The 70,627-nt window shown below is 43.2% G+C and overlaps 5 protein-coding genes and 1 long non-coding RNA gene across 21 annotated transcripts; all 6 read right to left on the reverse strand.

The window, feature by feature from the left end:
* Positions 1-5,346: 5,346 nt before the first annotated feature.
* On the reverse strand, positions 5,347-14,241 carry LOC121595441. 2 transcript variants are annotated; one of them, XR_006005162.1, is made up of 24 exons: positions 14,083-14,241; positions 13,633-14,004; positions 13,458-13,546; positions 13,010-13,385; positions 12,840-12,928; positions 12,397-12,768; positions 12,202-12,290; positions 11,952-12,129; positions 11,509-11,879; positions 11,335-11,423; positions 10,887-11,262; positions 10,717-10,785; positions 10,268-10,643; positions 10,098-10,186; positions 9,654-10,025; positions 9,459-9,547; positions 9,209-9,386; positions 8,766-9,137; positions 8,592-8,680; positions 8,144-8,519; positions 7,973-8,061; positions 7,578-7,900; positions 7,402-7,492; positions 5,347-7,329 (listed from the first exon to the last, which is right to left on the reverse strand). It is a non-coding gene; the product is annotated as an uncharacterized LOC121595441 (long non-coding RNA). The 2 variants fall into 2 exon arrangements; XR_006005161.1 differs by having other exon boundaries at positions 14,078-14,241.
* A 5,839-nt stretch (positions 14,242-20,080) lies between these two features.
* LOC121595429 (uncharacterized protein K02A2.6-like) lies at positions 20,081-21,123 on the reverse strand. The gene has a single exon (XM_041919420.1). It carries the CDS (start codon positions 21,121-21,123, stop codon positions 20,143-20,145), a length of 981 nt encoding a protein of 326 aa, XP_041775354.1. The 3' UTR covers positions 20,081-20,142.
* Positions 21,124-25,092: 3,969 nt separating this feature from the next.
* LOC121595424 lies at positions 25,093-31,610 on the reverse strand. Of its 15 annotated transcripts, none has more exons than XM_041919395.1 (13): positions 31,481-31,610; positions 31,313-31,396; positions 30,863-31,234; positions 30,694-30,777; positions 30,244-30,615; positions 30,075-30,158; positions 29,622-29,997; positions 29,452-29,520; positions 29,007-29,378; positions 28,833-28,921; positions 28,385-28,760; positions 28,215-28,283; positions 28,069-28,141 (listed from the first exon to the last, which is right to left on the reverse strand). In XM_041919395.1, the coding sequence occupies exons 1-8, from the start codon at positions 31,602-31,604 to the stop codon at positions 29,466-29,468; spliced, it is 1,551 nt and encodes a 516-aa protein (XP_041775329.1). In that variant the 5' UTR covers positions 31,605-31,610; the 3' UTR covers positions 28,069-28,141; positions 28,215-28,283; positions 28,385-28,760; positions 28,833-28,921; positions 29,007-29,378; positions 29,452-29,465. The 15 variants fall into 15 exon arrangements, with proteins under 15 accessions (XP_041775333.1, XP_041775331.1, XP_041775329.1 ...); XM_041919393.1 differs by having other exon boundaries at positions 28,069-28,137; positions 28,215-28,303; XM_041919392.1 differs by having other exon boundaries at positions 28,215-28,303.
* Positions 31,611-37,110: 5,500 nt separating this feature from the next.
* On the reverse strand, positions 37,111-38,161 carry LOC121595438. Its single transcript, XM_041919435.1, has 4 exons — positions 38,152-38,161; positions 37,707-38,078; positions 37,533-37,621; positions 37,111-37,460 (listed from the first exon to the last, which is right to left on the reverse strand). Exons 2-4 carry the CDS (start codon positions 37,960-37,962, stop codon positions 37,344-37,346), a joined length of 462 nt encoding a protein of 153 aa, XP_041775369.1. The 5' UTR covers positions 37,963-38,078; positions 38,152-38,161; the 3' UTR covers positions 37,111-37,343.
* Positions 38,162-42,692: 4,531 nt separating this feature from the next.
* Positions 42,693-48,403, reverse strand: LOC121595574. The gene is made up of 3 exons (XM_041919638.1): positions 47,180-48,403; positions 46,105-46,543; positions 42,693-42,755 (listed from the first exon to the last, which is right to left on the reverse strand). Exons 1-3 carry the CDS (start codon positions 47,299-47,301, stop codon positions 42,693-42,695), a joined length of 624 nt encoding a protein of 207 aa, XP_041775572.1. The 5' UTR covers positions 47,302-48,403.
* Positions 48,404-51,294: 2,891 nt separating this feature from the next.
* LOC121595579 lies at positions 51,295-54,071 on the reverse strand. The gene is made up of 3 exons (XM_041919647.1): positions 52,848-54,071; positions 51,773-52,211; positions 51,295-51,300 (listed from the first exon to the last, which is right to left on the reverse strand). Exons 1-3 carry the CDS (start codon positions 52,967-52,969, stop codon positions 51,295-51,297), a joined length of 567 nt encoding a protein of 188 aa, XP_041775581.1. The 5' UTR covers positions 52,970-54,071.
* Between the last annotated feature and the right edge of the window lie 16,556 nt (positions 54,072-70,627).

A 70,627-nucleotide genomic window follows, 5' to 3' on the forward strand; every position in this document is an offset into this window, starting at 1 on the left:
ATTGTTGACTGCTACACTTTTGCACCGACCGGTCAATTTCACGGAATTCAATCCTGGTCACGGCACCAAATGTTGGGACCAAAAGATTGGGTCTGTTTTCCTACGTTGTGTTTTTATTTGAAATTGCAGTGCAAAAAGAGAACGATACAAAATTCAGACTTCTTATATACCCTTCTCTAGAACCTGTCGTTCCTGACGGACATAATCCTATCCGTTCCCAACTGACAAAAACCCGCACAACGGTAGCTCCTCATTCCGTTAATTCAAATTATGCATGAATCCTAACAATAATAATATAAGAAAATATGGCATCATTTTAAAGGTTATTGAATAAACTTTAAATAACTTTTAAAATCAAAACAGTGCTTTTTGAAATATTGTAGTTGAAAGATTCTTATTTGATTGTGCTAAATATGAAAGACTTAAAGCATTTTGATTTTTTTCCTACGGGGCATACCCTTGTAATCAAGGGGCTCAGAATACTTACGGCATTGAAATCTGAAAATGATTATCATACCGGTCTGCTTCCACTGTGCCTTTTCCCCGTAATATGGACAATAAACTACAAACTGTTTCTAGAAGAAGATTCGTATGATATATTTTTAAGCCAATTACAAGCGTTGAAGATCTTTCTCCGCTGATACTATGGTGTACTTAAAGCATAGGGGATCGCGGATTTCGGAAGCGAGTCTTATAATGAGTCCCAATGAGCCTTATCGCGGGGAACATATTTACAGGCTTCACAAGCCTCATCTAAAAGTGTATCAATAAACTCACCAAAGTCCCGTAAGTATAGTCGGGCGATCTGGCTCTTGTAGCGTATCAACTCCATACACTTTGATGCGGGCAGCTTTTCCGCTAGCTCCTTCAGCAGCATGGGATTGTTAAGGTGGCCTTGTAGGTCTGCCGTCACTAGTTGATCACACTACTGCTGCACTGCCATCCCATAGGGGATGAGCGACTCCAGGTGCTCTGGTTTGGGAGCTTATGTTCGTCGCGCTTGGTTTAGCAGATGTCAGATATAGATTTGAAAATTTTGACGAAGATGCCAAAGTTTACGCTTCAAGCGATATTCCAAAAATTTAGACGATTTAACGGTATGCAAGTATCGCCATAAATTGTCGGGGAATATATTTTGGGTCGTCTAACCGCGCAGCCACATGCAGTGAGATATGAAGCGAAATGATCAACAGCACCTACCACAACTATATGGACAGTCGTTTTTCACGATTTGCGGAAAATCCGTAAGAGCTAAAAAAAAACAGCGAATGTATGAGTTGTGCAGAACACTATTTCACTTCTTTTTATATTTTTCATTTTTTTCACAACTTTTTTACACGACTTAACACGAAAAAACAAATTTATGATCGTACCGTAACTAGACACTTCGTAAAACAGGGTTGTTGTGCTAACCAAAGTAGTTAAAAATCGTTCAAAAATATTAATAACATATTCTAGAAAGGTTTTACAGAAAAACACTTGTAACGATTTAAAAAAATGTATTTATAACTTTTTTAAAGGGTTTTTTATGAGTTTTATAAGAATAATTAACAAAATACATTTTTTAAAAATATCAAATAAATAAAAAAATAAGTTTCTTTTGGCTGTAATAAATGTTTTGAAAATCGAGTCATTGTAGGTAAAAAGATTTGCAAACTTTATTTTTAAATTTCCATGAGAACCTTATCAATTTTGAGAACAACGGTTCAAAACTGATCCAATCCAACAGAAGCGGCACAAAAAACTCACTAATGATTTTTATATCAGAATCTTTATATTTGCTGCTGTTTTTAACATAGTTAAGGAATGTAATCCTAGCCTGATTTTTTTTCCTTTTTTCACTTCACCATCGATATTTACTTAGACCGCTACGTGTAAAGTTTGGTTGTGTGTTTCTGGAAGTTGTAAGAAAGTTTATGAGCCGATCTCGTAGTATAGTCGTCAACTCGTACGACTTAACAACATGCCCGTTATGGGTTCAATCCCCAAATGGACCGTGCCGCCATACGTAGGACTGACTATCCTGCTATGGGGGGAACTCAAAAAGACACTGAAAGCCAAGCCCACAAGTAGAGTGGTACAAGGCAGGCCTTGACCGAGCACGGTCGTTGAGCAAAAAGAAAAAAAAAGGAAGTTCATGAGCCTATAAAAGGACTGGCTGAATTAGTAATGTTTGGCCGGTGTGATGGTATAGTCATCAACTCGTACGAGTTAACAACATGCCCGTCATGGGCTCAAGCCCCGAATAGACCGTGCCCCCATACGTAATCAATACGTCACTGACAGCCATGAAGCTCACTTCACTAGTGGATACAGGCCTTGACCGACAACGGTTGTTGTGCCAAACGAAGAAGAAGAATTAGTAATATGATACTCACATTATTAGAAAAGTATTTCTAATGCCAGTAAGGATATGTGAGAAGAGAATGATGGTAAGTTGAATATCGTATTCGTCTGCACTTCCTCCAAAACATTTACGGGCGCCTTTGTAGCCGTCTACGAGAAAATCGATGGTGAAGTGGGTGGTGGGAGGAAAAAAATATCAGATTAGGATTACTTTCCTTAACTACGTTAAAAACAGCAGCAAATATTAAGATTCTGCTAAAAAAACATTATTGTTGAGGTGTTTGTGGCGCTTTTGTTTGATCGGATCAGTTTTGAACCGTTGTTCACAACAATGGTAAGGTTCTGATGGCAATTTAAAAATAACTTTCGATAATATTTTTACATACTTCGGTTTGCATTTTAAAAACAAATCATCACAGCCAATAAAATGTTTTGTTTTTTTTCATATTAAAAAAAATATTATCATAATGTTGTGTCCGCACAAAATGAGACAGCAGACGGCGTACGGCACAAACAGAAAGTGCATTGAACTATTCCTTGGTATGCTTTACGAATACACAGTAAATAGGAATAGAATAGAGGAAGATAATTAAGCTGGCAAGGCTTAAGACGACGCAGCGGTTTTATTGCGAATAAAACCGGCATGGCAAGCGTACGGCTGAAATGGCGCTGTGTAAACGGGGGAGAGTGCTGACCGGCTTCCGTGGCTAACGCTCGATTGGGATTGATGGTGCAACAGACGCGGACAATTCTGCCGCTGTAGATGGCTGTTGCACCTGACGCCGATGTTGTTGGCGCAGCTCTCCTGGATGCTGCTGACGTTGGGCCGGTACCGCTGCACAGAGGCGACCGTGATGTCGCTATCCTTGTAACTGTGCAGGGCGCCCCGAATGATGGTGATGATGATGACGATGGGGGTGCACAGGGGACGACCGTGATGTCGCGCAGGACGACTGTGCACCCGGACACATGGCGATGGTGTTGCATAGGGGCGACCGTGATGTCGCTGCCGGTGGATTGCTGTGCAGCTGGAGTGCTGGCGATGAAGGTGCACAGGGGACAGCCTGTACGCCTCAGCATTGTGTCTTACCGGGCTCCGCGATTATGTGGGTGCAGAGGGGCGGCTGTAATGCCGCGACGTCGATGCTGCACCAGTATGTGTCCGATGATGACGCTGCAGCGGGCGGCGGTGATGCCGTGTGTCGCCGGTCCAAGGGGGAATGTCCCCTCAACTTGGCCAGAATAGTACTGCAGCGGAGTGAGGATCCGTTCCGAGGTTTCGCGCTAGCCCAAGCGTGCCCATCCTGAGCGATAGTGGAACTGCCATGGTAATCTCCGCGTATGGTCCTTAGTAGGAAAAATATATTTCTTCAAAACCTTTCTAGAATATGTTATAAGTTTGTATTTCAATAATTTTGGTTTTTACGTAAATAGTCGTGTTAAAATGTTGTTAAAAAATTGAAAAAAATATACAAAGATGTGAAATAGTATAGCACCACTCATACATTCCCCCATTTCATCTAGGGTTGATCCGTCTAGGGCTAGACGCTGTGGTATTTTTCTTCATATATTTTTTTCTGACGAATAAATTAAACTAGGCGTATTGCGCCTGGCGCAATCTTAAACTAACTTAAACTAGGCGGCGTGGAAGATCTGGCTCCCGCAGTTCGGGCGATCACCTTTCGCCTGTTGCCCTCTCGCGCACACCAACCAACGCGTTGATGGCCGCCAAATTATGGCACTTTAATTATAGCATGGCTATTTCGAATATGTCGTGCGAATAGATCGTCTCATCCGCAGATCCTAACTCTTATGTATAAACAAGGGTAAATGTACCGGTATTGGGCAGGTTAGTGCAAGAGTTTCCCAAAAACTCCTCGTAAATTTACATTTTTATCATTTTTCATTAAAATGGCATTATTTTGAACGATAAACTATCGTGTTATGTTGTACTATTTTTTATTTGCCGGTTTAAATATATTTTTTAGAGATATTCATGAAAAAGCAAACACTGTTTTTGTTCCTAATTTCGGCAGGTTGTTCCTTTTTCTGGCAGGCTGTGCTATTATTTTTGGCAGCGCGAATACGGATTGGAAAATATTTGAATGAATGCAATTAGGTACAAAAATGTTTACAGCAGTTTTACACTCTCTCTTTCCTGAGATTGGTGATGAAAAGCACTTTAAGCAATAATTTAATGTTGCCCATTTTGGTCATTTTGCTGGCAGTTTTTACAGTCTCTTCAATGTGAATTGCAAACAAAGTAGGCATTGAAGAAAAGAGACAGCCAGACGCCTGTAGAGAGTAGTGGCTCACACATTATTATTTTTCTCTCAAGTTATTGGATTATTATATTGAAGGTGGTTATATTTGATACAAGAATTTTGGTTTTATGTGTCTACATACGCATTGCAGTGTTCCGATAAAGTTTTAAATGAATATTCAGCAAATTCAAAAGTATGGCAGAAGCCCACAACAGTGAACTGTCAAAAATCAGCATTAACCGAGTACCTGTATTCGGCAGCAATTTTAATTGAAGAATTACTTGTTTTTCGTGATTTTAAAATTAAACGAGCTAGAATAAAATCTACAACCGCACATTCTTTCATAAAAACCAAAAGCAATGAAAGCATTGGTTTACTGTTCTGGTTCTTTTAATAACGAAACCTGCCGAACTATTGGTTGAAAGCAAATCTGCCGACAAATGTTGAACTTTGCTTGTTTTGTATTGAAAAATACGCAAGTAAGTGATGTGAAACTTCGTATATGAATAACAAATGTGCATATATCTATTTAAAAACTACAGGCGTCCAGGCGCACCACCACTATTGAAGCGGCCCACTCCGAATACTCCACATGTGTGATTACCCTTTCTTCCTCTAACCGCTGAAGCTTATCAGTCACTGGCTGTAACATAGCGTACGCAGCAGGTCGCTTGGGGTGGAACACAGGGAAAGCATCATCCTTCGATTGAAGTTTAACCTTTGTCTTTATACACCGCCGAGCCTATCAGCAAATAACTCCGGATATGATGTTCTAAGAGCCCCATGCTCTCATCGCCGACATCGACTCGCCGACAAATTGATGATAACGGAACATCCCACAAACCAAAAATCTCCATAGCATCCGCAGCTAACACCAGTAAATCAGCGTTCACAACACGTACCATATACACAACTGTCGCACACACTAAGCGCGTAAGGCTGCTGCCCTATGCTCATCATACATTGGATCTCGCCTAAAATGTGCAGAGGATCTCCGGATACTGTTTTGGCTTTAACGTCAGGTTGTGTCATCGCCGGTTTACCCATATCCTACCAATGCTTTTTCGATATTAGGGTTACGTCGGCACCAGAATCGATCATCATCCGAGTTGGCATCTCATTTAAAATAACATTCACCAGGCTACGTTTAAAATTCGAAATGCTGTTTATCCAAACAGTTCTTTTGCTCTTTTACCTCCCACCGTTGGACCATCTTAAAGCGGAGTTACAAAATCCGTCCATGTGGCCGTACCGACGTCATTTACGACAATGGTGACTTTTATGTGGACATCTCCTGGCATGATGCCCTTCACCGCACAACCAACACTTAATCGAGGACTCGGCCTTGCTCTCATGCTTAGTGTTATTTGGTGTTTTGGAATATGGTCTATAGCTTTGCTGACCTCGTACTACACTGACTGTTTTATCGGCGTTTATCATAGCATCATCATGGCTTAAAGTGGGTAGACGTTTGCATTCTTCTGTCATTTCATCAAGGGTAATACCACGTTTGTCACCTAAACAAAAATGCGCTTCGCAAGAGTGATTTGAGTTTGCTCACACTAACATTACTGGTGCACGAAAGTTAACACTAGGTGCATGAAAGTTCACATGTGCAAGAATGGACGGGGCTTGGCAACCAAACCCAAAACAAACCGTGCCGAATCTAATTTGTGTTTTAATTCAACTGTGTGAAGTTCAACTGTTTTATATACATACTAGGTCATTGTCAGCCAGCGAGGCATCTACGGTTGCCCGCAGAAAATTCATCGGCCTGTAGCAGTGCCACTTAATAGGCGTAACGGGACATCCAGTCTTATTGACCGCTCACGTATCCTGATTAAGCGGTACTTGTACCGGAGCTGGTGCCATACTTTTTGGCAACTAGCCACTGCCATGGTCAGTCGATGGGCTACTCCCCCCATACCCCGACAGTCTGTCTTCTATTGTGATAGTGTGCAACACTCTTTTCGTTAGTATTCGGATACAATCATTTCCGAGTCAACTATTCGTTATGATTCGTTTTGTGTCTGATGCACGGGTGTTAAAACAATTAAAACAACAACCAAGACTTATATGCATCGACACACACATTACTATAAAATCTTTATTCCCTATTCCTAATACTAAAAAGGGCCCGTTTATCCTAGTATAGCTCTACCGAACGAATGTGTATACTCTCTCTCTTCGCTCCCTTATTCTCCCTTCTGCTCCTCTGGTCAGCGACCCGGGAACTCACGCACATCGTTTCACGCACACATCATACGACAGCCGTCGACTGCTGCCGGTGAGTGGCGCGTCCCGGTGGATAGAACTGCGTAGTCTGGCTGGACCACAATAATTCGGATACGATCATTTCCGAGTAAGACATGAGTTACCGTGAGTGGCATACATAAGCCAATTGCTGAGGTAATAAAGGCCCTTTTTTTTACTCGAACTACGATAACTAAAGCGTTGCGTATTACTCTCCTGGTACCCCCATTTTACACTATTGTTAAAGAAGATATATGATCGCTCTGCCAGAACATGGGGTGCTCCGATACAAGTCGGATCATATCCTGTCTATCCTTTTTAGACGAAAGCTTGCAAAACAGGAAAATCATTAATTTGTTTTGTGTATAGACCGTCTTGTTATTGCGAATTCCCTTCCCTCTGCTGCGGGCCACCGCGTAGAAGAGGCAATTGGAGGCCCCATTACATTTTCTTCTGAGCGTTCTCTCTACAAAAAAGTTAAAAGGAAAGAATGAGTTATTTGTGGTTTTTCACAAATCAAACTGTTTTATCTACATACCACACCATTTTCTCCCAGCGACTGATCAACTATTTCCCGCAGAAAATTCATTGGGATATATAACAGTGCCACGTAGGATGGGAATTGGGATCTGAAATTATAATCAATAAATATAAGCACGATTTAATGTGTTTTATTAGATACATTTACAGCGCGTCTAGAAAACTCTTACTTACATCCATTTCTTTTGACCGCTGCCAGCTCACGTACCCTGATCGCACGGTACTTGTACCGGAGCTGGTGCCAAACTTTCTGGCATCTGGCCACGGTGGTCGCCAGATGCCTGGCTATTTCGCCCCATGCTCCGACAGTCTGTCTTCTATTATTATAAAACGGATCATTAGTCCGCCAGAGCATGGGGTGCCCCGATACAAGAAGAACAAGTTTAAGTTTTGTGTATAGACCGTTTTGTTTTTGCGAATTCCCTTCCCTCTGCTGCGGGCCACCGCGTAGAAGAGGCAATTGGAGGCCCCATCACATTTTCTTCTGAGCGTTCTATCTACAAAAAAGTAAAAAGGAAATAATGAGTTATTTGCGTTTTTATAGAAATCAAACTGTTTTATCTACATACCACACCATTCGCTCTCATCGACTCATCAACTATTTCCCGCAGAAAGCTCATTGGCCTATAGCAATGCCACTTAGGAGACGTCGGGGGATCTGAAATTATAATCGTTAAATATAAGCAAGATTTGATGTTTTTTTATTAGATAAATTTACAGCGCGTTTAGAAAACTCTTACTTGCATCCTGTTTCTTTTATCGCTGCCAGCTCACGTACCCTGATCGCTCGGTACTTGTACCGGAGCTGGTGCCAAACTTTCTGGCATCTGGCCACGGTGGTCGCCAGATGCCTGGCTATTTCCCCCCATGCTCCGGCAATCTTTCTTCTATTATTATAGAATGGGTCATTGGTCTGCCAGAGCATGGGGTGCCTCGATACAAGTCGGATCAAATCCTTTTTATACTGTTTGGAGGAAAGCTTGCAAAACAGGAAAATCATTAATTTGTTTTGTGTATAGACCGTCTTGTTTTTGCGAATTCCCTTCCCTCTGCTGCGGGCCACCGCGTAGAAGAGGCAATTGGAGGCCCCATCACATTTTCTTCTGAGCGTTCTATCTACAAAAAAGTAAAAAGGAAATAATGAGTTATTTGCGTTTTTACATAAATCAAACTGTTTTATCTACATACCACACCATTCGCTCTCATCGACTCATCAACTATTTCCCGCAGAAAGCTCATTGGCCTATAGCAATGCCACTTAGGAGGCGAAGGGGGATCTGAAATTATAATCAATAAATATAAGCAAGATTTAATGTGTTTTATTACATACATTTGCAGCGCGTCTAGAAAATTCTTACTTACATCCTGTCTTATTGACCGCTGCCAGCTCACGTACCCTGATCGCTCGGTACTTGTACCGGAGCTGGTGCCAAACTTTCTGGCATCTGGCCACGGTGGTCGCCAGATGCCTGGTTATTTCCCCCCATGCTCCGGCAGTCTGTTTCCTATTATTATAATAGTTGTTATTTGTCTGCCAGAGCATGGAGTGCCCCGATACAAGTTGAATAAGTTTCCGTTTTTCATTTTTAGAGGAAAGCTTGCAAAACAGGAAAATCATTAATTTGTTTTGTGTATAGACCGTCTTGTTTTTGCGAATTCCCTTCCCTCTGCTGCGGGCCACCGCGTAGAAGAGGCAATTGGAGGCCCCATCACATTTTCTTCTGAGCGTTCTATCTACAAAAAGTAAAAAGGAAATAATGAGTTATTTGCGTTTTTACATAAATCAAACTGTTTTATCTACATACCACACCATTCGCTCTCATCGACTCATCAACTATTTCCCGCAGAAAGCTCATTGGCCTATAGCAATGCCACTTAGGAGGCGAAGGCATATGGTTTTGCGAATTCCCTTCCCTCTGCTGCGGGCCACCGCGTAGAAGAGGCAATTGGAGGCCCCATCACATTTTCTTCTGAGCGTTCTATCTACAAAAAAGTAAAAAGGAAATAATGAGTTGTTTGTGGTTTTTCACAAATCAAACTGTTTTATCTACATACCGCACCATTTGCTCTCAGCGAAACATCAACTGTTTCCCGCAGAAAACTCATATGCCTATAACAATGCCACTTAGGAGGGGAATTGGGATCTGAAATTATAATCAATAAATCTGAAATTATAATCAATAAATATAAGCAAGATTTAATGTGTTTTATTACATACATTTGCAGCGCGTCTAGAAAATTCTTACTTACATCCTGTCTTATTGACCGCTGCCAGCTCACGTACCCTTATTGCTCGGTACTTGTACCGGAGCTGGTGCCAAACTTTCTGGCATCTGGCCACGGTGGTCGCCAGATGCCTGGTTATTTCCCCCCATGCTCCGGCAGTCTGTTTCCTATTATTATAATAGTTGTTATTTGTCTGCCAGAGCATGGAGTGCCCCGATACAAGTTGAATAAGTTTCCGTTTTTCATTTTTAGAGGAAAGCTTGCAAAACAGGAAAATCATTAATTTGTTTTGTGTATAGACCGTCTTGTTTTTGCGAATTCCCTTCCCTCTGCTGCGGGCCACCGCGTAGAAGAGGCAATTGGAGGCCCCATCACATTTTCTTCTGAGCGTTCTATCTACAAAAAAGTAAAAAGGAAATAATGAGTTGTTTGTGGTTTTTCACAAATCAAACTGTTTTATCTACATACCGCACCATTTGCTCTCAGCGAAACATCAACTGTTTCCCGCAGAAAACTCATATGCCTATAACAATGCCACTTAGGAGGGGAATTGGGATCTGAAATTATAATCAATAAATATAAGCAAGATTTAATGTGTTTTATTAGATACATTTGCAGCGCGTCTAGAAAACTCTTACTTGCATCCTGTTTCTTTTATCGCTGCCAGCTCACGTACCCTGATCGCTCGGTACTTGTACCGGAGCTGGTGCCAAACTTTCTGGCATCTGGCCACGGTGGTCGCCAGATGCCTGGCTATTTCCCCCCATGCTCCGGCAATCTTTCTTCTATTATTATAGAATGGGTCATTGGTCTGCCAGAGCATGGGGTGCCTCGATACAAGTCGGATCAAATCCTTTTTATACTGTTTGGAGGAAAGCTTGCAAAACAGGAAAATCATTAATTTGTTTTGTGTATAGACCGTCTTGTTTTTGCGAATTCCCTTCCCTCTGCTGCGGGCCACCGCGCAGAAGAGGCAATTGGAGGCCCCATCACATTTTCTTCTGAGCGTTCTATCTACAAATAAAGTAAAAAGGAAATAATGAGTTATTTGCGTTTTTACAGAAATTAAACTGTTTTATCTACATACCACACCATTCGCTCTCAGCGACTCATGAACTGTTTCCCGCAGAAAGCCCATTGGCCTATAGCAATGCCACTTAGGAGGCGTAGGGATATCGGAAATTATTATCAATAAATATAAGCAAGATTTAATGTGTTTTATTAGATACATTTGCAGCGCGTCTAGAAAACTCTTACTTGCATCCTGTTTCTTTTATCGCTGCCAGCTCACGTACCCTGATCGCTCGGTACTTGTACCGGAGCTGGTGCCAAACTTTCTGGCATCTGGCCACGGTGGTCGCCAGATGCCTGGCTATTTCCCCCCATGCTCCGGCAATCTTTCTTCTATTATTATAGAATGGGTCATTGGTCTGCCAGAGCATGGGGTGCCTCGATACAAGTCGGATCAAATCCTTTTTATACTGTTTGGAGGAAAGCTTGCAAAACAGGAAAATCATTAATTTGTTTTGTGTATAGACCGTCTTGTTTTTGCGAATTCCCTTCCCTCTGCTGCGGGCCACCGCGTAGAAGAGGCAATTGGAGGCCCCATCACATTTTCTTCTGAGCGTTCTATCTACAAAAAAGTAAAAAGGAAATAATGAGTTATTTGCGTTTTTACATAAATCAAACTGTTTTATCTACATACCACACCATTCGCTCTCATCGACTCATCAACTATTTCCCGCAGAAAGCTCATTGGCCTATAGCAATGCCACTTAGGAGGCGAAGGGGGATCTGAAATTATAATCAATAAATATAAGCAAGATTTAATGTGTTTTATTACATACATTTGCAGCGCGTCTAGAAAATTCTTACTTACATCCTGTCTTATTGACCGCTGCCAGCTCACGTACCCTGATCGCTCGGTACTTGTACCGGAGCTGGTGCCAAACTTTCTGGCATCTGGCCACGGTGGTCGCCAGATGCCTGGTTATTTCCCCCATGCTCCGGCAGTCTGTTTCCTATTATTATAATAGTTGTTATTTGTCTGCCAGAGCATGGAGTGCCCCGATACAAGTTGAATAAGTTTCCGTTTTTCATTTTTAGAGGAAAGCTTGCAAAACAGGAAAATCATTAATTTGTTTTGTGTATAGACCGTCTTGTTTTTGCGAATTCCCTTCCCTCTGCTGCGGGCCACCGCGTAGAAGAGGCAATTGGAGGCCCCATCACATTTTCTTCTGAGCGTTCTATCTACAAAAAAGTAAAAAGGAAATAATGAGTTATTTGCGTTTTTACATAAATCAAACTGTTTTATCTACATACCACACCATTCGCTCTCATCGACTCATCAACTATTTCCCGCAGAAAGCTCATTGGCCTATAGCAATGCCACTTAGGAGGCGAAGGCATATGGTTTTGCGAATTCCCTTCCCTCTGCTGCGGGCCACCGCGTAGAAGAGGCAATTGGAGGCCCCATCACATTTTCTTCTGAGCGTTCTATCTACAAAAAAGTAAAAAGGAAATAATGAGTTGTTTGTGGTTTTTCACAAATCAAACTGTTTTATCTACATACCGCACCATTTGCTCTCAGCGAAACATCAACTGTTTCCCGCAGAAAACTCATATGCCTATAACAATGCCACTTAGGAGGGGAATTGGGATCTGAAATTATAATCAATAAATCTGAAATTATAATCAATAAATATAAGCAAGATTTAATGTGTTTTATTACATACATTTGCAGCGCGTCTAGAAAATTCTTACTTACATCCTGTCTTATTGACCGCTGCCAGCTCACGTACCCTTATTGCTCGGTACTTGTACCGGAGCTGGTGCCAAACTTTCTGGCATCTGGCCACGGTGGTCGCCAGATGCCTGGTTATTTCCCCCCATGCTCCGGCAGTCTGTTTCCTATTATTATAATAGTTGTTATTTGTCTGCCAGAGCATGGAGTGCCCCGATACAAGTTGAATAAGTTTCCGTTTTTCATTTTTAGAGGAAAGCTTGCAAAACAGGAAAATCATTAATTTGTTTTGTGTATAGACCGTCTTGTTTTTGCGAATTCCCTTTCCTCTGCTGCGGGCCACCGCGTAGAAGAGGCAATTGGAGGCCCCATCACATTTTCTTCTGAGCGTTCTATCTACAAAAAAGTAAAAGGAAATAATGAGTTGTTTGTGGTTTTTCACAAATCAAACTGTTTTATCTACATACCGCACCATTTGCTCTCAGCGAAACATCAACTGTTTCCCGCAGAAAACTCATATGCCTATAACAATGCCACTTAGGAGGGGAATTGGGATCTGAAATTATAATCAATAAATATAAGCAAGATTTAATGTGTTTTATTAGATACATTTGCAGCGCGTCTAGAAAACTCTTACTTGCATCCTGTTTCTTTTATCGCTGCCAGCTCACGTACCCTGATCGCTCGGTACTTGTACCGGAGCTGGTGCCAAACTTTCTGGCATCTGGCCACGGTGGTCGCCAGATGCCTGGCTATTTCCCCCCATGCTCCGGCAATCTTTCTTCTATTATTATAGAATGGGTCATTGGTCTGCCAGAGCATGGGGTGCCTCGATACAAGTCGGATCAAATCCTTTTTATACTGTTTGGAGGAAAGCTTGCAAAACAGGAAAATCATTAATTTGTTTTGTGTATAGACCGTCTTGTTTTTGCGAATTCCCTTCCCTCTGCTGCGGGCCACCGCGTAGAGGAGGCAATTAGAGGCCCCATCACACTTTCTTCTGAGCGTTCTATCTACAAAAAAGTAAAAAGGAAATAATGAGTTATTTGCGTTTTTACAGAAATCAAACTGTTTTATCTACATACCACACCATTCGCTCTCATCGACTCATCAACTATTTCCCGCAGAAAGCTCATTGGCCTATAGCAATGCCACTTAGGAGACGTCGGGGGATCTGAAATTATAATCGTTAAATATAAGCAAGATTTAATGTTTTTTTATTAGATAAATTTACAGCGCGTCTAGAAAACTCTTACTTACATCCAGTTTCTTCTATCGCTGCCAGCTCACGTACCCTGATCGCTCGGTACTTGTACCGGAGCTGGTGAGAAACTTTCTGGCATCTGGCCACGGTGGTCGCCAGATGCCTGGCTATTTCCCCCCATGCTCCGGCAATCTTTCTTCTATTATTATAGAATGGGTCATTGGTCTGCCAGAGCATGGGGTGCCCCGATACAAGTCGGATCAAATCCTTTTTATACTGTTTGGAGGAAAGCTTGCAAAACAGGAAAATCATTAATTTGTTTTGTGTATAGACCGTCTTGTTTTTGCGAATTCCCTTCCCTCTGCTGCGGGCCACCGCGCAGAAGAGGCAATTGGAGGCCCCATCACATTTTCTTCTGAGCGTTCTATCTACAAATAAAGTAAAAAGGAAATAATGAGTTATTTGCGTTTTTACAGAAATTAAACTGTTTTATCTACATACCACACCATTCGCTCTCAGCGACTCATGAACTGTTTCCCGCAGAAAGCCCATTGGCCTATAGCAATGCCACTTAGGAGGCGTAGGGATATCGGAAATTATTATCAATAAATATAAGCAAGATTTAATGTGTTTTATTAGATACATTTGCAGCGCGTCTAGAAAACTCTTACTTGCATCCTGTTTCTTTTATCGCTGCCAGCTCACGTACCCTGATCGCTCGGTACTTGTACCGGAGCTGGTGCCAAACTTTCTGGCATCTGGCCACGGTGGTCGCCAGATGCCTGGCTATTTCCCCCCATGCTCCGGCAATCTTTCTTCTATTATTATAGAATGGGTCATTGGTCTGCCAGAGCATGGGGTGCCTCGATACAAGTCGGATCAAATCCTTTTTATACTGTTTGGAGGAAAGCTTGCAAAACAGGAAAATCATTAATTTGTTTTGTGTATAGACCGTCTTGTTTTTGCGAATTCCCTTCCCTCTGCTGCGGGCCACCGCGTAGAAGAGGCAATTGGAGGCCCCATCACATTTTCTTCTGAGCGTTCTATCTACAAAAAAGTAAAAAGGAAATAATGAGTTATTTGCGTTTTTACATAAATCAAACTGTTTTATCTACATACCACACCATTCGCTCTCATCGACTCATCAACTATTTCCCGCAGAAAGCTCATTGGCCTATAGCAATGCCACTTAGGAGGCGAAGGCATATGGTTTTGCGAATTCCCTTCCCTCTGCTGCGGGCCACCGCGTAGAAGAGGCAATTGGAGGCCCCATCACATTTTCTTCTGAGCGTTCTATCTACAAAAAAGTAAAAAGGAAATAATGAGTTGTTTGTGGTTTTTCACAAATCAAACTGTTTTATCTACATACCGCACCATTTGCTCTCAGCGAAACATCAACTGTTTCCCGCAGAAAACTCATATGCCTATAACAATGCCACTTAGGAGGGGAATTGGGATCTGAAATTATAATCAATAAATCTGAAATTATAATCAATAAATATAAGCAAGATTTAATGTGTTTTATTACATACATTTGCAGCGCGTCTAGAAAATTCTTACTTACATCCTGTCTTATTGACCGCTGCCAGCTCACGTACCCTTATTGCTCGGTACTTGTACCGGAGCTGGTGCCAAACTTTCTGGCATCTGGCCACGGTGGTCGCCAGATGCCTGGTTATTTCCCCCCATGCTCCGGCAGTCTGTTTCCTATTATTATAATAGTTGTTATTTGTCTGCCAGAGCATGGAGTGCCCCGATACAAGTTGAATAAGTTTCCGTTTTTCATTTTTAGAGGAAAGCTTGCAAAACAGGAAAATCATTAATTTGTTTTGTGTATAGACCGTCTTGTTTTTGCGAATTCCCTTCCCTCTGCTGCGGGCCACCGCGTAGAAGAGGCAATTGGAGGCCCCATCACATTTTCTTCTGAGCGTTCTATCTACAAAAAAGTAAAAAGGAAATAATGAGTTGTTTGTGGTTTTTCACAAATCAAACTGTTTTATCTACATACCGCACCATTTGCTCTCAGCGAAACATCAACTGTTTCCCGCAGAAAACTCATATGCCTATAACAATGCCACTTAGGAGGGGAATTGGGATCTGAAATTATAATCAATAAATATAAGCAAGATTTAATGTGTTTTATTAGATACATTTGCAGCGCGTCTAGAAAACTCTTACTTGCATCCTGTTTCTTTTATCGCTGCCAGCTCACGTACCCTGATCGCTCGGTACTTGTACCGGAGCTGGTGCCAAACTTTCTGGCATCTGGCCACGGTGGTCGCCAGATGCCTGGCTATTTCCCCCCATGCTCCGGCAATCTTTCTTCTATTATTATAGAATGGGTCATTGGTCTGCCAGAGCATGGGGTGCCCCGATACAAGTCGGATCAAATCCTTTTTATACTGTTTGGAGGAAAGCTTGCAAAACAGGAAAATCATTAATTTGTTTTGTGTATAGACCGTCTTGTTTTTGCGAATTCCCTTCCCTCTGCTGCGGGCCACCGCGTAGAAGAGGCAATTGGAGGCCCCATCACATTTTCTTCTGAGCGTTCTATCTACAAAAAAGTAAAAAGGAAATAATGAGTTATTTGCGTTTTTACATAAATCAAACTGTTTTATCTACATACCACACCATTCGCTCTCATCGACTCATCAACTATTTCCCGCAGAAAGCTCATTGGCCTATAGCAATGCCACTTAGGAGGCGAAGGCATATGGTTTTGCGAATTCCCTTCCCTCTGCTGCGGGCCACCGCGTAGAAGAGGCAATTGGAGGCCCCATCACATTTTCTTCTGAGCGTTCTATCTACAAAAAAGTAAAAAGGAAATAATGAGTTGTTTGTGGTTTTTCACAAATCAAACTGTTTTATCTACATACCGCACCATTTGCTCTCAGCGAAACATCAACTGTTTCCCGCAGAAAACTCATATGCCTATAACAATGCCACTTAGGAGGGGAATTGGGATCTGAAATTATAATCAATAAATCTGAAATTATAATCAATAAATATAAGCAAGATTTAATGTGTTTTATTACATACATTTGCAGCGCGTCTAGAAAATTCTTACTTACATCCTGTCTTATTGACCGCTGCCAGCTCACGTACCCTTATTGCTCGGTACTTGTACCGGAGCTGGTGCCAAACTTTCTGGCATCTGGCCACGGTGGTCGCCAGATGCCTGGTTATTTCCCCCCATGCTCCGGCAGTCAGTTTCCTATTATTATAATAGTTGTTATTTGTCTGCCAGAGCATGGAGTGCCCCGATACAAGTTGAATAAGTTTCCGTTTTTCATTTTTAGAGGAAAGCTTGCAAAACAGGAAAATCATTAATTTGTTTTGTGTATAGACCGTCTTGTTTTTGCGAATTCCCTTCCCTCTGCTGCGGGCCACCGCGTAGAAGAGGCAATTGGAGGCCCCATCACATTTTCTTCTGAGCGTTCTATCTACAAAAAAGTAAAAAGGAAATAATGAGTTGTTTGTGGTTTTTCACAAATCAAACTGTTTTATCTACATACCGCACCATTTGCTCTCAGCGAAACATCAACTGTTTCCCGCAGAAAACTCATATGCCTATAACAATGCCACTTAGGAGGGGAATTGGGATCTGAAATTATAATCAATAAATATAAGCAAGATTTAATGTGTTTTATTAGATACATTTGCAGCGCGTCTAGAAAACTCTTACTTGCATCCTGTTTCTTTTATCGCTGCCAGCTCACGTACCCTGATCGCTCGGTACTTGTACCGGAGCTGGTGCCAAACTTTCTGGCATCTGGCCACGGTGGTCGCCAGATGCCTGGCTATTTCCCCCCATGCTCCGGCAATCTTTCTTCTATTATTATAGAATGGGTCATTGGTCTGCCAGAGCATGGGGTGCCCCGATACAAGTCGGATCAAATCCTTTTTATACTGTTTGGAGGAAAGCTGTTATGTCTACGTTCTCAACTTTACTTGACGGTAAACAAAACATAACGGTCTCTGATTATAAAAACTTATATCTATTACAATGAAACTTATAATCAACAAATCCTTAGACGGAGACCCGCTCACGTCTATCTCTCGGCTCGGCTCGTGGGGGAGTGTCCTCTTCGTGCTTGCTTCGTCTCCAGGTGACAGTCCCTGCCACCTGAGAGAAGGAGGCCCATGCAGCATCTGCATCTGTAAGGCCGTCTACACGAGGGCACTTCCCAACATCCCCCCTGCTTTAATACGGTTTGTACATAGCCATCCAACGCGGCGATCTTCGTGTTCGGGAAGAACGGCGTAGAGGCTGCACTGGCATCGCAGGCTCACTATGCATGTCTTCCGGGAATGTTTCCGAACGTATGGCAATCTCTCTTGATGGTGGTGAACAAGGAACCTGCGGTGTTGGCGAGCACGTAGCTGCTGCGCTTGCTAGTGTCGAATCGGACGGTTGCGCGCAGACATTTGGAGCCGGGTCTGGTCTGGTTATAGCCACGTTACCATCCATCAAGATACTCATATCCAAGGCACGTTTAAACGGTGTGTATGTGCTGGAAGAATTTGCAAGGGTATAAGAATTAGTGTAACGAGGATTTAACTGATTAATATGTGACCGAAATATTTTTCCTTCTTCATCGACTACTTGGTACATGACCTTCCCCATCCTGTCTTCTATAACACCTTTTTTTCCATTTCCATTTGTTTTGTGCATAGACCTTCGCGTATACCAAATCGCCTCGTTTGAAACAGCGAACGCGATGTTGAGGCACGGGAGATTCTGGTTCAGACTCGGGAGGTATACGAAGCAATTCCATGCAGGTACGCATTCTTCTCCCAAGCATCAGTTCCGCTGGTGATTTGCAGTTTTCTAACTGCCTATTGGGTGAGCTTCTATACATCAATAAAAAGATGTCCAGTGACTCTTGAGCCGATGCTCCTCCCTCGCTGATTTTTTTTAGTCCTCGCTTAAGAGAGTCTACGAATCGCTCCGCCTGTCCATTCGACTGGGGGTGGTAAGGAGCGGTTCTAATATGTTCTATCCCGTTGGTGGTACAGAATTCTCCAAATTCCGCACTTGAGAACTGAGTGCCATTGTCACTAACTAGTACATTCGGCATACCCAGCCTTGCGAATAATCCACGTAAAATACGAATCGTTGCTTGAGTCGTGATTTTGGTCGTTTGCACTATCTCTGGCCACTTTGAGAAAGAATCGATTGCAAAGAGATAATAAAATCCATCGATTGGTCCCGCATAATCCACATGCACTCTTTGCCACGGAGCAGACGTAGTGGGCCAGGCTATTGGCGTACGTACTATGTGGAGGAGATTTTGCTGCTGCTGCGCACTGTGGACACGACTTCACTAACTCAGCTATTTCCGAGTCTAAACCAGGCCAGTAAACATAGCTTCGCGCCAGTGATTTCATACGCTGTATTCCGGGGTGTCCAAGGTGTAGTTGTCTCAAACATTTCCTACGCAATGCTTCTGGAACGACCAATCGCTCTCCAAATAAGATGCATTCTCTAAGTGTGCTTAATGCTTCGCTTCGTGCCTGGAAGCTTCTCAACATTATGTCGTTTGATTTTCTCTGAGGCCAACCTTCCTGAATGTACTTTGATACTTTTGTCAACGTAGGATCTCTTTTAGTTGCTTCCCTAACATCGCTATATGTTAGCGGCATTGCTTTAGTTACGTTATCTATAATAGCATTCATGTCATTGTCTAATTCGATGCTCGCTATAACATAATCTTCTTCTGGGTGCTCGTGTTCTTCTATCAGTCGGGACAATATATCAGCGTTACCAAATTTGTCTGTTGGCACGTACTCAATTTTAAAATCATATAGCAGCAACGTTAAAGCCCAACGCTGGAGCCTATTTGCTGTGTAAATTGGTATACCTGTGCGTGCACCAAAAATTCTTAACAGCGGAGCATGATCCGTTTGTAACATGAATCTACGCCCATAAATCATGCGGTGGAACTTTGTAACAGCAAATATCACGGCTAAACCCTCGCGATCTGGCTGACTGTAGTTCATTTCTGCTTTTGTCAATGCTCTTGCTGCATGCTGTACTACTTTCAAGGTTCCATCCTCCATGCGATGGCTAATCGTCGCTCCGACGCCTACAGAAGAAGCATCAGCAGCTACTATAATTTCTTTACTTGGGTCGTAATGTGTCAAAAGTAGATCCGATTTTAAAATTCGTTTGAACATTTGAAAAGCATTTTGACACTCAGGAGTCCACTGAAATGCCCCTTCCTTTTTCAACAACTCATCCAAGGGGTACCGCAGATTGCGCATTTGTGGTACAAATCGACCGTAAAAATTGATTGCACCTAAGAAGGATCGCACCTCAGATAGCTGCTTTGGAGCCGGCATCTTGAGTATAGCCTCAACCTTAGTAGGGTCTGGTCGCAACCCGTTACGATCCAAAATATGTCCTAAATACTTTAACTCCTTTTTCATAAACGTACATTTCTCTCGTCTAATCTTAAACCCATGCTCACGCAGTCTGGTAACCACTGCTCGCAGATTTTGTCTGTGTGTGGTTTCATCAACTCCACCTACTACGATATCATCCAGGTATGCGGCCACATCATTCAATCCCGACAACATAGTGTCCATGAGTTGCTGGAAGGCCCTGGCGCAGATTTTATACCGGGTGGAAGGCGATTGTATACATATAAACCCCTATGGGTATTCACGGTAAGGAGCTCGCGACAATTTTCCTCTACCTCTACTTGGAGAAAAGCGTCTGATAGGTCTATTTGACTAAAAATTTTCGACTGTCCTAATGCGGTAAAAATGTCTTCAGGGCGCGGAATCGGATACTGATGGGGTTGCAACGCATCGTTCAGCCCCGTAGAATAGTCTCCACAGATGCGTATTGATCCGTTGGCCTTGCGCACTACCACAATAGGCGCGGCCCATGACGAATAATCTACGGGGGTGATAATTCCCTCTCGCTCCAGCCGATCCAGTTCTCCATTAACAGCTGCCATCATAGCGTACGCCACCGGTCTCTTAGGACGAAAAACTGGAATCGCGCCTTCTTTTAGGACCAACTGGATTCTTCCTTTCTTGCAGCATCCTGGTTCATCTAAAAATAGATCTTCAAAATCTTTAAAATAGTTAGAACCCATGCTCACCGAAGACAGTTGGTTGCAAACAGTTGCCAGCGGTACGTTCCAGAGGTTGAAAATGTCCATCGCATCTCTTCCAAAAAGTGAGAGGTTCTCCGAGGCCACTCGTATCACACAATCTTCGCGTTGTTGGGCTAGTGTAATTTCAGCAGTAAACTCCCCAGGTAGATTCAGCTGCTCCCCCGATGCCGTTCTTGCCATTATCGTTGATGGTTTCAACACTGGTTCCCCCATCTGTTGCCACAATCTCGATGAAACGATGGTTATGTCTGCGCCGGTATCCACCATCATTCTCACCCTAGTTCGATTTATCAGCACATCGATGTTTCTTCCTCGCCCGTTTCCAACTTCCATAATCGTAACGCTTCTGATCGCACTTTTTCTTCTGCTCGCGTTCCAACGAAATGCCGAGCTACAGTAGCCTTCTTTGTGTCCCATAGTGTTGCAAATGGAGCATTTATAATTTTTAAGAGTGCACTTTATTGCATGATGGTCGCCTCCACACAGCCAGTAGCTTCTAGCGCGGCCATACTGATAGTTTGGCTGTTGTGTGTGTTGAATATTCTCGTAACCATTTTGTCTTCTACCATATTATCGATCATTGCTCTTTGCTACTGCTAACACTTTTTCTATGGGTGTTTTTTCTATCATTGCGCTATCCATTTTCAAATTTAGTACACGTTGGCACTCTTCCGTTAAATCTTCAAGGCGTACCTCCGGCCGGTTTTCTATTAGTGAAAGAAGTCGAGTACGAATCTCTTCGTCGCTTTCGTTCCGTAACCCGCACACGAAGATGAGACACTTCAGTTGTTCTTCGCTTATTTTGCCTACCTCAAAGTCCACACACGCTCTGTTCACCCGGCAAGCAAAGGACAGATAATCCTCACTATATGCTTGTGGTATTCAAACACTTATAACGTCTTCTCAAAACGGACTCTTTGCTGCCAAAAAGAGCTGTGAGTTTCTTTACGGTTTCGTCGAACGTGTAATCGCGAGCATGTTTTGGCAAAATAAAACTGGCGTATCTGTTGTATTCGCTACTGCCCAACTTCCGAATTAATAGCTGCACTTTTGCTGCATCATCGAGCTTCGAAGCGTCCTTAGCGAATAAATCTTCGTATCGAGAAAACCAATTCACGAAGGTAACCCTTTCCTCTTCGTCGAAGCGAAACTCTTTTATATGACCACTAAGCGAATCTAGAATTTGCTGGTGGTTTGGGGCTGGCGATGATACAAGCGGTGGTTGTGAAACATTACCTTCACGATGAATTAAAAGTAATTTGTTCACTTGCGCTTGGAGTTGCAGCACGATTTGCATTACGTCCGACGTTCCCGGCGTAGGTTGATGACCCGACGTTCCTGCAAGTTGCGATGGCGGTACACCATTCTCGGCTGTTGGCATCTGAAATGGCGGCATCGCTGGTACTGGAGCAGGATTTGCCGGTCCTGGAGGCAAAGCGTGTTGAAACCATTGCTGCGATTGCCTACGCTGTTCATCCGCCTCCTGGTCGCCTTGGCTGTTCATTCTAGCCCTTTTTCGTCTTGGTGGTATTTTAAAAACACTTAACGCGAACGCACGTACACGAATAAATAAATAAATACGACGCGCACTACGTAACTTCGGGTTCCAAATGTTGCTTTTGACGGACACAAAACAACACGATCACTTTAAAACTCGTCGCCAGTTGTTATGTCTACGTTCTCAACTTTACTTGACGGTAAACAAAACATAACGGTCTCTGATTATAAAAACTTATATCTATTACAATGAAACTTATAATCAACAAATCCTTAGACGGAGACCCGCTCACGTCTATCTCTCGGCTCGGCTCGTGGGGAGTGTCCTCTTCGTGCTTGCTTCGTCTCCAGGTGACAGTCCCTGCCACCTGAGAGAAGGAGGCCCATGCAGCATCTGCATCTGTAAGGCCGTCTACACGAGGGCACTTCCCAACACTTGCAAAACAGGAAAATCATTAATTTGTTTTGTGTATAGACCGTCTTGTTTTTGCGAATTCCCTTCCCTCTGCTGCGGGCCACCGCGTAGAAGAGGCAATTGGAGGCCCCATCACATTTTCTTCTGAGCGTTCTATCTACAAAAAAGTAAAAAGGAAATAATGAGTTATTTGCGTTTTTACATAAATCAAACTGTTTTATCTACATACCACACCATTCGCTCTCATCGACTCATCAACTATTTCCCGCAGAAAGCTCATTGGCCTATAGCAATGCCACTTAGGAGGCGAAGGCATATGTTTTGCGAATTCCCTTCCCTCTGCTGCGGGCCACCGCGTAGAAGAGGCAATTGGAGGCCCCATCACATTTTCTTCTGAGCGTTCTATCTACAAAAAGTAAAAGGAAATAATGAGTTGTTTGTGGTTTTTCACAAATCAAACTGTTTTATCTACATACCGCACCATTTGCTCTCAGCGAAACATCAACTGTTTCCCGCAGAAAACTCATATGCCTATAACAATGCCACTTAGGAGGGGAATTGGGATCTGAAATTATAATCAATAAATCTGAAATTATAATCAATAAATATAAGCAAGATTTAATGTGTTTTATTACATACATTTGCAGCGCGTCTAGAAAATTCTTACTTACATCCTGTCTTATTGACCGCTGCCAGCTCACGTATCCTTATTGCTCGGTACTTGTACCGGAGCTGGTGCCAAACTTTCTGGCATCTGGCCACGGTGGTCGCCAGATGCCTGGCTATTTCCCCCCATGCTCCGGCAGTCTGTTTTCTATTATTATAGAAGTTGTGATTGGTCTACCAGAGCATCAGGTGCCCCGATACAAGTTAAATAAGATTTCGTTTTTCATTTTTAGAGGAATGCTTGCAAAATAGGAAAATCATTAATTTGTTATGTGTATAGACCGTCTTGTTTTTGCGAATTCCCTTCCCTCTGCTGCGGGCCACCGCGCAGAAGAGGCAATTGGAGGCCCCATCACATTTTCTTCTGAGCGTTCTATCTACAAAAAAGTAAAAAGGAAATAATGAGTTATTTGCGTTTTTACATAAATCAAACTGTTTTATCTACATACCACACCATTCGCTCTCAGCGACTCATGAACTGTTTCCCGCAGAAAGCCCATTGGCCTATAGCAATGCCACTTAGGAGGCGTAGGGATATCTGAAATTATAATCAATAAATATAAGCAAGATTTAATGTGTTTTATTAGATACATTTGCAGCGCGTCTAGAAAACTCTTACTTGCATCCTGTTTCTTTTATCGCTGCCAGCTCACGTACCCTGATCGCTCGGTACTTGTACCGGAGCTGGTGCCAAACTTTCTGGCATCTGGCCACGGTGGTCGCCAGATGCCTGGCTATTTCCCCCCATGCTCCGGCAATCTTTCTTCTATTATTATAGAATGGGTCATTGGTCTGCCAGAGCATGGGGTGCCCCGATACAAGTCGGATCAAATCCTTTTTATACTGTTTGGAGGAAAGCTTGCAAAACAGGAAAATCATTAATTTGTTTTGTGTATAGACCGTCTTGTTTTTGCGAATTCCCTTCCCTCTGCTGCGGGCCACCGCGTAGAAGAGGCAATTGGAGGCCCCATCACATTTTCTTCTGAGCGTTCTATCTACAAAAAAGTAAAAAGGAAATAATGAGTTATTTGCGTTTTTACATAAATCAAACTGTTTTATCTACATACCACACCATTCGCTCTCATCGACTCATCAACTATTTCCCGCAGAAAGCTCATTGGCCTATAGCAATGCCACTTAGGAGGCGTAGGGATATCGGAAATTATTATCAATAAATATAAGCAAGATTTAATGTGTTTTATTAGATACATTTGCAGCGCGTCTAGAAAATTCTTACTTACATCCTGTCTTATTGACCGCTGCCAGCTCACGTATCCTTATTGCTCGGTACTTGTACCGGAGCTGGTGCCAAACTTTCTGGCATCTGGCCACGGTGGTCGCCAGATGCCTGGCTATTTCCCCCCATGCTCCGGCAATCTTTCTTCTATGATTATAGAATGGGTCATTGGTCTGCCAGAGCATGGGGTGCCCCGATACAAGTCGGATCAAATCCTTTTTATACTGTTTGGAGGAAAGCTGTTATGTCTACGTTCTCAACTTTACTTGACGGTAAACAAAACATAACGGTCTCTGATTATAAAACTTATATCTATTACAATGAAACTTATAATCAACAAATCCTTAGACGGAGACCCGCTCACGTCTATCTCTCGGCTCGGCTCGTGGGGGAGTGTCCTCTTCGTGCTTGCTTCGTCTCCAGGTGACAGTCCCTGCCACCTGAGAGAAGGAGGCCCATGCAGCATCTGCATCTGTAAGGCCGTCTACACGAGGGCACTTCCCAACACTTGCAAAACAGGAAAATCATTAATTTGTTTTGTGTATAGACCGTCTTGTTTTTGCGAATTCCCTTCCCTCTGCTGCGGGCCACCGCGTAGAAGAGGCAATTGGAGGCCCCATCACATTTTCTTCTGAGCGTTCTATCTACAAAAAAGTAAAAAGGAAATAATGAGTTATTTGCGTTTTTACATAAATCAAACTGTTTTATCTACATACCACACCATTCGCTCTCATCGACTCATCAACTATTTCCCGCAGAAAGCTCATTGGCCTATAGCAATGCCACTTAGGAGGCGAAGGCATATGGTTTTGCGAATTCCCTTCCCTCTGCTGCGGGCCACCGCGTAGAAGAGGCAATTGGAGGCCCCATCACATTTTCTTCTGAGCGTTCTATCTACAAAAAAGTAAAAAGGAAATAATGAGTTGTTTGTGGTTTTTCACAAATCAAACTGTTTTATCTACATACCGCACCATTTGCTCTCAGCGAAACATCAACTGTTTCCCGCAGAAAACTCATATGCCTATAACAATGCCACTTAGGAGGGGAATTGGGATCTGAAATTATAATCAATAAATATAAGCAAGATTTAATGTGTTTTATTAGATACATTTGCAGCGCGTCTAGAAAACTCTTACTTGCATCCTGTTTCTTTTATCGCTGCCAGCTCACGTACCCTGATCGCTCGGTACTTGTACCGGAGCTGGTGCCAAACTTTCTGGCATCTGGCCACGGTGGTCGCCAGATGCCTGGCTATTTCCCCCCATGCTCCGGCAATCTTTCTTCTATTATTATAGAATGGGTCATTGGTCTGCCAGAGCATGGGGTGCCCCGATACAAGTCGGATCAAATCCTTTTTATACTGTTTGGAGGAAAGCTTGCAAAACAGGAAAATCATTAATTTGTTTTGTGTATAGACCGTCTTGTTTTGCGAATTCCCTTCCCTCTGCTGCGGGCCACCGCGTAGAAGAGGCAATTGGAGGCCCCATCACATTTTCTTCTGAGCGTTCTATCTACAAAAAAGTAAAAAGGAAATAATGAGTTATTTGCGTTTTTACATAAATCAAACTGTTTTATCTACATACCACACCATTCGCTCTCATCGACTCATCAACTATTTCCCGCAGAAAGCTCATTGGCCTATAGCAATGCCACTTAGGAGGCGAAGGGGGATCTGAAATTATAATCAATAAATATAAGCAAGATTTAATGTGTTTTACAGGGTTTTCCAGGTGTTCTCATAGTTGTGGGACACTTCCTTGACTCTTTCTTATCGGAAGTGTACTTCATATGATGAAAATTGGACTCTAAGGCACCCTTTTTGGACAGGCTCGTTGGAAATTCCTATTGGATTTGTCCAACAAGGATGCTATAGAGTCGAATTCCCATTACATTAAGTTCATTTCACGTAAGAAGGAGTCAATTAAGTGTCCCACAGCTATGAGAACTCCTGGAAAACCCTGTATTACATACATTTGCAGCGCGTCTAGAAAATTCTTACTTACATCCTGTCTTATTGACCGCTGCCAGCTCACGTATCCTTATTGCTCGGTACTTGTACCGGAGCTGGTGCCAAACTTTCTGGCATCTGGCCACGGTGATCGCCAGATGCCTGGTTATTTCCCCCCATGCTCCGGCAGTCTGTTTCCTATTATTATAATAGTTGTTATTTGTCTGCCAGAGCATGGAGTGCCCCGATACAAGTTGAATAAGTTTCCGTTTTTCATTTTTAGAGGAAAGCTTGCAAAACAGGAAAATCATTAATTTGTTTTGTGTATAGACCGTCTTGTTTTTGCGAATTCCCTTCCCTCTGCTGCGGGCCACCGCGCAGAAGAGGCAATTGGAGGCCCCATCACATTTTCTTCTGAGCGTTCTATCTACAAATAAAGTAAAAAGGAAATAATGAGTTATTTGCGTTTTTACAGAAATTAAACTGTTTTATCTACATACCACACCATTCGCTCTCAGCGACTCATGAACTGTTTCCCGCAGAAAGCCCATTGGCCTATAGCAATGCCACTTAGGAGGCGTAGGGATATCTGAAATTATAATCAATAAATATAAGCAAGATGTAATGTGTTTTATTAGATACATTTGCAGCGCGTCTAGAAAACTCTTACTTGCATCCTGTTTCTTTTATCGCTGCCAGCTGACGTACCCTGATCGCTCGGTACTTGTACCGGAGCTGGTGCCAAACTTTCTGGCATCTGGCCACGGTGGTCGCCAGATGCCTGGCTATTTCCCCCCATGCTCCGGCAGTCTGTTTCCTTTTATTATAATAGTTGTTATTTGTCTGCCAGAGCATGGAGTGCCCCGATACAAGTTGAATAAGTTTCCGTTTTTCATTTTTAGAGGAAAGCTTGCAAAACAGGAAAATCATTAATTTGTTTTGTGTATAGACCGTCTTGTTTTTGCGAATTCCCTTCCCTCTGCTGCGGGCCACCGCGCAGAAGAGGCAATTGGAGGCCCCATCACATTTTCTTCTGAGCGTTCTATCTACAAATAAAGTAAAAAGGAAATAATGAGTTATTTGCGTTTTTACAGAAATTAAACTGTTTTATCTACATACCACACCATTCGCTCTCAGCGACTCATGAACTGTTTCCCGCAGAAAATTCAGAGGCCTATAGCAGTGCCACGTAGGGGATTGGGGAGGGGGATTGGGATCTGAAATTATTATCAATAAATATAAGCACGATTTAATGTGTTTTATTAGATACATTTACAGCGCGTCTAGAAAATTCTTACTTACATCCTGTCTTGTTGGCCGCTGCCAGCTCACGTACCCTGATCGCACGATACTTGTACCGGAGCTGGTGCCAAACTTTCTGGCATCTGGCCACGGTGGTCCCCAGATGCCTGGCTATTTCCCCCCATGCTCCGGCAATCTTTCTTCTATTATTATAGAATGGGTCATTGGTCTGCCAGAGCATGGGGTGCCCCGATACAAGTCGGATCAAATCCTTTTTATACTGTTTGGAGGAAAGCTTGCAAAACAGGAAAATCATTATTTGTTTTGTGTGTAGACCGTCTTGTTTTTGCGAATCCCTTCCCTCTGCTGCGGGCCACCGCGTAGAAGAGGCAATTGGAGGCCCCATCACATTTTCTTCTGAGCGTTCTATCTACAAATAAAGTAAAAAGGAAATAATGAGTTATTTGCGTTTTTACAGAAATTAAACTGTTTTATCTACATACCACACCATTCGCTCTCAGCGACTCATGAACTGTTTCCCGCAGAAAGCCCATTGGCCTATAGCAATGCCACTTAGGAGGCGTAGGGATATCTGAAATTATAATCAATAAATATAAGCAAGATTTAATGTGTTTTATAAGATACATTTGCAGCGCGTCTAGAAAACTCTTACTTGCATCCTGTTTCTTTTATCGCTGCCAGCTCACGTACCCTGATCGCTCGGTACTTGTACCGGAGCTGGTGCCAAACTTTCTGGCATCTGGCCACGGTGGTCGCCAGATGCCTGGTTATTTCCCCCCATGCTCCGGCAGTCTGTTTCCTATTATTATAATAGTTGTTATTTGTCTGCCAGAGCATGGAGTGCCCCGATACAAGTTGAATAAGTTTCCGTTTTTCATTTTTAGAGGAAAGCTTGCAAAACAGGAAAATCATTAATTTGTTTTGTGTATAGACCGTCTTGTTTTTGCGAATTCCCTTCCCTCTGCTGCGGGCCACCGCGTAGAGGAGGCAATTAGAGGCCCCATCACACTTTCTTCTGAGCGTTCTATCTACAAAAAAGTAAAAAGGAAATAATGAGTTATTTGCGTTTTTACAGAAATCAAACTGTTTTATCTACATACCACACCATTCGCTCTCATCGACTCATCAACTATTTCCCGCAGAAAGCTCATTGGCCTATAGCAATGCCACTTAGGAGACGTCGGGGGATCTGAAATTATAATCGTTAATATAAGCAAGATTTAATGTTTTTTTATTAGATAAATTTACAGCGCGTCTAGAAAACTCTTACTTACATCCAGTTTCTTCTATCGCTGCCAGCTCACGTACCCTGATCGCTCGGTACTTGTACCGGAGCTGGTGAGAAACTTTCTGGCATCTGGCCACGGTGGTCGCCAGATGCCTGGCTATTTCCCCCCATGCTCCGGCAATCTTTCTTCTATTATTATAGAATGGGTCATTGGTCTGCCAGAGCATGGGGTGCCCCGATACAAGTCGGATCAAATCCTTTTTATACTGTTTGGAGGAAAGCTTGCAAAACAGGAAAATCATTAATTTGTTTTGTGTATAGACCGTCTTGTTTTTGCGAATTCCCTTCCCTCTGCTGCGGGCCACCGCGCAGAAGAGGCAATTGGAGGCCCCATCACATTTTCTTCTGAGCGTTCTATCTACAAATAAAGTAAAAAGGAAATAATGAGTTATTTGCGTTTTTACAGAAATTAAACTGTTTTATCTACATACCACACCATTCGCTCTCAGCGACTCATGATCTGTTTCCCGCAGAAAGCCCATTGGCCTATAGCAATGCCACTTAGGAGGCGTAGGGATATCTGAAATTATAATCAATAAATATAAGCAAGATTTAATGTGTTTTATTAGATACATTTGCAGCGCGTCTAGAAAACTCTTACTTGCATCCTGTTTCTTTTATCGCTGCCAGCTCACGTACCCTGATCGCTCGGTACTTGTACCGGAGCTGGTGCCAAACTTTCTGGCATCTGGCCACGGTGGTCGCCAGATGCCTGGTTATTTCCCCCCATGCTCCGGCAGTCTGTTTCCTATTATTATAATAGTTGTTATTTGTCTGCCAGAGCATGGAGTGCCCCGATACAAGTTGAATAAGTTTCCGTTTTTCATTTTTAGAGGAAAGCTTGCAAAACAGGAAAATCATTAATTTGTTTTGTGTATAGACCGTCTTGTTTTTGCGAATTCCCTTCCCTCTGCTGCGGGCCACCGCGCAGAAGAGGCAATTGGAGGCCCCATCACATTTTCTTCTGAGCGTTCTATCTACAATAAAGTAAAAAGGAAATAATGAGTTATTTGCGTTTTTACAGAAATTAAACTGTTTTATCTACATACCACACCATTCGCTCTCAGCGACTCATCAACTGTTTCCTGCAGAAAGCTCATTGGCCTATAGCAGTGCCACTTAGGAGGCGAAGGGGGATCTGAAATTATAATCAATAAATATAAGCAAGATTTAATGTGTTTTATTACATACATTTGCAGCGCGTCTAGAAAATTCTTACTTACATCCTGTCTTATTGACCGCTGCCAGCTCACGTATCCTTATTGCTCGGTACTTGTACCGGAGCTGGTGCCAAACTTTCTGGCATCTGGCCACGGTGATCGCCAGATGCCTGGTTATTTCCCCCCATGCTCCGGCAGTCTGTTTCCTATTATTATAATAGTTGTTATTTGTCTGCCAGAGCATGGAGTGCCCCGATACAAGTTGAATAAGTTTCCGTTTTTCATTTTTAGAGGAAAGCTTGCAAAACAGGAAAATCATTAATTTGTTTTGTGTATAGACCGTCTTGTTTTTGCGAATTCCCTTCCCTCTGCTGCGGGCCACCGCGCAGAAGAGGCAATTGGAGGCCCCATCACATTTTCTTCTGAGCGTTCTATCTACAAATAAAGTAAAAAGGAAATAATGAGTTATTTGCGTTTTTACATAAATTAAACTGTTTTATCTACATACCACACCATTCGCTCTCAGCGACTCATCAACTGTTTCCTGCAGAAAGCTCATTGGCCTATAGCAGTGCCACTTAGGAGGCGAAGGGGGATCTGAAATTATAATCAATAAATATAAGCAAGATTTAATGTGTTTTATTACATACATTTGCAGCGCGTCTAGAAAATTCTTACTTACATCCTGTCTTATTGACCGCTGCCAGCTCACGTATCCTTATTGCTCGGTACTTGTACCGGAGCTGGTGCCAAACTTTCTGGCATCTGGCCACGGTGATCGCCAGATGCCTGGTTATTTCCCCCCATGCTCCGGCACTCTGTTTCCTATCATTATAATAGTTGTTATTTGTCTGCCAGAGCATGGGGTGCCCCGATACAAGTTGAATAAGTTTCCGTTTTTCATTTTTAGAGGAAAGCTTGCAAAACAGGAAAATCATTAATTTGTTTTGTGTATAGACCGTCTTGTTTTTGCGAATTCCCTTCCCTCTGCTGCGGGCCACCGCGCAGAAGAGGCAATTGGAGGCCCCATCACATTTTCTTCTGAGCGTTCTATCTACAAATAAAGTAAAAAGGAAATAATGAGTTATTTGCGTTTTTATAGAAATTAAACTGTTTTATCTACATACCACACCATTCGCTCTCAGCGACTCATCAACTGTTTCCTGCAGAAAGCTCATTGGCCTATAGCAGTGCCACTTAGGAGGCGAAGGGGGATCTGAAATTATAATCAATAAATATAAGCAAGATTTAATGTGTTTTATTACATACATTGCAGCGCGTCTAGAAAATTCTTACTTACATCCTGTCTTATTGACCGCTGCCAGCTCACGTATCCTTATTGCTCGGTACTTGTACCGGAGCTGGTGCCAAACTTTCTGGCATCTGGCCACGGTGATCGCCAGATGCCTGGTTATTTCCCCCATGCTCCGGCATTCTGTTTCCTATCATTATAATAGTTGTTATTTGTCTGCCAGAGCATGGGGTGCCCCGATACAAGTTGAATAAGTTTCCGTTTTTCATTTTTAGAGGAAAGCTTGCAAAACAGGAAAATCATTAATTTGTTTTGTGTATAGACCGTCTTGTTTTTGCGAATTCCCTTCCCTCTGCGGCGGGCCACCGCGCAGAAGAGGCAATTGGAGGCCCCATCACATTTTCTTCTGAGCGTTCTATCTACAAAAAAGTAAAAGGAAATAATGAGTTATTTGCGTTTTTACAGAAATTAAACTGGTTTTATCTACATACCACACCATTCGCTCTCAGCGACTCATCAACTGTTTCCTGCAGAAAGCTCATTGGCCTATAGCAGTGCCACTTAGGAGGCGTAGGGGGATCTGAAATTATGGGCATTGTTCCTCGCCCTCCTACGATGCGTTGGCTCATCGCCCTTCTTTTATGCTGTGGCAATTTGCAATTTGGTGACGCCCGTTCGACTGCAGCCGGGACGGCATGCTACCTCGTCCCCTCTGGACACTGTGGCTGTAGCCGAGGCGCAATTGGCGACGCCTGTTCAACTACAGCCAGGGCGAAAGCGTTCGCGCCGATGTGTGCTGCTGTGTTGCAGCCGATGCAACTTGTGCGTTGCCGATCCTGTTGTGCTGCCGAGGCGGAATGGTACGTCGCCGTGGTGAGAGGCAGGGCTCGAGCCGCGGCGGAATTGCTGCCTCGCCGATGATGTGCTGAGCTCGAGCCGGGGCGGTATTGCTCGTCGCCGATGGATGCTTGCACTGCTGCTGCTGCAGCTGGGCGGAATGCGTCCTCGCCCGATGAAGCTGGGGCTGCAGCATGGGCGGATGTGACGCCCATCCGATGTTCCAGCAGCAAGGCGGAAAGGTGCCTCACCTCTGGTGCTGCTGGCGTTGCTGGGGCTGCAGCCCGACGACCTTCCTTGTCGCCGAGAGTGTGTGCTCGGCTGCCCATGTGGTCGCCAATGATGGGACGGCAGCCGGGGGCCTCGGTGTTGGCGGTGGTGGCGACCCAAACCGTTCGCGGTGTCCCGCAAGCACGGGGACCGGTGCCAACGCGATGGCCGCTGCGATGATGCAGCAAAAACGAGATGGGCCCGATCGCGATGGCGTCCGCGGGTTCTTGTTGGATCCCCCTTACGCAGGAGGATCCCATCCTCGTCGCCACTGTTATGAACTGCTCTTTTGTATTTATTTAGACACTTTATACAAAGTACATAATAAATAAAACATAAACGAAAACAAACAATACACTTTAAAATATAATAGTACGGTGGCCGCACACCAGCCGCACCGAGCGCCCCTGCCGAGAGCTCCTGCTCGATCGGCTCGCAAACACACTCTAACTGTGCGCTTGGCACACACTAAGCCTTGCGCTGCTTAGTGTGTGCGACAGTGTGTGTGACACACTGTCGTCCTCCTGGACGTTGACCGGTGGCAGCGCAACTGCCACGGCAAGTCCAGGGGTCGGCACGGCTGCCCACAACACTGCTGATGCTTTTGCTGCTGCTTCTGCTGCTGCTACTGCTGCTGCTGCTACTGCTGCTGCTATAGCTTCTGCTGCTTTTGCTACTGCTGCTGCTGCTGCTGCTGCTATAGCTTCTGCTGCTTTTTCTGCTGCTGCTGCTTTTGCTGCTGCTAATGCGTCTGCCGCTTCTGCAGCTTCAGCAGCTTCTGCTGCATCTGCAGCTTTTGCTGTTTCTGCTGCGTCTAATTCTGTTCTCACCTGCAATAGAACGAAATGATTAATAATGTTTGAGCAAATGTTTCATTCATGGGCAGGTCATCCATTTTGTATGAAAGTTTGATCTTTCACGACTGAAAAGCATTTCTCCTCGGTTCTAATCTATCTATATCTATAAAAATCTCGTGTCACGGTGTTTGTTGCGAGCAAGCTCCGAAACGGCTGGATTATTTTCAACGAAACTTTGCACACACCTTATGGTGATATGAGAATAGGTTTTAAGACTCACATCATTTTCAGAAGTTGCACTAAACTTATTTTATAACCAATTTTCTAATCCCATGCCAAGAGCAGTATTGTTGTCGTTGTATACAGCGCTTTGACACTCGGTGTTAAGTGCAGTTTACACTGGTGTTAAAACCCCGCAAGCAACTTCGAGCAGTTTGCGAGCTCGCACGAGTCCTTGCAATCGCGCTTTTTAGCTTATCTTAATTTAATTTTGTTTAGATTTTCTTAATTTGACAGTTCTTATACTAATTTGACACATCAAATGCCAAACTCAAAAGAAATTCTCTTTACGGCAAATTTTAAAAACCATTTAAAATAGCACAAAATTTCAATTTTTTCAAACTCCGTGGTAAACCTAAAACTCAGTAGTACCCAAGCGGATGATAATAGATCTTAATTATCTACTGTTATTACGACCGATAAGAAGAATCGAAGCTTTGGGATAAAACCATAGTAATCATTGTAATCGTTGTTTTATACTCCTTGGATTGCAAATTTTTCTATTTTTAATAAAAACGGGACATTAATTTTATCCCGCGTGAAACCGGGTAAATCAGCTAGTCTATATATATAAAAATTTCATGTCACGGTGTTTGTTGCGAGCAACCTCCGAAACGGCTGGATCATTTTCAACGAAACTTTGCACACACCTTATGGTGGTATGAGAAAAGGTTTTAAGACTTAAACATCGTTCAGATGTTACACTAAACTTAATTTAATAATGATTTTCTAACTCCCATACAAAGAGCAGGATTGTTGTGTTGTATACGACACTTTGACAAATCAATAATGGATATATATATATATATATATATATATATATATATATATATATATATATATATATATATATATATATATATATATATATATATATATATATATATATATTTTTTTTTTAATAACTAAGTTTGTCGGGCCAGCTAGTAGTCGTATAGATTTCGAAGTTTTATTGATGATCTGTTTTGATTAATGGGATGTGTTAATAATTATTAACGACCGATTCGTATAAAAAGTGTAATTGCTGACAAAGGGCGACATGTTAAATTTTTAAACACAGCCACAAATACCTGTCCTATTAGTGGGCATGGCACTATTTTCGATTTTTGTGCTATTTTCTTTTCTATAGCTTCTAGTTTTTTCTGTTTACATCCATAACAATACAGTTAATCGTTATCTAGACCGGTTGGCCATAAAAAAAAGATTTTTATTTTACACAAACAGGATTACTCCTGACTAAAGCTAAACTATTAACTATATCTGGCTGATTCTAGACTTCGACTTCGACTGACTAAACCTAACGAGCTAATCTTCTAACTAGGCCGCTGGTTTCTGGCTGCATTGGTCCGTTCTCACGATCGGTCTGCGTGTCGCATTACTTGCGCATGTCGCCGTTGTCCGCTCGTGGCCGGTGTAGCGTTACATCTTCGTCTGCTCGTAGCCGGTGTGGAATGCTAGCTTGCAGTCTGGTTTCTAGCGGGTCGGTCTAACTATACCCATGGCAGTGATCACTACCCACTTTTTGTCCAAAGCCATCAACTAACCCACAGCCCTCAAAAACGTCCCAGGTGGAAATATGAGACGGCTGACTGGGAAAAATACAAAATGGAAATGACATACACATTATCCTTAAATGATCCTCTCTCCCTTACTCATTTTACAGGGATAATAACAAATGCAGCCTTAACTAGTATCCCTCTTAAACAGGGTACAGTTGGAAGAAGGTCCGTGCCATTGTGGAATAAAAAAGTGGCCCTTGCCATTAAGACTCGACGTAAAGCACTAGAGAGTCTTCAACGTTAAAGAAAAACAGACAATATTTGTTCTCCGTTCTTGTCCGATCAATGCCGAGAAGCCAGTCGGGAATCAAGAGAAGTCGTTACATTTACGATAAATCTATCTTGGAGCAAATTTGTTTTTAAAATTAACCCTAAGACAACCATCAAAGTAATATTCCAGAAGGTAGCAATTTTATCCGGTAACAACCACAAATCTGCACCAAGAAATACCTGAGGGTTTAGCGGTTCTACTGGTTGTGGAATGTGCTCCAGCATCGACTATAGCGCCATCCGGCTACAAGACCATACCTCAGTCTTCACCGCAGAAGCAATATCCCAGGTTATTGCTGCTGATGAAGGTCTACGCAGAGACAAAGCGAAGGTTCGTGAAGACCTTCGCTCGGATTCGCTTCGGCTTCGGATTACTTCGGGTGCCGAATTATTTCACCAACTCAGTTTCCAAGTCAGTTTCAAACTTATCGGATCTCTGTCTAACTTAGCGGGTACTTGTACCGAAGCTGGTGCCATATTTTCTGGCAACTAGCCACTGTCGTAGTCAGTCGATAGGCTATTCCCCCCATACCCCGACAGTCTGTCTTCTATTGTGATAGTGTGCAACACACTATTCGTTAGGATTCGGATACGATCATTTCCGAGTCAACTATTCGTTAGGATTCGTTTTGTGTCGGATGCCCGGGGATTAAAACAATTAAAACAATAACCAAGACTTTTATGGATCGACACACAAATTACTATAAAATCTTTATTCCCTATTCCTAATACTAAAACGGGCCCGTTTTCCCTAATCTAGCCCTACCGAACGAATGTGTATACTCCCTCTCTCTCTCTTCGCTCCCTTATTCTCCCTTCTGCTCCTCTGGTCAGCGACCCGGGAACTCACGCACATCCTTTCACGCACACATTATACGACAGCCGTTGACTGCTGCCGGTGAGTGGCGCGTCACGGTGGACAGAACTGCGTAGTCAGGTTGGACCACAATAAATCGGATACGATCATTTCCGAGTAAGACATGAGTTACCGTGAGTGGCCAATTGCCAATTGCAAATAAGCCAATTGCTTAGATAATAAAGGCCCTTCTTTTTTCTCGAACTACGATAACTAAAGCGTTGTGTATTACTATCCTGGTACCCCCATTTTACACTCTTGTTATAGAAGATATGATCGCTCTGCCAGAGCATAGGGTGCTCCGATACAAGCCGGATCAATTTCTGTTTTTCGTTTTTAGACGAATGCTTGCAAAATAGGAAAATCATTAATTTGTTTTGTGTATAGACCGTCTTGTTTTTGCGAGTTGATAAAAATCCATAATATGTATCTAAAAACATTAACTACTAACTAACTAACTAACACAAATAAACTAAATAAAATCATCCAAGAATCTGCTGTAAAGTAACACTGATCAGCCTTTACTAGAGTTTTATAATAGAGATTTGTGCATTCCATAGCCTCACTCAGTAGACCCGTCGTTCGTAATGGGTGCCTCCAACTGCACTCTTTTCCCTTCCCTCCGATGCGACGCTCTCCTATTCCGCAGCGGGTCGCAGCGTGGAAGAGGCAATTGGAGGCCCCATCACATTTTGGGGGGGATCTGAAATTATAATCAATAAATATAAGCAAGATTTAATGTTTTTTATTAGATAAATTTACAGCGCGTCTAGAAAATTCTTACTTACATCCTGTTTCTTTAATCGCTGCCAGCTCACGTATCCTTATTGCTCGGTACTTGTACCGGAGCTGGTGCCAAACTTTCTGGCATCTGGCCACGGTGGTCGCCAGATGCCTGGCTATTTCCCCCCATGCTCCGGCAGTCTGTTTTCTATTATTATAGAAGTTGTGATTGGTCTACCAGAGCATGAGGTGCCCCGATACAAGTTGAATAAGTTTCCGTTTTTCATTTTTAGAGGAAAGCTTGCAAAACAGGAAAATCATTAATTTGTTTTGTGTATAGACCGTCTTGTTTTTGCGAATTCCCTTCCCTCTGCTGCGGGCCACCGCGCAGAAGAGGCAATTGGAGGCCCCATCACATTTTCTTCTGAGCGTTCTATCTACAAATAAGTAAAAAGGAAATAATGAGTTATTTGCGTTTTTACAGAAATTAAACTGTTTTATCTACATACCACACCATTCGCTCTCAGCGACTCATCAACTGTTTCCTGCAGAAAGCTCATTGGCCTATAGCAATGCCACTTAGGAGGCGAAGGAGGATCTGAAATTATAATCAATAAATATAAGCAAGATTTAATGTGTTTTATTACATACATTTGCAGCGCGTCTAGAAAATTCTTACTTACATCCTGTCTTATTGACCGCTGCCAGCTCACGTATCCTTATTGCTCGGTACTTGTACCGGAGCTGGTGCCAAACTTTCTGGCATCTGGCCACGGTGGTCGCCAGATGTCTGGCTATTTCCCCCCATGCTCCGGCAATCTTTCTTCTATTATTATAGAATGGGTCATTGGTCTGCCAGAGCATGGGGTGCCCCGATACAAGTCGGATCAAATCCTTTTTATACTGTTTGGAGGAAAGCTTGCAAAACAGGAAAATCATTAATTTGTTTTGTGTATAGACCGTCTTGTTTTTGCGAATTCCCTTCCCTCTGCTGCGGGCCACCGCGTAGAAGAGGCAATTGGAGGCCCCATCACATTTTCTTCTGAGCGTTCCATCTACAAAAAAAGTAAAAAGGAAATAATGAGTTATTTGCGTTTTTACAGAAATTAAACTGTTTTATCTACATACCACACCATTCGCTCTCATCGACTCATCAACAATTTCCCGCAGAAAGCCCATTGGCCTATAGCAATGCCACTTAGGAGGCGTAGGCGTGAAATTTTTTTTTATTCAGTAGGGACGGCTTTGCCGTATTGCTTAAAATAGGCGTGAAATTATAATCGATAAATATCATTAAGATTTAATGTGTTTTATTACATACATTTGAAGCGCGTCTATAAAATGCTTACTTACAGGGTGGCATCGTAGAAGTGATACATTTTGTTTTTGAAATAAAATTGACATCAGCTTTGATTTCTCTTAGGAATCGATTGAAATAGCTTCTATTAGTACTAACCCGCATTTCACTTAATTTATTTCAAATCTTTCACCTTTACACTTGATAACCGCCCGTAGGCGCTTTAAGGAATCATTGCAATCCGTACGCACAACTTCATCCGGCATTTCGTCCCATATCTTTAACAACCGTTTCTTGAATCCGTTCCAATGCAAATGTTTGACGTCGCCCTACTTTCCAAGCATGTATCCCCATATGCTGAAGTCCAACGGGTTTAAATCTGGAGACGACGCAGGCCATTCCGATGCACTGATAAAATATGGCAAATGCTCCTTGCACCATCACTGAACAATCAAATCCTTATGGAGCCTTAGGCTGGAGCTAAATCCTGTTGGCAAAAAAGCAAAAGCTGTCGTTGCCAAAAAGCTTCTTAGCGTATGGTTTCAAGTGTCTTTGAAGAACGTGTTCCAAATAGTACTCCTTGTTGATCTTCAAACGCCTTTCTCGATAAACAATAACGGAAATTTCACTTTCGCCGAGATAGCTCCCCTAACCATCACAGCTGACGCATTTTGATACCGTTCGACTGTTCTTTTATCGGCTGTTATATCCCAAATACATGCTCGATAAATACGATCACTCTGCTTATTCAAGTATTCCTCCAGAGTGAACATTTTTTCGTCCGAAAAGATGATTTATTTATTTATTTATTTATTTCATATATAAACCGACGGACCATCGTGTCTAATCGGCAACCTTATAATTAAATTAAGGAGCATATAAATAAACCTCTAGTTATAAGCAAACATTAAATGTGACGTAGACGCAATTTCTCCTTGAACGTGGAAGTAGACATACTAAAATCGAACAAATCTAACACTTCATTGAACTCGAGGGACATACGTATAATAGGGTGTCCCTGGCTATGGTTGTTGCGAGTACGCGGTACACGGAGATGGAAATTGGATCTAAGAATCCGACAGGGAGCGAACAAATTGATGCTGGCTAGTAATGCCGGGGAATCGATCTCTCCGTTAAGGAGCCGAAATATGAAAAGGCATTGGGCGTTTTTACGTCGAGAGCAGAGTGGTTCAAGTCCGAGAAGCAGACACCGCTGATGGTAGGTGGGTCGAGCGTGGTGGGATTGCCATGGAAGGAGTCGAACCGCGTACCTGGTGAGTCTCCGTTGAATGGCTTCGAGGCAATTGATGATACCAACGCCAAGCGGGCACCAGATCGGACAGCAGTACTCCAGGCACGACCTTACGATGGCACAGAAGATCGACTTGACGCACATGGGATCGGTAAACTCGCTAAAGGTCCGCGTAATTAAACCAAGTAGCTGATTTCCCTTCGCATCAACGCTATCAATGTGAGGGCGAAATGACATCTTCTGATCGAGTAGCACCCCCAGATCACGGATACATGTCGTGCGAGCCAAAGCCGTGTTGAGCATAGTGTATGTAAACGTGATGGGGTGACGGGCTCTGCTGAATGATATACACTGACATTTATCAGCACACACTTGGAGGGCGTTTCTGCTGCACCAGCTGTCGAGATTCTCAAGGATCATTTGAAGGCGTACACAGTCACTGTCGTTTTCTAACTGGAGCGAATATTTTTACGTCGTCGGCGTACATTAGGTGTTGGCCTGGCGGTAAAACAAAAGATAGGTCATTTATATAGATGAGGAAGAGTAGCGGTCCCAAATTACTCCCTTGAGGCACACCGGAGGAGCTGGTGAAGGAGTGAGAACGATGAGATCCTATGCTATGTAGTACGAACGAATGATGTTGTGGCCTGCGTGCGTCTTCAGCAACAAGCGAGATCTGGTCCCCCTTTTGGTAATATTTTTGCTGGTTAAGCCGTGATTTTTTTTGCTTTTTAAACGCTCTGTAACCAAGGTCCTTTTTCAGAATGCTTTGTGTTGAGGAAACCGTATTCCGTTTAGCATACGTGCGCGCGAGAGAGAGAGAAGGAGAGAGAGAGAGAGGGGACTTAACTTTACACGATTTCACACATTTACGTAAGTTGATACACAATATTTGACTAAAATAAAATTGATCGCTCCATCGATGTAAACGTTAAAATGGCCGAATATCTGCGTAGATCCTTTTGTACACGTTGATTACTGTAAAAAAGGTACGAAATGAAGCTGCGCGATGTACATAACATGCATTACGAATCATTCGCGCAGCTTCATTTGAATTCGCACAACACTTGAACACTTGAACACTTTACAAAATCATAACATCAATCGTCCAGGACTTAGGCTGACGCACGTGCGGCCGCTCGCTGCCGATCCTTGAGCTGTACTGACGATTTAGTGTGGTAGCAAGAACGAGAGCACACAGAGGAACTTTCGGTGCAGCAGTGCAAGCGAGACACCGACATCAGCACAGCGCTGTGAGCAGATCAAACTGAGCGAGCTGGCCGAAAATGAACGCACACATTTCCACATGTGTAACTGTGTTAGTGCCAAAACTGTGTCGAAACCAAAACGCGCTCTCGCCTCCGTGTATTTCACACCGATTCTCCGCTTAACTCTAGGTTTTTACACACACCATGATAAAATACCCCGCTCGTTGTTTGTAGGGTAAGCTGATAAAAATTCTCTCGGTCAGCGCGTAGCGCTCTCTCGTTGAGCAGCGCACGGCTTTTTACGCATAAAATGTTAATTTTGATTGTAGTTATTCAACTTTACAATAAAATAGTTAATCCTTTCAGTGAGTTGCTGTTTTGAAACAAATGTCTATTTTTTCATGTCATTTTTAATTGTTGTTCTTCTCCTCTTCTAATTGTCGCCGTGCGCTGCTCAACGAGAGAGCGCTACCCTACAAACAACGAGCGGGGTATTTTATCATGGTGTGTGTAAAAACCTAGAGTTAAGCGGAGAATCGGTGTGAAATACACGGAGGCGAGAGCGCGTTTTGGTTTCGACACAGTTTTGGCACTAACACAGTTACACATGTGGAAATGTGTGCGTTCATTTTCGGCCACTCGCTCAGTTTGATCTGCTCACAGCGCTGTGCTGATGTCGGTGTCTCGCTTGCACTGCTGCACCGAAAGTTCCTCTGTGTGCTCTCGTTCTTGCTACCACACTAAATCGTCAGTACAGCTCAAGGATCGGCAGCGAGCGGCCGCACGTGCGTCAGCCTAAGTCCTGGACGATTGATGTTATGATTTTGTAAAGTGTTCAAGTGTTCAAGTGTTGTGCGAATTCAAATGAAGCTGCGCGAATGATTCGTAATGCATGTTATGTACATCGCGCAGCTTCATTTCGTACCTTTTTTACAGTAATCAACGTGTACAAAAGGATCTACGCAGATATTCGGCCATTTTAACGTTTACATCGATGGAGCGATCAATTTTATTTTAGTCAAATATTGTGTATCAACTTACGTAAATGTATGAAATCGTGTAAAGTTTAAATGTAAATGTTTCAATAATTTAGTTTGTTTAGTTTAATTTGTTTATTACTTGTTCAATGGATAACAATGGATCCGTGTGAATGTTCTTAAGTCTAATATTAGATTAAAATAAGTAGTAAGATCATCTTAATAATTCGCTTCTAAGGCAGTTTTTAAAGGATTGCACTGAGGTTCCAAAATCAAACAAATGACGAACTTCGTTAAACACCCTAATCATGGAGTTGAGGGGGTCTCTAGAACCATATCCAGTTCGACTACGGTTCAGGGCAAGTAACGGACGAGAGCGAAGCTGAACAGCAGGCGCGTAAAAGTTTAACTGCTGGAGTAGGGAAGGACAGTCGATGTTACTTTGCAGTAAACCAGCCACAAATAGTTGTTGTGCGGTACGGCGTCGGATGTGGAGCGGTTGCAGTCCAAGGAGCAGAAGTCGCGTTTCATAGGTGGTAACTGACTGCCAGGTGGCCAAGGTAACAAGCGTGTTGCGTATCGGGATAAGCGACGCTGTATCGATTCCATTCTCTCAGAAAGTCTTTGGGTTGAGGGCTTCCAGACGACACAGGCGTATTCGAGTACCGGGCGGATAATACCACAGTATAACGCTTTGATGCAGACTGGGTCTTTGAAATCTCTTGTTGTCCGAAACAACATGCCAAGCAATTGATTACCTCGGGTAATCACCTCGTCTGTTTGCTGGTCAAATGACAGCTTTGAATCAAGTATGACTCCAAGATCCTTCATAGCATTAGTGCGTTCTATTGGTAAACCATTAACTGTGTAGCTGGTGTTCTTAATTTCTCGTGCTCGTGTGAATGAAATGACTCGGCATTTTTCAATGCAGAGGCTCAGGCGGTTTCGATTGCACCATTGGTGAAAATCGAGAAGGTATTGTTGTAGTTCGGAGTGGTCTGTGTCATTTTTTATCGTCATGTAGATTTTAATGTCATCTGCATACATTAAATGATTCGCTGCTGGTACTACATACGATAGGTCGTTGATGAACAGTACGAACAGTAGTGGACCCAGGTTGCTACCTTGTGGCACACCAGATGATGCAATGAAAGACCTTGAATGGCACCGTGAGAAAGATACAGCATACGATCGATTGACAAGGTACGATTCTAACCAGCATATTAAATTTCGCCCAAGTCCCAACTTATTCATCTTGGCTAAAAGGATGTTGTGATCGATGCTATCAAAAGCAGCCTTTAAATCCATATAAACTGCATCTGTTTGCATCCTGCTATCCATGTTACGGAGACATTGTGATGTAAAGTCAACAAGGTTAGTAATCGTCGACCGCTTTGGAACGAAACCGTGTTGTTGAGGGCTAATATAGTGATATGAAGCCGTGAGTAAACTTGTTTGGATCACTTTCTCAAAAACTTTGGCTCCAGCACTGAGTGATGTTATGCCTCTATAGTTGGCTGCATCTTCCTTGTCACCTTTTTTAAATATGGGGACAATCCATGAACTCTTCCAAATAGAGGGGAATTCTCCTTGTTGCAGTAAAAAATTAAAATTTTGGTGAAGATCGGCGCAATGGACTCACAGCATCGGCTGAGAATGATGGCAGGAATACCATCTGGGCCAGGACTAGCTTTGGGCTTGACTGCTTTGAGCACATTTAGAACAGATTCTTGCGATATATTAGTTAAATTAAGGTCAATGACATCATTAGGAGTATTAATTAAAGCGTTGGTGATAATATTGTCGTCCGTAGTTGAGATTGTGTATGCCTCCTCGAATCTACACGCAAATATAACACAAATGTCTGAAGCAGTTGAACCAGCCCGGTCATTGTGGAAAATCGATTTAGGTGTCACATTTGTACTATTGTGTTTCTTACGAAAACTCCAGAGAGCTTTGGGCCTTTTGATGAAATTCTTCTCCAACCGAGATAAGTAGCCACCGCAGCGTATTTTATTGTAACTACGGTACAAGCGAGTTGTTTCATTTAATATGCTTTTGTTAACAGGTGATCGGTACTTCGTATATTTTTTTAATGCAGCTTCCTTAGCTCTTTTAAGTTTTTTTAGGTGGCGGTCAGACCAAGCAGGGCCGCTCTTTGGTGTGATAATTGGTACACACGAATCAAACGAGGATAAAAGAAAGCGTATAAATATCGATAAAGCTTCATCAACAGAATTAAACTGGCTAATTCTGAACTGGCTATTAAAATTAGTTATGAGCTCATCAAGCCGAGTAAAATTGGTTTTATAAAAATTCATCCTAGGTCTACTTGCTTGAGTCAGTGTAGGGTTAGGTATTGTGCTTGGAATTCGAACCGTTAAATCGATGGCTGGATGGTACAGGTCAGGAGAGACTAGTGGTGTTGGCAGGGGTGCAAATCGAAGCAGTAAGTTGCGGCAATAAAATTTGCGAATACTAAGTCGAGCTGCCGGTTAAGCGAGTTTTTGATACAGCTTATTTGATAAAGATCGCTAGCGTTAATTTCATCCAAAAACCGGGATCTGACCGAAGATGATGAATTTGCCACATAGTGCGCGAACGATGATGAGTGACCAAATGTTTGTTGTGATAGTGACCACGATACTGCCGAAAAATTAAAATCTCCAAACAAAAATATTAGATCATTAGTTTTTGCATGGTTTACTATTGCACTTACACTTTCAATCACCGATGTAAGAGTATCTGTGTCGTTAGCTCGATTAGGAGGAATGTAAACAGTCCCGATGAATATCGTGCAAGAAGATAGGCGAACGGTAACCCACACTTGCTCAAGTGAGTTACGAGGTAGAGTGAGTTCACGGGTGTTCAATAAGGATAAGCATGCGATCAGTGCGCCACCACCACGAGTATGCATACTATTAGACAAGCTACGATCACATCTATACACCGAATAGCCCGGGTCAAACAGTAGCGATGATTGAATTGATTTGTCAAGCCAGGTTTCGGTGAGTATTATTATCTGATATTTAGCGTCCAATGTGTTCAATCCGAATTCTGTGAGTTTGGTACGTAGTCCTCTAACATTTTGGTAGTGAAAATGTATATCACATGGTTTCAAAGCAGTGTCAGTCGGTTTGGCATGTGAATGTTTTTAATATCGCGAACTGAAAACATGTTCAAGTGAGTTGCTGTGTTAGTGCGTGCGTGGTCATTACATGAAGTGTTAGTGTGCGAATAGCGATGAAATAAAGTGATGAAAAAAAATCTACGCGTGTTTACGTTTTTGTTTAGCTTTAGATAACAAAAAAATACGCAGCGAGTGTGAGCGATCGCTGAACGAAAGAAACGCACACAGCGCAACACGAAAGAAACTAACACAAGCACACGAAAGGATGCTCGCGTATGGGCGCGAGCATTGAGAGCGCACCGTGTATTTGAGCGGGAGAGAACCGTGGTACCCGTTCCCGCCCCCTTTTTTAAGCCTAGAAAATCTTCCATCGGCTTAACTCTAGGTTTTTATGCACACCATGATAAAAATTACCCGCTCTTTGTCCGTAGGGTAATCAGTCGCGTTCTGAACTCTGACCCGATCAGTAGCGTTCTGATCCCCAAACCAACAAGTCGCGTTTTGACCTCGGTTTTTTTCCAGGTTTCTTCTTTGGAACAACCGTGCCTGTCTCCTCGTATCGTTTGATGGACCGGTAGACGAATAGTCGACTTAAATTGAGATGAGACAGTTTCTGCCTAATCTGTATGTTTGTCAATCCATGCATATACAAAATTTTTATTTGTTCGCGTCTTGAATCCATTATAATATATGAGAAAACTGAAGAGAACACTAAGTGTACGTGTTTATACGGGTTTGATTATGTTTACTAGTTTTATTTTTAGTGAAGTTTTAGTGAAGTTAAAGAAAAAAGGCTGAACAAATCCGTGGTGTTTAAGTGTTGCGCACAAGCACGACTTTCTTGTCTCGAGTTCACGAAGCGTCTGTCTTCTCCTTACAAAAAAATGGTAGTGATGAGCATCACCGCGGAATCGATCATTCCATACGGATCGGAACTGTATCCCTCACTGAGCTGTCAAAGTATGACCCAAGCAGCAAATTCTCCTAAACAAAATGTATGGTAAATTCAAATCCAAACATGGCGCCCCTCTAAATTTAGGATAAATTTACCCCTCAATTGGAAAAATACAAATCTTTGAAGTTGGTCGGGTATAACTGCCTTTCTGAGTACGCACTTTAACTACTCGTACAACCTGATCTGGCCCTACAAAAGTCTTCTCGATCCTTCCCATTGGCCATTCACAAACTGGCACATTATCCTCCTTCAAAAGAACTACCTGTCCCTCTTCAACTCTTTTAACAGGCGATACACGTTGCCCATAATTGTGTAGTTCACTTAAATATTCTCGCTGCCATCGCTTCCAGTGCAGCTGGACCAATCGCTGAATCAGTTCATAACGACGCAGAAGATTTTCAGGTTGATTGGAGACATCCTTCTCGGGTAACGCCGTCAGGGGTGCCCCAATCAAGAAATGCCCTGGCGTAAGGACATTCATTTCCGACGGGTCTTCGGATAGTGGCGTCAAAGGACGACTGTTCAGCTGCGCCTCGATGTGCGTTAATACCGTTGTCATCTCAGGAAAAGAAAGTCTCTGGTTGCCCAGCACCTTCCGCAGGATCCGCTTAGCAGACTTTACGGCCGCCTCCCACAAACCACCGAAGTTCGGAGCATGTGGCGGGATGAAGTGCCACTCGATGTCATCTTGGAGAGCTGCATTCTGGATACGCTGTTGATTCTCTGGTTCGTTCAGGAGTTCATACAACTCCTTCAGCTCACTGCTGGCGCCACGAAAGTTGAGCCCATTATCCGAGTAGACCTTGGATGGAAGACCACGCCGGGAAACAAACCGACGAAACGCTGCCATAAACGCTGCCGTCGATAAGTCCTCCACCAACTCCAGATGTATTGCTTTCACCGAAAAGCAAACGAAGACTGCCATGTAACTCTTTTGCGCCGCCGCCCGCCGATGCACCGGTCGCAAATAGAATGTTCCACAGTAATCCATGCCAACCACTGAGAACGGTCGAGAAGGAGTAGCGCGCGATTCCGGTAGTTGTCCTGAAGGTTGTGTCACTGTCGTGGGTGCCGCTTTGAAACAAATAACACAGCTTCTGCAAACGCCGTTCACCACGCTCCTCCCGTTGATTGGCCAAAATTCTCGTCTCATAGCTGCCAACGTTGCTCTCGGATCACCATGCATAGCTCGAAGGTGGTACACACGTGCCAGTAACTTCGTCAGATGTGCGCTGCCAGGTAGAATCAGAGGATGCTTCTCCGTATAAGGAATTGCTAGTTGTGACAAACGTCCACCAACCCGCAACAATCCTTCTTTATCCAGAAATGCTCCCAATTTCTTCAATTTAGAGCTCGGTGGAATGACACCGCCACTCGATAGCTCCTTTATCTCCGCTACGAAGTGTTCTTGTTGAAGCATCTTCACTAAAACCATCTTAGCTGCAACGATTTCAAACATAGTTAGACACTTACTTTGATACACTTCGCCGGACTTTTTGCATCCTTTTACAAATCTGAGGCAGTAGGCTGTCACTTTGAGGCATCTCCAAAACTGCGAAAACCTCTCAGCCCATTCCTCAGTCTTTTCGCTGCTAACTGCTACCAAGACCTTTCACTTCCTTTCAAGGTCGCCTTCGTCAGGGGGATCTAACGGCATCGACTTTATCCAGTTGTCCTCTGAAAACATCAACCAAAAAGGTCCGTGGAACCACGAAACTGATACTATCATTTCACTCGGAAGCGCCCCACGAGAAACGATGTCCGCCGGATTTTCACTGCCTCTGACGTGTAGCCATGTATAGCCCTTTCCATTTTTCTGTCCCACCGACACTCGGTTTGCCACAAATGTAGCCCACGTGTAAGAAGGTGATCGCAGCCATTGCAAAACAATTGTGGAATCCGTCCACATGAAGGTTTCAGCCTCCTCCATCTTGAGCGCTCTGCCGACACACTTTCTCAAGTTCGTAGCTAATACTGCTCCACACAGCTCTAGTCTGGCAAGACTAATTTTCTTCAAAGGGACGGGCCTGGATTTCGCTGCTACTAGCTCCACTTTGACGTTACCATCGCCGTCCATTGATCGAAGATAAACACAGGCACCATACGCCGCCTCTGAAGCATCGGAAAAACAATGAAATTGGACACTCACCGGATTGCTGATAACCACATGCCGTGCAAATTTGATTTCCTTCAAACAGGGTAGCTGATCTTGGAACTGGTTCCACAGGAGTTCCATTTGCGTCGGTATTGGTTCGTCCCAATCGTCGGTAGCTATCCACAAAGCCTGCATCTGGATCTTCGCCCATGCGGTAACTGGTGCTAGAAGGCCAAGAGGATCGAACAATCTAGCCACCATGGAGTATACGCGTCGCCGGGTCCATGGCTCATCAGATACAGGAATGCTAACCTCAACAAACAATTCGTCATCTTGGGGTTGCCAGGCTATTCCCAAGGTTTTTACCAGCTCCTCAGAACTCAGCTTCACTACATTTGCACGTGGCCAATCGTCAGATGCCACTTGTGCCAGAACAGCAGATGAATTAGAATTCCATTTTTGCATATGGAATCCACCTTTCGCCATAAGTTTTATCAATCCATCAACCAGCTGCCGTGCTTCTTCTTCATTGTCTGCTCCTCCCAAGAAATCGTCCACATAAAAATCTTGTAGCAACGCTTGCTGAGCTCTAGGGTAGGCGTCTCCTTCGTCAATCGCTAGCTGCTTTAAAACCCTGGTTGCTAAGAATGACGATGGAGTCAGACCAAAAGTAACACGCTGCAGCTCATACACTTCTATCGGCAATGCTGGATCCTCGCGCCATAATATACGCTGGTAACGCGTATGCTTCGGATCTACTTTTACCTGTAGATACATTTGTTTAATATCCGCCACCAATGCCAATGTTTTCATACGAAATCGTAATAATATGTCTAATAATGAATTCTGAATGACAGGCCCTTTCAGTAAGGCTTCATTAAGCGAAACACCATTCGATGTTTTGGTGGAACCATCGAAAACTGGCCTTACCTTCGTGGTGGTGCTAGCTCTTTTGATAACCGGGTGATGAGGTAGATAAAAACTCTGCTGACGGTCATCGCCGGTTTGCTGCAAACTGCAGAAACCTTTTGGTCGCACACTGCTTTGACTCGCCTAATGGCTCACGCTCGCCAATCTCAAAAGGCAGATTAACTACATACCTGCCTTCGTCGTCACGATGATGAAATTGTGCAAAACTCTCCTCACAATCCTTCTCCTGTTGCGAAAATTGAGGTTTGTCTGGTAGCTCCTCAATGGTCCAAAAACGCTCCAAACATTCCGTCAAATTTTCCAACGACGGCTCAGCGGTGACAAGGTGACATGCGGCTTGCTGGTTCTTCGGAAAACTTGTTCTGCCAGACGCAACCCAACCAAACACAGTCTTCACGAAACCCGGGTGATCACTAGTTGCTGGAACAATTTTACACTCGTGCTGAAGAATGTCCACAAAATACTCCGCACCCAATAACAGATCGATCGGTCCCTTCTTGTAAAAATTAGGATCTGCTAACACCATGTTACCCGGCAACCTTTACACATCAAAACGCATATCACCCCAAGGCTGATTTTCCGTAATATGTTCGAGCACTACAAAATCAACTTGTTGCATGAACGTTCTTCCTTCCGATGATACTAACGCCTTTGCCATTTGGGTATTTTGCACACCGATCTTTCCTATACCAGTAACTGTTACCGAACCGCGCACTTTGGGCAAACACAAACGTCGACAAAGATCTGCTGTCATGATGTTGATCTGCGAACCATTGTCCAAAAGGGCTCTAACGGAAAACCATTTTCCACCTTTTCCTTGAATACAAACAATCGCTGTTGATAACATCACTTGCCCATGCGTAGACGATTTCAGCGCAGGTAGCGCGGCTAACATACTGCTAGCCCCCGCGGACACTTCTTGCTCTTCTTCTTCACCTGACACTTGTTTCACTTGTTCGATTGCAGGCATGCCTTCTTTGTGAAGCAAAGAATGATGGCGTTTTTTACACGTGCCGCATCGACCTTTAGAAAGACACTTGCTCGCAAAATGGCCAGGCGACAAACAATTTAAACAAAGCCTTTTCTGCATAGCCACCTTCAACCTGTCATCGATTGTTAACTCACCAAACGACCTGCACACCACAATGTTATGCTGTTTGCTACACTGCGCACATTTCGTTTCTCCTTTGAGAGCAAGATTAACAAAGCGACGATCAGATTTCTTCGTAACACCCAAACTGTGTTGATCAACCGCCATTGCATCCAGAACACGCGTTTCTCCAACTGCCGTTCCCAATTCCGCTGAGTTTCATCATCCAATTTTGACAAAAGAAGTTGAGTCAAAAGCATACCCCAACCACTGGTTTTTTCGCCAAGCTGGTCCAAAAGCTTCGCATTTCGCTCGAAACTATCCACAACGCTGTGGATGTCTTTTGTTTTGCGCGTTTTCATTTTCGGCATATTCAACAGTTCGTTTACATACCGCTTTTTCAAAAGATATTCGTTGGCGTATCTTTTTCTAACGCCTTCCAAGCGGCTTCATACGCCGAACCACACATAGGGAAAGCGTCCACTACCCGGAACGCCTCCTCCTTGAACGCACGCTTCAGATACATTATCTTTTCGGTATCCGTCAAACTATTGTTTTCATGGACTGCCGTTTTGTACAAACTGTAAAAAGGCAACCATTCATCATAATTTCCCGAAAATTCGGGCAGCGCAAGAGGCGGTAGCCGAACCTTTGGTTCGTCCAAAACACGTACTGCCACTGCACTGTCACTTTCTGGACGCTTCAACTTTTCCTCGAATTGCCCGATCAACAACATGCACTGCTCGTCGATTTCGTCCACCAGCTCTTCATTTGCTTGGACTATTCCCTCGATCGAACGAATTTCACGGGTTACTTCTTGGAATTGTTCCCAACACGAACAAACACGTTTCAACCTTGTTGGAACATACATTGCGTCACTTTGTGCGTAACTTTGCAAAAACACTTCCTGACGCTTCAAACACCGGATTATGCCATCACGCTCAGCTTTTTTCACTTCTAACACCGCGTTGGGCTCAACGAATGCTCCTGTCTTAGGACTCCTCCTGTCGAAGGAGGAATAGGACGAATGCTCCTGTCCCTCGCCCGAGGCTCCCCTGACCATCTTCTTATCCGACTCCGTAGTGTGGTGTTGAAGTAAGGATGCTTCTTTCACCAACACTGTATTAATTGCGGTTTCCAGATCTTCATCTGCGAAACCACGCAACTCCTCATCCGACTCGTCCGAGTGGCCTTTAGACGTTGCCATTTCACTTCACTAACGCAAAAAAAACTCCAAACAACTAAACCAAAACCACGCTAAACGATCACAATCACAATCCTGTGTCACGAAGCACCATATGTTTATACGGGTTTGATTATGTTTACTAGTTTTATTTTTAGTCCTACGTTGTGTTACAAAATTACAAGTTTTAGTGAAGTTAAAGAAAAAAGGCTGAACAAATCCGTGGTGTTTAAGTGTTGCGCACAAGCACGACTTTCTTGTCTCGAGTTCACGAAGCGTCTGTCTTCTCCTTACAAAAAAATGGTAGTGATGAGCATCACCGCGGAATCGATCATTCCATACGGATCGGAACTGTATCCCTCACTGAGCTGTCAAAGTATGACCCAAGCAGCAAATTCTCCTAAACAAAATGTATGGTAAATTCAAATCCAAACATGGCGCCCCTCTAAATTAGGATAAATTTACCCCTCAATTGGAAAAATACAAATCTTTGAAGTTGGTCGGGTATAACTGCCTTTCTGAGTACGCACTTTAACTACTCGTACAACCTGATCTGGCCCTACAAAAGTCTTCTCGATCCTTCCCATTGGCCATTCACAAACTGGCACATTATCCTCCTTCAAAAGAACTACCTGTCCCTCTTCAACTCTTTTAACAGGCGATACACGTTGCCCATAATTGTGTAGTTCACTTAAATATTCTCGCTGCCATCGCTTCCAGTGCAGCTGGACCAATCGCTGAATCAGTTCATAACGACGCAGAAGATTTTCAGGTTGATTGGAGACATCCTTCTCGGGTAACGCCGTCAGGGGTGCCCCAATCAAGAAATGCCCTGGCGTAAGGACATTCATTTCCGACGGGTCTTCGGATAGTGGCGTCAAAGGACGACTGTTCAGCTGCGCCTCGATGTGCGTTAATACCGTTGTCATCTCAGGAAAAGAAAGTCTCTGGTTGCCCAGCACCTTCCGCAGGATCCGCTTAGCAGACTTTACGGCCGCCTCCCACAAACCACCGAAGTTCGGAGCATGTGGCGGGATGAAGTGCCACTCGATGTCATCTTGGAGAGCTGCATTCTGGATACGCTGTTGATTCTCTGGTTCGTTCAGGAGTTCATACAACTCCTTCAGCTCACTGCTGGCGCCACGAAAGTTGAGCCCATTATCCGAGTAGACCTTGGATGGAAGACCACGCCGGGAAACAAACCGACGAAACGCTGCCATAAACGCTGCCGTCGATAAGTCCTCCACCAACTCCAGATGTATTGCTTTCACCGAAAAGCAAACGAAGACTGCCATGTAACTCTTTTGCGCCGCCGCCCGCCGATGCACCGGTCGCAAATAGAATGTTCCACAGTAATCCATGCCAACCACTGAGAACGGTCGAGAAGGAGTAGCGCGCGATTCCGGTAGTTGTCCTGAAGGTTGTGTCACTGTCGTGGGTGCCGCTTTGAAACAAATAACACAGCTTCTGCAAACGCCGTTCACCACGCTCCTCCCGTTGATTGGCCAAAATTCTCGTCTCATAGCTGCCAACGTTGCTCTCGGATCACCATGCATAGCTCGAAGGTGGTACACACGTGCCAGTAACTTCGTCAGATGTGCGCTGCCAGGTAGAATCAGAGGATGCTTCTCCGTATAAGGAATTGCTAGTTGTGACAAACGTCCACCAACCCGCAACAATCCTTCTTTATCCAGAAATGCTCCCAATTTCTTCAATTTAGAGCTCGGTGGAATGACACCGCCACTCGATAGCTCCTTTATCTCCGCTACGAAGTGTTCTTGTTGAAGCATCTTCACTAAAACCATCTTAGCTGCAACGATTTCAAACATAGTTAGACACTTACTTTGATACACTTCGCCGGACTTTTTGCATCCTTTTACAAATCTGAGGCAGTAGGCTGTCACTTTGAGGCATCTCCAAAACTGCGAAAACCTCTCAGCCCATTCCTCAGTCTTTTCGCTGCTAACTGCTACCAAGACCTTTCACTTCCTTTCAAGGTCGCCTTCGTCAGGGGGATCTAACGGCATCGACTTTATCCAGTTGTCCTCTGAAAACATCAACCAAAAAGGTCCGTGGAACCACGAAACTGATACTATCATTTCACTCGGAAGCGCCCCACGAGAAACGATGTCCGCCGGATTTTCACTGCCTCTGACGTGTAGCCATGTATAGCCCTTTCCATTTTTCTGTCCCACCGACACTCGGTTTGCCACAAATGTAGCCCACGTGTAAGAAGGTGATCGCAGCCATTGCAAAACAATTGTGGAATCCGTCCACATGAAGGTTTCAGCCTCCTCCATCTTGAGCGCTCTGCCGACACACTTTCTCAAGTTCGTAGCTAATACTGCTCCACACAGCTCTAGTCTGGCAAGACTAATTTTCTTCAAAGGGACGGGCCTGGATTTCGCTGCTACTAGCTCCACTTTGACGTTACCATCGCCGTCCATTGATCGAAGATAAACACAGGCACCATACGCCGCCTCTGAAGCATCGGAAAAACAATGAAATTGGACACTCACCGGATTGCTGATAACCACATGCCGTGCAAATTTGATTTCCTTCAAACAGGGTAGCTGATCTTGGAACTGGTTCCACAGGAGTTCCATTTGCGTCGGTATTGGTTCGTCCCAATCGTCGGTAGCTATCCACAAAGCCTGCATCTGGATCTTCGCCCATGCGGTAACTGGTGCTAGAAGGCCAAGAGGATCGAACAATCTAGCCACCATGGAGTATACGCGTCGCCGGGTCCATGGCTCATCAGATACAGGAATGCTAACCTCAACAAACAATTCGTCATCTTGGGGTTGCCAGGCTATTCCCAAGGTTTTTACCAGCTCCTCAGAACTCAGCTTCACTACATTTGCACGTGGCCAATCGTCAGATGCCACTTGTGCCAGAACAGCAGATGAATTAGAATTCCATTTTTGCATATGGAATCCACCTTTCGCCATAAGTTTTATCAATCCATCAACCAGCTGCCGTGCTTCTTCTTCATTGTCTGCTCCTCCCAAGAAATCGTCCACATAAAAATCTTGTAGCAACGCTTGCTGAGCTCTAGGGTAGGCGTCTCCTTCGTCAATCGCTAGCTGCTTTAAAACCCTGGTTGCTAAGAATGACGATGGAGTCAGACCAAAAGTAACACGCTGCAGCTCATACACTTCTATCGGCAATGCTGGATCCTCGCGCCATAATATACGCTGGTAACGCGTATGCTTCGGATCTACTTTTACCTGTAGATACATTTGTTTAATATCCGCCACCAATGCCAATGTTTTCATACGAAATCGTAATAATATGTCTAATAATGAATTCTGAATGACAGGCCCTTTCAGTAAGGCTTCATTAAGCGAAACACCATTCGATGTTTTGGTGGAACCATCGAAAACTGGCCTTACCTTCGTGGTGGTGCTAGCTCTTTTGATAACCGGGTGATGAGGTAGATAAAAACTCTGCTGACGGTCATCGCCGGTTTGCTGCAAACTGCAGAAACCTTTTGGTCGCACACTGCTTTGACTCGCCTAATGGCTCACGCTCGCCAATCTCAAAAGGCAGATTAACTACATACCTGCCTTCGTCGTCACGATGATGAAATTGTGCAAAACTCTCCTCACAATCCTTCTCCTGTTGCGAAAATTGAGGTTTGTCTGGTAGCTCCTCAATGGTCCAAAAACGCTCCAAACATTCCGTCAAATTTTCCAACGACGGCTCAGCGGTGACAAGGTGACATGCGGCTTGCTGGTTCTTCGGAAAACTTGTTCTGCCAGACGCAACCCAACCAAACACAGTCTTCACGAAACCCGGGTGATCACTAGTTGCTGGAACAATTTTACACTCGTGCTGAAGAATGTCCACAAAATACTCCGCACCCAATAACAGATCGATCGGTCCCTTCTTGTAAAAATTAGGATCTGCTAACACCATGTTACCCGGCAACCTTTACACATCAAAACGCATATCACCCCAAGGCTGATTTTCCGTAATATGTTCGAGCACTACAAAATCAACTTGTTGCATGAACGTTCTTCCTTCCGATGATACTAACGCCTTTGCCATTTGGGTATTTTGCACACCGATCTTTCCTATACCAGTAACTGTTACCGAACCGCGCACTTTGGGCAAACACAAACGTCGACAAAGATCTGCTGTCATGATGTTGATCTGCGAACCATTGTCCAAAAGGGCTCTAACGGAAAACCATTTTCCACCTTTTCCTTGAATACAAACAATCGCTGTTGATAACATCACTTGCCCATGCGTAGACGATTTCAGCGCAGGTAGCGCGGCTAACATACTGCTAGCCCCCGCGGACACTTCTTGCTCTTCTTCTTCACCTGACACTTGTTTCACTTGTTCGATTGCAGGCATGCCTTCTTTGTGAAGCAAAGAATGATGGCGTTTTTTACACGTGCCGCATCGACCTTTAGAAAGACACTTGCTCGCAAAATGGCCAGGCGACAAACAATTTAAACAAAGCCTTTTCTGCATAGCCACCTTCAACCTGTCATCGATTGTTAACTCACCAAACGACCTGCACACCACAATGTTATGCTGTTTGCTACACTGCGCACATTTCGTTTCTCCTTTGAGAGCAAGATTAACAAAGCGACGATCAGATTTCTTCGTAACACCCAAACTGTGTTGATCAACCGCCATTGCATCCAGAACACGCGTTTCTCCAACTGCCGTTCCCAATTCCGCTGAGTTTCATCATCCAATTTTGACAAAAGAAGTTGAGTCAAAAGCATACCCCAACCACTGGTTTTTTCGCCAAGCTGGTCCAAAAGCTTCGCATTTCGCTCGAAACTATCCACAACGCTGTGGATGTCTTTTGTTTTGCGCGTTTTCATTTTCGGCATATTCAACAGTTCGTTTACATACCGCTTTTTCAAAAGATATTCGTTGGCGTATCTTTTTTCTAACGCCTTCCAAGCGGCTTCATACGCCGAACCACACATAGGGAAAGCGTCCACTACCCGGAACGCCTCCTCCTTGAACGCACGCTTCAGATACATTATCTTTTCGGTATCCGTCAAACTATTGTTTTCATGGACTGCCGTTTTGTACAAACTGTAAAAAGGCAACCATTCATCATAATTTCCCGAAAATTCGGGCAGCGCAAGAGGCGGTAGCCGAACCTTTGGTTCGTCCAAAACACGTACTGCCACTGCACTGTCACTTTCTGGACGCTTCAACTTTTCCTCGAATTGCCCGATCAACAACATGCACTGCTCGTCGATTTCGTCCACCAGCTCTTCATTTGCTTGGACTATTCCCTCGATCGAACGAATTTCACGGGTTACTTCTTGGAATTGTTCCCAACACGAACAAACACGTTTCAACCTTGTTGGAACATACATTGCGTCACTTTGTGCGTAACTTTGCAAAAACACTTCCTGACGCTTCAAACACCGGATTATGCCATCACGCTCAGCTTTTTTCACTTCTAACACCGCGTTGGGCTCAACGAATGCTCCTGTCTTAGGACTCCTCCTGTCGAAGGAGGAATAGGACGAATGCTCCTGTCCCTCGCCCGAGGCTCCCCTGACCATCTTCTTATCCGACTCCGTAGTGTGGTGTTGAAGTAAGGATGCTTCTTTCACCAACACTGTATTAATTGCGGTTTCCAGATCTTCATCTGCGAAACCACGCAACTCCTCATCCGACTCGTCCGAGTGGCCTTTAGACGTTGCCATTTCACTTCACTAACGCAAAAAAAACTCCAAACAACTAAACCAAAACCACGCTAAACGATCACAATCACAATCCTGTGTCACGAAGCACCATATGTTTATACGGGTTTGATTATGTTTACTAGTTTTATTTTTAGTCCTACGTTGTGTTACAAAATTACAAGTTTTAGTGAAGTTAAAGAAAAAAGGCTGAACAAATCCGTGGTGTTTAAGTGTTGCGCACAAGCACGACTTTCTTGTCTCGAGTTCACGAAGCGTCTGTCTTCTCCTTACAAAAAAATGGTAGTGATGAGCATCACCGCGGAATCGATCATCCCGTACGGATCGGAACTGTATCCCTCACTGAGCTGTCAAAATATGACCCAAGCAGCAAATTCTCCTAAACAAAATGTATGGTAAATTCAAATCCAAACAGTACGTTTTTCACGATACATTGTAAACAAATTAAGCAGTCAAAATATGCCCATGAGTTTGACACAAAGAGACAGAAAACACAATATAGGGGCACTCGAATAGGTGTATCACTTCTACGATGGCACCCTGTACATCCTGTCTCATTGACCGCTTCCAGCTCACGTATCCTGATCAAGCGGTACGTGTACCGGAGCTGGTACCATACTGTTTGGCAACTAGCTACCGTCGTAGCCAGCTGGCAGGCTATTTCCCCCCATACCCCGGCAGTCTGTCTTCTATTGTTGTAGAAGATATGTTCGCTATCCCAGAGCATGGGGTGCTCCGATACAAGTCGGATCAATTCCTATTTTTCCTTTTTAGACGAAAGCTTGCAAAACAGGAAAATCATTAATTTGTGTTGTGTATAGACATAACCTACTAAAAACTAAAAAAATCATAACTACATTAACTATCTAAAAACATTAACTACTAACTAACTAACTAACACATATAAACTAAATAAAAATCATCCAAGAAGCATCCGCTGTAAAGTAACGCTGATCAGCCTTTACTAGAGTTTTATAATAGAGATTTGTGCATTCCATAGCCTCACTCAGTAGACCCGTCGTTCGTAATAGGCGCCTCCAACTGCACTCTTTTCCCTTTCCTCCGATGCGACGCTCTCCTATTCCACAGCGGGTCGCAGCGTGTAAGAGGCAATTGGAGTCCCCATTACGCTAACTTTTTCCAAAAGATATCAATCAACAAAAAAAGAAAAAAGGATGTAATGAGTTATTTGCGTTTTTACAGAAATCAAACTGTTTTATCTACATACCATGCCATTTGCTTCCAACGATGCATCCACGGTTGCCCGCAGAAAATGCATCCGCCTGTAGCAGTACCACTTAGGAGGCATCTTGGAATCTGAAATTAACATCAATAAATATAAGCACGATTTAATGTGTTTTTTCACAATCATTTGCAGCGCGTCTAGCAAATAATTTTTATTTATTTATTTTATTTATTTATTTAACAAAGTTATCTAGCCATGCTGGCCTCCATTACTAAATGCTAGATTCTTAACCAATATAAACACTGAACTCATGAGCAATAAATAAATAACGCATGAGCAATAAAAATAAATAAATGAAAGCTGACCACAAAAATAAATTGATAAAAATAATAAGAATAATAATAAATAAAATAATAATTGATAAAATAATAAAAATAATAATTTCACTCGTCAGTAAAGGCTTCGCAAAGTTTGTTTTAGTACATTTACGCTTACGCTAGGATCGACAATGCAGTTAACAGAACTATACGAGCTAATCATTCTCAAAAGTGGATCATTAGAACCAAATACCGTAGACCTAAAATCAGTGCTAAATAGGGTACATTGCTTTAGATTCCTACTAGGCCCCTGAAAATTAATTTGTTCTGGAATAAACGGGGCGTCAATGTAATCGCTGATAAGCTTATGTATAAAAGTACACTGTGCCGTCATTCGTCTATGTTGTAGTGAGACTAGTCTGAATAGCAGACACCTAGCAAGATACGAAGTATACACAGATTCTCGAGACCATGGTAAACGGTAGTAAAGAGCGCGTGAAAGTTTTCTTTGAACTGCTTCTAGTCTATCGATTTTTTACTGCTGAGTTGGTGTCCATAAAATGCTAGCCAATTCTAGAATCGGTCTCACATTAGCACAATACAGTGATTTTAGGGTAAAGGGGTCCTTTAAATTTTTAGCGACACGTAACACAAAACTTAACAAACGATTTGCTTTAGCTAAACACAACTCAAAATGATCGTCAAACGTTAACCTGCTATCAAGCTGAACACCTAAATCGCGAACGCTGTTGGTCCGCGGAACTGAACTGTAAGCTATTTTGTAGTCAAAGAGAATAGGGGATCTTTTTTCTGGCGTTATCACGTTATCACAGAACATTTTTCAATATTAATACTCATGCTATTTAACTTGCAACAAGAGCTAAAGCTACACAGACAATTTTGTAGCCGAAGACAATCAGCGGTATTCGAAACAGTTGTGTAAATCTTTATATCATCGGCGTACAACAACTTTTGGCAGTCAGGAATTAGATTGATTATGTCGTTAATAAAGATGATAAACAGCACTGGTCCAAGGATGCTTCCTTACGGTACCCCTGAAGTATTAGTGAAGGGCGTAGAATACGTAGTATTAATCTTCACCTTGATATCACTGCTAGCTTAGGTAGCTTGAATGCAAAAGCACTAATGCGTCATTCACACCGTATTTTTTTTTTTAGTTTAGCAAGTAGTAAAGTGTGATTGACGGAACCGAAAGCAGCATGAAAGTCAGTATACAAGACATCGATTTGTTTTCCACTGTCGAGAGCAGGGGAGCAGGAACTAAGCAGGGATAGAAGATTAGTTTCAATGCTTCTGTTCGGTAAGAACCCATGCTGATCGAAGGAGATGACGTGTTTAAAACCGCTCAAAAGGGGACGATAAATAAGAATCTCAAAAAATTTACTTCTTGCACAGCGCATAAAGATTCCTCGGTAGTTGGCAATGTTGTTTTTATCAGCTTTCTTGTATACAGGGAACATAGAAGCTGATTTCCATTGTTGCGGGAAGCATTTCTGCTGCAAAGATTTGTTGCAAATGTTGGTCAGTACTAGAGTAAGAGCTCTTTGCAGCGTTTAAATACAGCACTGGGAATTAAGTCCGACCCAGCAGCGTATGTTGTATACGATAAGATACGTTGCCAACCCCTGGGGACGCAGTGGTGAGTGCCGCTCGGGGCTCGATTGTAAGGACGTGGGTGCAAGGAGATGGGAGTTTGAGGCTCTCTCCTACGAACCGTGACGGAGTACGGACGTTGCTAGTAGTGTGAAGAATTATTGTAATTGTATGGATAGTTAAAATAAAGAGTAAAAGTGTAAGCGATACACAACGTACGAAAGCTTCAGCTCTTATATTGCGCAAGAAACTTCAGCTTTACCAAAAAAGGGTAACAGCACATCAACGGCGTCAGATACCGAGGCGATCGCTGATACAGAGTTTGAATCTGACCGTTTATTTGAATCTGACCGTTCAAATAGACACATAGCGACAACGTCGCGCGCGATAAAAATAGCTCAAAATTTCACTCCGCGTAGATCAAAGTTGCTCTTTTGGCCCAGTCAACCTACATGCTTTTAGTTTAAAAACATAAAAAAATAGTTGAAATGTGTTCCAATCTATTCTTTGCGTTTGGCATTAATCTGGCTCGTAAACAAACTAGATAATTCGATTATTTCGGATGAAACAGAAATGTCGTGCGAGACGAGTAGCTCTGTTTACAAAATTAGCTACTTTTTGTCGCGCTAGACATCGTCGCGCGCGACGTTGTCGCTCTATGCATATTTGAATGGTCATGTAAAACTTCAATGTATCACTGTGACATTGGTTTACTAAACCTTATTTTGCATTTTTCTTGGTTATTTGTTATGTAAGGGTTAAGAAACTTAAATGGTGTTTTAGTGTAATCAGTTTTATTATGTCTGCTTTATTACGTGTACGTTTGTTGCTCTCCAGTCCTCAAGCACGTCTGCTAGATCATTCCCCAAGCAGCCAGAACTGTCATATGCCAGTGTTGCCAGCAACCTTGCCTATTACACGCTTTATTTTTTTACAAATATTTACAAACTTATTATTAAAGCTAATTATCCTAATGCACTTAGTCTAAACCTATCAATATGAATCTATACAAACTAAATACCAAATATTCTTGGAGCACGAACGACGCGTCCACTGCGAGTTTTGTATAGGTTATCTGTATCTGGCTCATCTGATTAGGAATCGTTATCTTCAAGGTCTTCATTTAATGTTGATTCTGAATCACTCGCTGTACAACACGTGTCATAATCAGATTCTGTCCCTGTATCTGCCTCAGTTGATTGAGTTTCCAATACCTCGGTATCTTGTGATTCTATGCTTTCAGTTGGCTGATATCTATTTTCAACGTGAGATGCGGCCATACCTATGGGTAAACCTACTCGAATCTCATCTTTTTGAAAGATTATCAGGCCTATTATTTTACTCGGATGACATTCGATTCCGTCGGAAACACTCAAGTCGAGCGGGAGAAAAATTGGTATCGTGTTCGCCATTCGAATCGATGAAGGTTTTGTGGACATTTTTGTTGTTGCATTAAACATCAGATTAAACATTATGAAAAAAAAAAATATTTTGAAGAAGTGCTGGATCCGTTTGTTTACACTCACTCCAACGGCCGGTTGCTTCGATCAACTGTCAAACACACAGATGCTAGAACAAAAATGTCCACGAAACCTTCATCGATTCGAATGGCGAACACGATACCAATTTTTCTCCCGCTCGACTTGAGTGCTTCCGACGGAATCGAATGTCATCCGAGTAAAATAATAGGCCTGATAATCATTCAAAAAGATGAGATTCGAGTAGGTTTACCCATAGGTATGGCTGCATCTCACGTTGAAAATAGATATCAGCCAACTGAAAGCATAGAATCACAAGATACCGAGGTATTGGAAACTCAATCAACTGAGGCAGATACAGGGACAGAATCTGATTATGACACGTGTTGTACAGCGCGTGATTCAGAATCAACATTAAATGAAGACCTTGAAAATAACGATTCCCAATCAGATGAGCCAGTTACAGATAACCTATACAAAACTCGCAGTGGACGCGTCGTTCGTGCTCCAAGAATATTTGGTATTTAGTTAGTATAGATTCATATTGATAGGTTTAGACTAAGTGCATTAGGATAATTAGCTTTAATAATAAGTTTGTAAATATTTGTAAAAAAATAAAGCGTGTAATAGGCAAGGTTGCTGGCAACACTGGCATATGACAGTTCTGGCTGCTTGGGGAATGATCTAGCAGACGTGCTTGAGGACTGGAGAGCAACAAACGTACACGTAATAAAGCAGACATAATAAAACTGATTACACTAAAAACACCATTTAAGTTTCTTAACCCTTACATAACAAATAACCAAGAAAAATGCAAAATAAGGTTTAGTAAACCAATGTCACAGTGATACATTGAAGTTTTACATGACCATTCAAATATGCATAGAGCGACAACGTCGCGCGCGACGATGTCTAGCGCGACAAAAAGTAGCTAATTTTGTAAACAGAGCTACTCGTCTCGCACGACATTTCTGTTTCATCCGAAATAATCGAATTATCTAGTTTGTTTACGAGCCAGATTAATGCCAAACGCAAAAAAATAGATTGGAACACATTTCAACTAATATTTTATGTTTTTAAACTAAAAGCATGTAGGTTGACTGGGCCAAAAGAGCAACTTTGATCTACGCGGAGTGAAATTTTGAGCTATTTTTATCGCGCGCGACGTTGTCGCTCTATGTCTATTTGAACTAGGCATGGGCAAAACGATTCTTTTCACTGCACGCGAACAAACTAGTTCGCTCACTAAAAAGAACCGAACGTGAACGACGATTCTTTCGTTCTTTTTTCATGGGGTTTTTATTCTCAAAGAACGCTCGTTATCTTTTTTATTTACCCACCATAGACGCATCCCAAATAGCCAGCTCGTACTTTATAGCTGATTTAGGGCTGTTTAAAGAAAAATCGTTCCGATGTCGTACTTTGTTGCTGACTAAGAGATAGATGGTACTTTGAGGAACTATGGAGCTTTTTAACAGGCACATGGTACTCTTTGAAACTTTGCGGCTGATTAGCACTATGTGTAGGGTTCATGATGGAACTTGAAGGCTTGTTAAGAAAGGGTACTGAACTTGGTGGAACTTTACCGTAGCAATAGACGATGCGCAATCTCAGATTGCGCATATATTTATCTGTCAAATGGGTCGGTTTGATATATTTATCTGTCAAAAAAAAATTTATATATCTCGGACATATAATCTTGAACATTTATGCGCAATCTTGGCGCAATCTGAAAATGTATGGAAATGACGTTTATAGCTCAGGGTTGGCTACGCGAAATGACTTATGTTTTGATAAAACGAATATATGCGCAATCTGAGATTGCGCATCGTGTATTAATACGGTTATAGCTTTTTAATGCATGACATCGGTACAAGGTGACATTGTCAAAGTGTCAAAGACGGACGCCGGCAATAATCTCATTGCTGCTGCACAAGTTAGATTCGTTAATTGAAGAATGAATATTGAGTGAAGTGATTGTGAATTATCAGTAAATTGTGTAAAATTTTGTGTAATTCATCAATACAAAGTATTTAAAAATATAAACATGTGTTTAAACGAAAAAAATCTTGTTGTTTATTTCATCGATGACGCTTGCTTGAAAATAAAACACAAAGAAAAATAATCCCTGTCACCGTGGCATAAGGAAGCTGCTTAGGCGCTGTTTGAAAGACCCACATAGAACTTTGATGCTGTTTATCTACTGCAAAAGGCGAATTATAGCAGCGATCTTTAGCGTGCCAAAATGTGCTGCTTAAGCAATTCTTGTTATTTGGGATACTGCAGCTAAAGAAGTACTCATTCTGCGGTTTAAACCAATAATTTAAAAATATTAAACACTCGACCCATCTGCTGTCTGATCAACACAAGTTATCGCAAAACCGACCAAAAACTAGCATGTAAAAACTAATACGAGCAAACATGTATCCAGCATTTATTGTACCCTATTCCTTGTACACACTCAAGGATTCTATAAAAAAAAACTACTTAAATATGGATCAACATGATGAGCACAATCCATTCAGTTCAGTTCATTCGCGAACAATAACGAATCCGTTTGAATGGGCTCGATCTATTGAATTGCATAGGTATAATTTACACACCAACAGAACACAGATCGAACACAAATGAGCCAGTTCGAACGCGTTCGATGAATTCAGTTGTGTAGGTACGATTTACACACCAACAGAACACATAACGAACACTAACGGATCAGATCGAACGCGTTCGATGAATTGAGTTGTGTAGCTACGATTTACACACCAATAGAACACAGATCGAACACTGATGGACCAGTTCGAACGCGTTCGACGAATTCAGTCGTATATTTATTTATTTCATATATTTCATATATATAACCGACGGACCAACGTGTCTAATCGGCAACCTTATAATTAAATTAAGGAGCATATAAATAAACCTCTAGTTATAAGCAAACATTAAATGTGACGTAGACGCAATTTCTCCTTGAACGTGGAAGTAGACATACTAAAATCGAACAAATCTAACACTTCATTGAACTCGAGGGACATACGTATAATAGGGTGTCCCTGGCTATGGTTGTTGCGGGTACGCGGTACACGGAGATGGAAATTGGATCTAAGAATCCGACAGGGAGCGAACAAATTGATGCTGGCTAGTAATGCCGGGGAATCGATCTCTCCGTTAAGGAGCCGGAATATGAAAAGGCATTGGGCGTTTTTACGTCGAGAGCAGAGTGGTTCAAGTCCGAGAAGCAGACACCGCTGATGGTAGGAGGCAGTGGCGGATTCAACGGTGCGCGGACTGAGCGGCCGCGGGGGGCCCCGACAATGTAGGGGCCCCGTGTATGGTAATTCCAGCATATAGAACAATGTGTACAGTGGTCTAAGCAAGAGCTTCTGTGCTAGTTAGGGGCCCCATGTATGAAGGGACTCATAAACTATAGGGGCCCAGTACAGGGATTCTGAGCACCCCAACCCCCTCCCCGCCAGCAAACCATGGAAGTGTATTTGATTCAAAACCTAATGCAACAATTTGCACCCCCCGTTCGACACCAACCTGGGGGCCTCCACTCCTTTTAACGCTTAGGGCCCCCAACACCCTAGATCCGCCACTGGTAGGAGGGCCGAGCGTGGTGGGATTGCCATGGAAGGAGTCGAACCGCGTACCTGGTGAGTCTCCGTTGAATGGCTTCGAGGCGATTGATGTCACCAACGCCAAGCGGGCACCAGATCGGGCAGCAGTACTCCAGGCACGACCTTACGATGGCACAGAAGATCGACTTGACGCACATGGGATCGGTAAACTCGCTACAGGTCCGCGTAATTAGACCGAGTAGCTGATTTTCCTTCGCAACAACGCTATCAATGTGAGGGCGAAATGACATCTTCTGGTCGAGTAGCACCCCCAGATCACGGATACATGTCGTGCGAACCAAAGCCGTGTTGAGCATAGTGTATGTAAACGAGATAGGGTAACGGGCTCTGCTGAATGATAAACACTGACATTTATCAGCACACACTTGGAGCGCGTTTCTGCTGCACCAGCTGTCGAGATTCTCAAGGATCATTTGAAGGCGTACACAGTCACTGTCGTTTCTAACTGGAGCGAATATTTTTACGTCGTCGGCGTACATTAGGTGTTGGCCTGGCGGTAAAACAAAAGATAGGTCATTTATATAGATGAAGAAGAGTAGCGGTCCCAAGTTACTCCCTTGAGGCACTCCGGAGGAGCTGGTGAAGGAGTGAGAGCGATGAGATCCTATGCTTATGTAGTACGAACGACCAGTTAAGTATGAACGCAGCCAGGTGATGTGCCAGTTCAGAAAACCGAGTTTTTTTAGCTTCGAGAGTAGAATATCATGAGAGATACTATCGAACGCAGCCCTGAAGTCAATATATACTGCATCAACTTGAGTACCACGATCCATGTGGTCGAAGCAGAAACCAACAAATTCAGCAAGATTTGTGGTGGAAGATCTCCTTGGGAGAAATCCATGCTGACTAGAGCTCATATAGTTTTGAACTGCTGTAATTAGCGGATTGTATAGAATGAGCTCAAACACCTTTGCACAAGCGCATAGGGAAACAATGCCACGATAATTGCAAGCATGAAGTCGACTGCCCTTCTTATGGATTGGAACCATTCGCGCGTGTTTCCAGGACGCAGGATACGTGCCACGCATAAGGGAATCAATAAATATTTTGGCAAGAATGGGTGCGAGTGATTGACGGCAGTGCTTCAAAATGTATGCGGGAATATTGTCAGGTCCAGACGATGTAGATGGTTTTATATCGCTGAGTGTGCGCGCAACTAATGATTCGTCAATTGTGGGTATAATTAAATCGATAGCATCCGATGGAGTATTGCGAGTGGCCTCTGCTAGTGTGTTAGGGTTGTGAACAGGAAGGGTGAATGCATCAGCGAAACGATTGGCGAAAGTGTTGCAGATATCGGATGTATCGATACTAGTTTCGCCATTGCAGCTCATTGACGGAGGGATACTACTTATATTGCGCCGTTTGTTCCAGAAGCTCCAGAACCGTGTCGGCTTAGAAAACAGTTGCCTTTCAGTATGGCGAATGAAGGAGCGGTAGAGCACACGATTTTGTCGACGATAATTGTTCAGTGCATCGAAAAAAATTCTCCTTTGCAGCGATGATCTCGTTCTACTGTAATCCGCGTAGGCTTTAGATTTTATTTTTTTCAACTGTCTTAAAGATGCATTAGACCAATCGGGGCCAGATTTTCGTCGAGCAACAGGAACGCAGGAGTTAATCGCTGAGCGCATAAAAACGCTAAAGAAATCGGTGGCTTCGTCGATAGTGGCAAAGTTGGAGCAGTCAAAATTGCGGTCAAACGACACAATAAGAGAATTCATACGTTCAACATTAGTTTTGCAGAAATTTCTATTGACTGTACTGCGAGTGTGACTGTTGATGGTGTGGGATAATTGTGCGGGATAGTAAATCATCATATCCAATGAAGGATGATGAAAGTCCTCACTGAGAAGTGGAATACTACAGTGTGTTACGTATGGGAGGGAGTTCTCTAGAGCCGAAGTACCATTCACAGAGTACAGATGTGTGATTGAGTCGCACAAAATATTGGTTGCGGCTAGGTTTGCGAAGACCAGATCCAATTGACGCCCAGATTGATTTGCAATACCACTCAAATGAAATAAATCGCTACTATGCAACCCATCAACGAAATCGGTATTAGCCACGGAATTGCATAAAGGTGCATAACGCATGACAGAATAACATGGAGAGTAATCAGTGGCTTCTGATGTATTAGTCAGCTCCCATCTGATGTTAGGTTTATTGAAATCTCCAAAGACGTATAATAAATCGCTCTCTTTAATGCTGCTTGAAATTTCACGTACACTATCATGTAAAGCGTTCATCACTGCGGGGTCATTCGCATGACTAGGCGGAATGTAAACAACGCCGATGTAAACAGAGACACCTGGCAACAATGTTTTGATCCAAAGTTGTTCCAGTATGGTATTAGGCGATGCGATTTCACATGTCGGTATTGAAGAGGAACATGCAATTAAAACACCCACACCGCGTGAGAGGGCACTGTTGGAAAGATTCCTATCGCACCTGTAGATATGATAATGATCGTCAGTGAGGAGCGAAAAAGGTATGGACTGAGTAAGCCAAGTCTCAGTGAGGATGATAAGATCATATTCTGATTCTGATAGCGCCAGGCGAAGATTTGTAGTTTTTGTTCGTAGACCACGTACATTTTGGTAGTAGATAGAGAGACTAGGATGAGCTGAGCGAGGTGCATCGCCGGATGCAATGCTAGATTGCTATTCGTCCGACGGGCCAGCGTCAGCAGATTCATCGGTCCGTTTAGCGTTTCCGCGCTTCGGTCTTTTTTAGGAGCGGCTAAGCATTCCGGAGGTGACCTGGTAGGCTGGAAATAGACGAACCGAGATCGTCGCGGTACCGCGAAATTCGCGCCTTGTTTATAACAGTTGTAGAACAGTAGAGCTGTCAAATCTTACGCGCCTCCAATCGCGCCTGCTGTTTCGCAGAGATACCCAACTTCGGTATTGCTGAGATTTTCGCGGTAGCGCGAACCGATTAATTTTACTTTTTCTGGTGGATTTGTGTGAAAACTCGTGTCGAGAAATGAGTTTTGTATTTTATTTTGCGTAAACTATGTGAAATAAATAATTTGATTCGCAAATTGATAGTAAAATATTTCTTCTTGGCACATTCAATCGTCACCAGACCTCGGATGGTTCCATACACGAACCGCGATTATCTCGCCTGTCTGTCAGATTTTATAACATAATTGACAGCTCAAGTCATACGCGATTTTCGCGGTACCGCGATGATCTCGGTTCGTCTATTTCCAGCCGTAGGTGTGGTGGTAACAAGCATTCGCTCATTAAGGTCAAGATGTGATTCGTTTGTAAACAAAGCTGTATCTGTAGTGGTCATGGCAGGTGAGGAAATCGTAACGGGCTGTGCGAGCGTATCTGTTGCAGTGGTTGGTATCGGGGCACTCCCTCCAGAATGTGAGAGAGGATTATGATAAGTGTCGGTAGCGAGAGTAACGTTTTGATCGAGCATTCAATTTGTTTCAGCTGTTGCACAGGTATAAGTGTTATAATTATTGGTCCGATAGTCACGAAACTCTCGGTAGGTAAGAGCAGAGGGCCATGTCTCAGGTGAGAGAGCCTTGTTGCGTAGAGTGGCTGGTATGCCCACCTTAAATGAGATAAATGAGAGTGTACTAGTGTCGGCACCAAGCTTCGTCAGACGGTGTACAAACACATCCCGCTGATCGAGTGCTAGACGTACTTGCACCATGAGAGAAATCTGCTCAGTGGTAACCGATGGGGAGAAACGCGTAAAGAATAGCCACATTCGCGTATCAGTGTGTGGGATGGTGTATAGTGTGTCAGAATCGAGCGGCGATCCCGATCCTCTGAGTAGTGGTGTTTACGGGGTGTAAACTGGTGGCATATTGGTGAAGGATGACGGTTCGTTCGCACTAACACTAAGAGAAGCGGCTAATGATGGATACTGTTGTAGTGTGGGTGTAATAGTACCAGGGATATTTTTCACCACTGAATTAAACAATTTAGGCGCTGGATTGTGATGAATGGGCCGTTGAGACGGTAAATCGGTGGCGGCATGCTTCGATCGCAAGCAGGAACGGATCTCCTCCTTTAAAACTTCCAGAAGCCCTAACTTAATGGCTGTGGTATGCTGTGGTATAGATACGATTTCCACACCAACAGCACACGTATCGAACACTGCTGGATAAATTCGACGGCGTTCGAGGAATTGAGTTGTATGGGTGCGATTTCAACAACAACAGAGTACATTTTGATTTCTGACGACCCGTTCGCACGGTGCGAGAAAGAGCGAGAAAGCAATACGACTTTCAACGTTTCATTGCCACATTTATGTGTGCCGTCGAACACTGAACGGAACGTTTGAACGCGTACGGTGTAGTCAATTTCTTCCAAAGGTCCTGGTTGTTATGTTTGAACACTTTTACTTTATTTAACACTTAAAACGTACATAATAAATAAAACACCCAATACACTTTACAATATACAAGTACGGTGGCCGCGCATCAGCCGCACCGAGCGCCCCTGCCGAGAGCTCCTGCTCGATCGGCCTTCGTATACACTCTGCTCAGCGCTCGGCATACACTAAGCCTTGCGCGCTTAGTGTGTGCGACAGTGTGCGTGTGCCGTACTTTTTTGTTTAAGAATCTCGTTCGTTCGTGCACTTTACCGAACTGTTCGAACGGAGCGATTTTCGTTCATTTTACACATGCCTAATTTGAACGGTCTGATTAAAAAAAAGGAATGCGCAGCTTACGTTGCGCATGATTTAGCTTCCAGGCTCCAACCAAACACAACGTATTTCACTCTGATAGCTGAAAAGAACATAACAGCTGCAAGGCCGGTTGGGGTGTTGGAGTTACAACACTTTTTGGAGTGAAAAAAATATGATTTTTTTTTAAATTCATATTTACTACGACATGTTATAAACATTATTATGAACCTATAAGGCAGTTTTATTTCAAATCTAACAAGTAATTCAAAAAAATTACGCTTTTAGCCACGAAAAACATCATTCTTCCATAAAAAAATTATGACCTTCCCGAGTAGGCGGTTGTACGATTACGTAGAGTTTTTTGGTCGTACACAAGACGGTTAATGCTTCTAAATCGGTTGGTTCGTGGGACAACGGTATCAACGGGCGTGAATTTAAACTTTGCTCAACTTGAGCTAAAATGGTAAGCATATGCTCCTGAGACTGTGATACTGCTAGTTGCTATTGGTTTAAGAAAGTGCTTTTTGGCCCATTTTACTGCCGTTTCCAATAGACCTCTGAAATGAGGTACACAAAGAGGAATGAATTTCCACACAGCACCAATCAAAAATACCTCTCTTATCGGCCTCATCGATTTTGAGCATCTTATAAATGCGATGCAACTCATGCGCTGCTTCCTTGAGGTTGATGCATAGTCCGAATGCACTTCAGCCTCCACCACTCCCTCCCTCCAGGTACAACACTCCGTGAAGATAGCTATACATGCCTTGGTGAGATTGCGATTGCGAATGGTCGATTTCAAGAGAAACGACAAACAAATATCCACCCCACTCACCACAAACGGTCTCATAGGTGTTACTCGTCATTCAGGCAAATCCGCTGCAGCTTGTTACACCAAGTGTGGC

This window comes from Anopheles merus, chromosome 3R (genome assembly GCF_017562075.2).
Source record: "Anopheles merus strain MAF chromosome 3R, AmerM5.1, whole genome shotgun sequence".
Lineage (NCBI taxonomy): Eukaryota > Metazoa > Arthropoda > Insecta > Diptera > Culicidae > Anopheles > Anopheles merus.

Excerpts from the sequence above, each read along its gene's own strand:
- LOC121595579 (XM_041919647.1), bottom strand. The coding sequence starts at position 52,969 with ATGTTTGAAATCGTTGCAGCTAAGATGGTTTTAGTGAAGATGCTTCAA. Across the intron at positions 52,212-52,847 it reads CCGAGCTCTAAATTGAAGAA|TGCAGCTCTCCAAGATGACA; the intron begins ATTGGGAGCATT and ends GCGTATCCAGAA.
- LOC121595438 (XM_041919435.1), bottom strand. The coding sequence starts at position 37,962 with ATGATTTTCCTGTTTTGCAAGCTTTCCTCCAAACAGTATAAAAAGGAT. Across the intron at positions 37,622-37,706 it reads AGCGGTCAATAAGACAGGAT|ATCCTCCTTCGCCTCCTAAG; the intron begins GTAAGTAAGAAT and ends TTATAATTTCAG. Across the intron at positions 37,461-37,532 it reads CGCTGAGAGCGAATGGTGTG|ATAGAACGCTCAGAAGAAAA; the intron begins GTATGTAGATAA and ends ACTTATTTGTAG.
- LOC121595574 (XM_041919638.1), bottom strand. The coding sequence starts at position 47,301 with ATGTTTGAAATCGTTGCAGCTAAGATGGTTTTAGTGAAGATGCTTCAA. Across the intron at positions 46,544-47,179 it reads CCGAGCTCTAAATTGAAGAA|TGCAGCTCTCCAAGATGACA; the intron begins ATTGGGAGCATT and ends GCGTATCCAGAA. Across the intron at positions 42,756-46,104 it reads AAAGAGTTGAAGAGGGACAG|ACCACTCCGAACTACAACAA; the intron begins GTAGTTCTTTTG and ends AAAATGACACAG.
- LOC121595424 (XM_041919396.1), bottom strand. The coding sequence starts at position 31,604 with ATGGGGGAAATAACCAGGCATCTGGCGATCACCGTGGCCAGATGCCAG. Across the intron at positions 30,616-30,693 it reads TGAGTCGCTGAGAGCGAATG|ATAGAACGCTCAGAAGAAAA; the intron begins GTGTGGTATGTA and ends CTTTATTTGTAG. Across the intron at positions 29,998-30,074 it reads TGAGTCGCTGAGAGCGAATG|ATAGAACGCTCAGAAGAAAA; the intron begins GTGTGGTATGTA and ends ACTTTATTGTAG.
- LOC121595429 (XM_041919420.1), bottom strand. The coding sequence starts at position 21,123 with ATGGGACACAAAGAAGGCTACTGTAGCTCGGCATTTCGTTGGAACGCG.